The sequence below is a fragment of the Ostrinia nubilalis genome, chromosome 17 (assembly GCF_963855985.1).
Source record: "Ostrinia nubilalis chromosome 17, ilOstNubi1.1, whole genome shotgun sequence".
Classification (NCBI taxonomy): Eukaryota; Metazoa; Arthropoda; class Insecta; order Lepidoptera; family Crambidae; genus Ostrinia; species Ostrinia nubilalis.
In genome coordinates, this window is record NC_087104.1 from 7,490,073 (window position 1) to 7,555,847 (window position 65,775).

At 38.7% G+C, this 65,775-nt stretch overlaps 3 protein-coding genes across 4 annotated transcripts; 1 reads left to right on the forward strand and 2 right to left on the reverse strand.

Annotated features, from left to right (window-relative positions):
• Positions 1-10,922: 10,922 nt before the first annotated feature.
• Positions 10,923-16,748, reverse strand: LOC135079962 (farnesyl pyrophosphate synthase-like). The gene is made up of 6 exons (XM_063974609.1): positions 16,592-16,748; positions 14,811-14,952; positions 13,754-13,894; positions 13,019-13,222; positions 11,673-11,894; positions 10,923-11,316 (listed from the first exon to the last, which is right to left on the reverse strand). The coding sequence occupies exons 1-6, from the start codon at positions 16,633-16,635 to the stop codon at positions 10,972-10,974; spliced, it is 1,098 nt and encodes a 365-aa protein (XP_063830679.1). The 5' UTR covers positions 16,636-16,748; the 3' UTR covers positions 10,923-10,971.
• A 1,688-nt stretch (positions 16,749-18,436) lies between these two features.
• Positions 18,437-47,229, forward strand: LOC135079966 (angiogenic factor with G patch and FHA domains 1-like). Of its 2 annotated transcripts, XM_063974613.1 has the most exons (11): positions 18,437-18,693; positions 18,849-19,157; positions 19,317-19,475; positions 19,790-19,840; positions 19,925-20,270; positions 20,820-20,986; positions 21,849-21,977; positions 22,200-22,305; positions 22,808-23,015; positions 27,943-28,042; positions 46,821-47,228. In XM_063974613.1, the coding sequence occupies exons 1-11, from the start codon at positions 18,511-18,513 to the stop codon at positions 46,995-46,997; spliced, it is 1,935 nt and encodes a 644-aa protein (XP_063830683.1). In that variant the 5' UTR covers positions 18,437-18,510; the 3' UTR covers positions 46,998-47,228. The 2 variants fall into 2 exon arrangements, with proteins under 2 accessions (XP_063830683.1, XP_063830684.1); XM_063974614.1 differs by lacking the exon at positions 19,925-20,270 and having other exon boundaries at positions 19,790-19,868; positions 46,821-47,229.
• Positions 23,155-27,415, reverse strand: LOC135079968 (alpha-amylase 2-like). The gene is made up of 9 exons (XM_063974615.1): positions 27,348-27,415; positions 26,993-27,166; positions 26,014-26,165; positions 25,429-25,609; positions 25,160-25,275; positions 24,565-25,072; positions 24,125-24,325; positions 23,605-23,766; positions 23,155-23,228 (listed from the first exon to the last, which is right to left on the reverse strand). The coding sequence occupies exons 1-9, from the start codon at positions 27,348-27,350 to the stop codon at positions 23,217-23,219; spliced, it is 1,509 nt and encodes a 502-aa protein (XP_063830685.1). The 5' UTR covers positions 27,351-27,415; the 3' UTR covers positions 23,155-23,216.
• Positions 47,230-65,775: the final 18,546 nt, after the last annotated feature.

Below are 65,775 nucleotides of genomic sequence, written 5' to 3' on the forward strand. Positions count from 1 at the left end.
AATCCGACTCAGAACCCGGCAGTCCCTCAGCCAGCCTAGCCCGCGCCATGTCGCCCGAGCTCAAAGTGAGCGGCGTGGCGTGGCGCGGCGTGGGCCCGTGCGCGCCGGGCGTGCCCGCCACCCACGCGCCCGACACCTACCCGCCGGTCACCAGGAACCAGGTCGACCACCTCACGGCGACCGCTGGCCACCTGCTGCTGTATAAAGTGCCTGAGGTAAGACCACGTGTGCGGTATACCTCTAACGTCAATGGAACCTGACTCAAAATCCTGAAGTTGCGCTGAAGGTGAGCCGGCGTGGCCTGGCCACTCCACTGCAGGAGGATGAACCTCCTTTAATTTACAAGAGGGAAAGGAGGACTTGGCCCTACACTCCCCACGCTGAACAAATGAAGGGGTGACGTTGGCTTATTTCTCAAAAGTAGTCTCTTTCGACATCCACGGGAAAGTATGGGTGGTCCTTTTTTACTCTTCCGAAGACGGCTCACAGACAAATCTGTGCACATCACACAAAATTGACAAATAAAACAAATGTCTAATCGCAAAACCTTAATTAACATATAATTTTCTCTTTCCAGGATACATTCTTCGACCCAGAAGACGGGGGTACCCGCAACCTGCACCTATCTCTCCGCTACAACGACCGCTCGGAACTGCCGGCCGGCCACTGGCTGCAGTTCGACTCGCGCAACCAGGAGTTCTACGGACTACCCGCGCCGGGCGATGAAGGCCGCGTGCACTACCAACTGGTCAGTGTTGCCATGTGTATCTTATTGTTACCTCGATAAGGCTAGACCTGTTTATGCTACAACGACCGCTCAGAGCTGCCGGCCGGCCACTGGCTGCAGTTCGACTCGCGCAACCAGGAGTTCTACGGACTACCCGCGCCGGGCGATGAAGGCCGCGTGCACTACCAACTGGTCAGTGTTGCCATGTGTATCTCGTAGCTACCTCTATAAGGCTAGACCTGTCTATGCTACAACGACCGCTCAGAGCTGCCATTCGACTCGCGCAACCAGTTCTACGGACTACCCGCGCCGGGCGACGAAGGCCGCGTGCACTACCAACTGGTCAGTGTTGCCATGTGTATATTATTGTTACCTTAATGAAGCTACACTTGTCCCCGCTATAACGACCGCTCAGAGCTGCCGTTCGACTCGCGCAACCAGGAGTTCTATGGACTTCCCGCGCCGGGCGACGAAGGCCGCGTGCACTACCAACTGGTCAGTGTTGCCATGTGTATATTATTGTTACCTTAATGAAGCTACACTTGTCCCCGCTATAACGACCGCTCAGAGCTGCCGTTCGACTCGCGCAACCAGGAGTTCTATGGACTTCCCGCGCCGGGCGACGAAGGCCGCGTGCACTACCAACTGGTCAGTGTTGCCATGTGTATATTATTGTTACCTTAATGAAGCTACACTTGTCCCCGCTATAACGACCGCTCAGAGCTGCCGTTCGACTCGCGCAACCAGGAGTTCTATGGACTTCCCGCGCCGGGCGACGAAGGCCGCGTGCACTACCAACTGGTCAGTGTTGCCATGTGTATATTATTGTTACCTTAATGAAGCTACACTTGTCCCCGCTATAACGACCGGTCAGAGCTGCCGGCCGGCCACTGGCTGCAGTTCGACTCGCGCAACCAGGAGTTCTACGGACTACCCGCGCCGGGCGATGAAGGCCGCGTGCACTACCAACTGGTCAGTGTTGCCATGTGTATATTATTTCTACCTTAGTAAAGCTACACTTGTCCCCACTATAACGACCACTCGGAACTGCCTGCCGGCCACTGGCTGCAGTTCGACTCGCGCAACCAGGAGTTCTACGGTCTACCCGCGCCGGGCGACGAAGGCCGCGTGCACTACCAACTGGTCAGTGTTGCCATGTGTATATTATTGTTACCTTAATAAAGCTTACACTTGTCCCCGCTATAACGACCGGTCAAAGCTGCCGGCCAGTCACTGGCTGCAGTTCGACTCGCGCAACCAGGAGTTCTACGGACTACCCGCGCTGGGAGATGAAGGCCGCGTGCACTACCAACTGGTCAGTGTTGCCATGTGCATATTATTGTTACCTTGATAAAGATACACTTGTCCCCGCTATAACGACCGGTCAGAGCTGCCGTTCGACCACTGGCTGCAGTTCGACTCGCGCAACCAGGAGTTCTACGGTCTACCCGCGCCGGGCGATGAAGGCCGCGTGCACTACCAACTGGTTGGTTTTGATATTCATAAATCGGATTGGGTAGTTGACACCTTGAATCAATGATCCAAGACAACTGCTCGAAAATATTTTTTTTTTTTTAAGAATATTTTATTCTTGACCTCAAAACCCAATAAGATTTCAATTAATTAAATATTGTGTTAATTGAGATGGTAAAGAAGATTATGACTTCATAGGTTTCCATTGTCATACTCAAATTAACTGCTCGTAAGAATGTTGAGTAAAGTTGACTGGTGGTGGCCTTATCTCTTTTGAATCGAACATCTTTCCACTCCAAACTAATGGATCTGGCATAGAAATGTAAATGCCATAACTAAACATTTTACATCTACAACATGTTATAAAACCATAGATCTAACTCCAAAATCCTTTCAACAGATTGCTGAAGATTCAAGCAAGAAGAGCGCCTACGACAGCTTAGTAGTAGAAGTGGTGAAGGCACCAGCCATTCGCCCTACAGTCGAGTTCCAAATGACCATGGATTACCCGTTCCCGCTGCTAGCGTATGACGCGAACAACAAGAGAAAGGTGGTGGAGAAATTGGCCGCGCTCTTTGGTCAGAAGGAGACAGAGAACATTAGGATACACAGCATCACGAATAACCCTACTACTATTATTTGGTGAGTGTTTTGGACTAGGGATATTGGAGCTTCGTTTAACCATTTAAAATACCGAGAAAATCTTAGGCTCTATAAACACAAATCCCGACACAATTTCATTGGTCCAAGTTATACATTCCATGCTGCGCGCTATTATATAGTTTTATTGAGGCATTTTATCGATTTTAGGCGATAAGCTCATAAAGCCGCGCGCATCCTAGGTCAGCTGATTTAATAAATGCCGTTTTAATGCACAAACATACAGGCTTTTGGAGCTTTTTCCTTTCATTTGTTCCTTATTGCTCTCTAAAGATTTCGTCTCAGTGTCAGTGGCGGCGTAGCATGGGTTGGCACCCGGGGCGATCACCCCCCCCCCCCCCCCCCCCCCCCCCGTCACAAGTCCTAAGGCACCCCCTGGTACCCTCCAGAATTTTGGGGTACCGATACCGATTCGAAGACAATCGCACCCCCTACCCCGCCGTATCATGACATTGACCGCAGATTTGCCATGCAGATGCACCAGTGAGTACTAATCTGCGCGACTTGTGTCACCCCCTGATGCTTGGCACCCGGGGCGGACCGCCCCCACCGCCCCCCCCCTTACGCCGCTACTGCTCAGTGTCCCTAGGTTCCAGATCTTAGTGCTTATGAAATCAGTGTTGCATAATGCTAAACCAAATCTAACGTATTTCTTTCATTCATCAGGTACAACACCAGCCTACCAATGGACAGGTGTCCCAAGAAAGAGATCGAGGAACTCCGAAAGATGATAATCGTCGACTACCGCGGCTCCGCCGGCGGCGCGCTCAAAGAGAACGTCGACCACGTCTTCGATAAGGACCTTAAGGTCATGTCCATAAGGCTCATTCCACTCGGCCTGTGCGCGGAACAGAGCACCAAAGTACCTAAGACGACAATACAAGTCCATCCAGGTTAGTATGAACAACATTATTCCAAAAATGTTTATTTTTATCAGCATAAAATTGCCACCTGATATAGTTTTTATCTTGTAATCTTCTTTTCATAATAATGTCTGCATACTAAGATGGATTAAGGGAAAAATTCACGAGTATAATAATATAGGCGCTGGATGCCTAGGCCGCTACCAACCGGGCAATGTGGGACTGATTGGTTCAGCAATGGTCGCCCTGTAGCTGAAATGATGATGAGACTTTATCTTATGTTTAAGTTACCATCAATATGTTACCTGTTTCTAGCAACTAAATAAATTTCAATTTCCAGGGTCGTCTTCTAACCAGCAAGGAAGTAAAACGGCGAGTGCCGACAACGGATACCTAGTGACGTTCATCATACCAGCGGTGGTGATCGTGTGTATGATACTGGTGGCTGGCGTCATAGCGTGCGTGTTATACCGACGGCGGCGTACAGGTGAGATATATTTTGTTTTAATAATCAGTTGATTCTGATACACGCTTATGATCGCTTTGACTTAGGATTATACCTACATGTTGATGTATAAAAGAGGACAGAGCAATATCTATTTTAAAACAACGCCCTAAAAGGCCTAAATTCTGATTCAAGCTGTTTCTAACGATCTGCGTGTAACATGCCGTTGTCGAGTCGGAATACATCCTGTATTTTATGCTATGCGTTTAAACTGCTTTTAGTATTTTATGTCAGTGATGTAAAGAGATTATAGGTATTTCGTATTGTAAAATGTAGCTTGGATCCTGTAAACGCAAGACATAATTATGAGTTGATTATCTGTTAAAAGAAACCAAGCTGTATTTTACTAACCATGTACGTTAGCTATTTTTGTTAGCATTGTATAGTATTACTGTTTGGTATCCACTTTATTATTATTTTCAATAAAAAGTGTGAGCTGATCAAACAAATTAAAAATCACAAAATGTTAAGTAACAACTAACATTAGTTTTAATTCTGTAGGGGGCGAATATCCCTGAAAAAAAGGTGAATTCAAAGAATTAATTAAAACACAAGTGCTTTTTAAAAACATCAATTGGTGGTAGACGCAGACGCTATTTGGGTGTGCCATAAAAAGCACCGCTATGTATCACCTGCGCAGTTAAAACGCTATTCGTAACTTTTAACCTGTACTAGTCCAAGTACAAATGCACTCAGCTCTTCACAAGACGATTCGGTCAAGACAAAATAGGTACTGAAATGATAATAGCGCTAAAATATCAGAATCGATCTATCGTAAAGTCTATTTGATAGTAGAATTTATTCACTTAAATCTTGCACAAAACTATTAGATTAAAACTTCATCATACTTCGCCTAAAACCCAAGAAAAAGTTCCCTTTATATTTTGTCCGAAACTGAACACCTGCTAAATGTCACCTTACTGGGCGCGAGTAACATTGCACCTTCACCGATACGAGAACTCACTGGCAGATACTACAACATGTAACAACGACAGTTCCGCTTGCAGGCAAGATGAGCGTCGGCGACGAGGAGGAGAGGCAGGCCTTCCGCTCCAAGGGCATCCCCGTGATATTCCAGGACGAGCTGGAGGAGCGCGGGGACACCGAGCCCGTTCATAAGAGCCCCGTCATCATGCGGGAAGAGAAGCCTCCTCTGCTGCCGCCCGCGCCCGACTACCGCGCCGGCGACGATGCGCCCTACCGCCCCCCGCCGCCCTTCGCTGCCACCCGCACGCCCCCCCGGCCCAAGGCCACGCCCACTTACAGGAAACCTCCCCCGTACGTACCGCCTTAAGACACTGCCTCACTTAATTAAGTATAGCAAGTAGAACGACCGCGTTTCGAGGTTCGAACCTAACCGCCGGCCTCCGGCTTCGATTGTTCAAATTTTCAACTCGGTATCGATGTCCCCTCGGTCCGTTTGCGATCGAGTAAACCGAGATCGAGTGCTCCCTCCGTATGGAAGGCATTTGTGATGTTTTTGCGATCATTGCTCTTATTAAAACGTATAGATGTTAAATATTTCTATGCGTTACACGTTTGCCTTTTCTGATGTGTAATTTTAGCGTCTTCAACTAACTTGTCACTGTCGTTTCATGTCTTTTTAAGGTGTTCGAAAACATGGAAATGGTCGCATTAACCTAATATAAACGACACCGAGAAACCGGTCCACAAATTCGTTTAAAATTTAGTTTTGTATTTTATCTACGAAATCCACTTACTAGTCGTAAAGTTCATTTACAGCTTGTCTCATTACCTAATTTATTACCCGCTTGATTCTGTATTTATTATGGCAGCATTTAATTAAAACAAAACGTATTAGCCTTGCATTCGAAATAGACAAGGCGCTTTTTGTTAGACATACGTAAATAACATAGCGTGCATTTATTAATGGAAAATGTATTAAATAAGTAACCTCGTCGAAACAAGGAATTGTTCACGGTAAGTGACCACGAATTTCTTATTAAGGTATTTGTCACGAAATAGCTCGTAACTAGTAACAACGTACGATTAGGTGTTGGTCGATTCAATTACGTCAAACTGAAGAGTTCGCGATGAAATAACTACCTAGTGTTATTGTTGAAGTAGATGATGTTACTTTAGTGTAGGTTATGTATTCGCGAAATCGGCAATACATAAAATAATAAAGAGGGCGACACATACCTACATGTTGCATTTACCTCTTCGTAATTTCAATATATTGCGATGATTCGTGTTCAGTCGATTGGTAAACGCATGAAAGCCTCTAGACAATGTGACATCGATAGATTCGGTTTCATTGCAACCTATATTAGGTACAAAACAGTAATGTATGCGACTTTTTTCGAACCCAAATCGACTAATGTCACATTGTCTACAGGCACAGTTGTTAAAATAGTGTTTAAAACGTAATATTCAATTACTTACATATTTTATTTTTGATAGTAATAGCAGCTTAAGTCCACTGCCAACGATCCTAACAAATTACACCAAAATTAAAGTCCTAAGGTTACATAGATACCAGATATATGGTAATCACGATTTTATCATAATGTAAATGTTGACATGTTTGTCAATTACAATTTTCTATATTAATATTATCGAACTGTATTTCTTATTCTAACCACATGTATTTTCTTTCACTCTGAACGTAGTGTATTCTTTCTATAACTAGTGAAGCCCTAACAGACCAAAATAACAGGTAATTATAATGATGTTTGGCTAAACGTGTGCCATTGTTTGAAAATTGTTATTTAATATAATTTAAAATTAAACATATCGAAGATGTAACATGTTAGCCTTTAGCGTAGATCTTCCATACGAGATGTATGTTTAGGTAGTGCGTGTGTGTATGCGGTGTAAAGGTTAATAAGTAGTGGGAGGTGCTAGTCTTGATACTTGAGAGCCTGGTGTGGGAATTTTAGTGTTATTAAGAATTTTGAATCGCGCAATAATTACTAGAGATGAAACGGATAGTTGTTTGGCCGGATACCGGATACCGGATATCCGGCCAGCTGCTAGGCCGGATAGCCGGATATCCGGCGGCCGGATAGTTGGCCCATTGTCTCGTTGCATGTCGTGACGAGTTTAGCGCCGCACAGGTGCTTTGAACGCGATCAGTGGGTCTATTTGTAGACTAGACTTGTCACACTTTTCGAAAATCGAATCAGTTCGAATAGAATGTCAGATTTTGCCACTTGTCTAGGGGGTAGATCAATTCGGGCGATTTCGGTTGCCATCGTGAGTGTGTAATTAAATAGCGAAAATTAAATTAGTTTACTTGCTGCGTAATCTGACTGAACTGCATCATGACATCAGTAGGCCGAGTGTGAGTTTATATCAAACTCGCTCACTAGTGAGCGCGTTTAAAAAATGTATGAAAATTTTACTTTTCGAACGTTTCCCGCTAGGGGCGCTGTACAATCCGTCATACATTAAATGTCAATTTTTGTTTTTTGAAAACTCACACTCAGCCCTCTGACCATCAGTGAAAAAAAGATCGCCTATTTTATTTGGCAATATTTCGCCTTAACAGATATTTATGTAGGTATTCGTCATTAAAGTGTATTCACTATCACACTAATAGCCCAGAAAAAGAAATTACTTTTTTTAAAGGCCTTAATATGCCTTTTTGTAACTTTTTGGACTTTAAATAAAAGCTGTCATTATTATAAGCCATTTTATTGACGTTTACCTCTAAGATTAATGTATTCCATTTTATTAATAGGAAATTGTCGTAGTTTTTTAATATCCGGTATCCGGCCGGATAGTGAGTTACTATCCGGTATCCGGCCGGATAGTAAATTTAGGCCGGATATCCGGCCTACCGGATAGTTACCGGATATCCGTTTCATCTCTAATAATTACACGAATTTCCATTAAAACTTTTTTATAACTAATTTCGAATTTCGACTCCTTGAGAAACAATTGACACTTAATAGTTAAATGCTTCGCTCGTCACTTGTTTCTAACGATATCTTTTCAGGGGTGGGTAAACATTTATTAAATTCCATAAATAATGTTATTGGGTACAGAAGCGTCCCCAGCGGGCTCTCAAAGCGCCGACGTTTGGATCGAATCGCTGTTTACTATGCATGGTTTATTCGAAATGATTAGCTGATGTGTACACTATTAAAATACAATTAACTTAATATCGTATTGAATTATACAACTGACTCTAGTTATAGGCTATGAATAGATATTTTTAAGAATGAAATATCATTTTGTACTTGTCTAATTAATTATTACCATAGTTGTAAGGTTAACAAATGTAAACTATAGGGACTACTGAACGAAATGAGCTAAAATCTTTTTTCATTTGGATGTATTTTTTTCTACATTATACTCATTTAGAGTTTTGCATTTATAGATCTTTTTAGCGTTATTGATATACATTGATATAAAGTTGTTATCATTTTGTCTTTCCTTGGGTTCTGTCATATAATGTACTTAAATATAATGTCCACAGAAAACCGTACCATTTTCATCGTTTTACAAAACGAGTCAATCATTATAATTTGCGGTATTTTTGTTTAAAACACATTTCATTAAAAACGCACATTACATAATTTATGTAATTAATGAGCTTTTTATTTTTAAATAAATAAATGGTCTAGTGAAATCAAACAGTTTTATTAATACATTAAAATCCCCCTTTTGTTTTCATTTTATTAAGTTAAGTGTCACCTAATAAAAAAACATTTGTGTAAAATTACAATTTCATATCGATACCACATATTATTATTAACCACTAAGTTACCATTACCTATTGGCAACACCGATGAGTTAGTCCTATCACCTGCCAGTGGCGCCACTGATTTCGATTGGTTTGATAAAAACCACCACCACCACCAGTGTGGCTCGTTTCAAAAAGCTGTCCTTTAGATAAGATAAGATAAGCATTTATTGTTAATTGTGTTGATACAGTGGTGTTACATAAAAGGCACATAATGCTAAAGTACACAATTTATCCATTTCGGACGTACAATATAAATTGTCAAAAACATAATTAATTATTAATTGGATTATTATTTTGCAATGTCAATTATTATAAAATTATTCATTACATTATTTATTTTTAGTCTACCCGCATCTCTTGAATCATCTGGAACAGGTCTAGTATTAGTACCGGTGGCAGTTTATTTTATCGGTTGCAGCGCGTTCTTCATCATGTTGAAAGCTGAAGTAACGTAAGTTGCTCGTATAGAGTGCACACGCGGCATGCGCTGGCTACGTCAGCGAGGTAATTACGTGGGACACTATTTAAGTTGTGAGCCTAACTATGAAAACAAAGTAGTTTATTATTAAAATGGTATTGATTGCGTTTATTGGTATTGTCTTTCATGATTTATGTACTTTTTAATGTGTCCGAAACACTTTCCATAGCATTTTTTCCACTCAGCTTGAGGCACTTCCAAAGCATGGTTTTTGACCGCACCGATAGTTGCCTCTGGCTACATAAATCACTGTTCACGCATTTAATTTTAATATATGGATGGGTACCAAAAGAAGTGTGTAGATTCGAAGCAAGAATTTTGTAGCGTTGGACCTGTTTATTTCATATTTTGAGTGTTCAAATAGTCAGTTGTTTGACGAGACGTGTAAAAGCTCACATTTTCGTCACGAATGGCGATTCGACTATGCTGGTCAGTTTCCCTTATTAAACTGAAGACTTTTGGAAAAAAAGTGGCTGTTTACTATTAAGAATTAACCATTCTAAATTTCTCTAGTGACGTTTCTGTCATATTATCGGATATTTCGGAAAAATAGGCGACCGTAAGTTTCAAAGTGTTCCGAGCGCATGGGACTTTTGTTGGAATTGGTTCATCTTAAAACACCTCCATAGTCGATAGCTGTTATTGTGTGTTATCATTATGCATAGATCCTTAATTCGTCAACTGTCACAATTTTAAAAACGGCTTTTAAAGCTTTTTAACCGTATTTATCAAACATTTCCAAGGACTGAACGACACAAGCGTCCTATTGAGCGTTTGAAAAATTTTGTGACATCCAGCGAGAAAAAAACGTATTAACCATAATATGATCATACAATATTTTATTACTGCTAGTGGAATTAATGCCTAGGATTATCTCAATCCTACGATATATCACATGACGAGGTTTCTCTTCAATTTTTCTGACAACATCAATGTTTTCCGCCACTATTAGTCATTTTGGACGACGTTCGCAAAGTCCACTGGTGAGCCAGTGACATACAATATTATACTTCTTAAACTAGCGTTTTACAATGGTAAAGGATAGATCTTTATCACCAAAAGTGAAATTTAGCTGACCGCTTCAGTTTTGTATTGATTAACCACGTCGAAAGTCATAATAAATCTTCACGCGAAAATTTCCGCAAGTCAATTCCATGTTCTTGTAGTCAAGATAATTTTCAATTCAATGTTAATAATACAAAACGTGCTCAAATGATAAAAGTTTTGAATAAGGTTGTAGTCAAAAATGTCCAACTTTTCATTAAAAGTATCAGATGTTGTCTAACAACACGTTATGTTGTCGAGGCTCACAACTTAAATAGTGCCCTAGATTAATCTACCCGCATCACTTGAATCATTTGGAACAGTTTTAGCTATGGTTCTAGTATTACGGGCGGCAATTTGTTATCACTAGGCAGCGCTTTTATGCGGTCGAGAATTCTGTTAATCATAGCGCGTTCTTCGTCACGGTAAAGCTCCGGTAACTTAAGTTCCTCGTATAGCGTGCGCACGCGGCGTTCGCTAGCGGCGTCGGCGAAATCGTAATTATTAATCTACTCGCATATCTTGAATCATTTGGAACATTTCTAGTATCAGCATTGGAGGCAATTTGTTGTCGTTAGGTAACGCTTTAATGCGGTCGAGAATTCTGTTAGTCATAACGCGTTCTTCATCCCGATAGAGCTCCGGTAACCTAAGCTCCTCGTAGAGCGTGCGCACGCGGCATTCGCTGGCGGCGTCGGAGCGGCCGTAGCACGCCTCGAGCTGCGCGCGCGCCGCGTCTCCGCCGCGCGCCAGCGCCTGCACCGCCAGCCACGTGCACTTGCCCTCCTGGATGTCCGTACCTGCCTTACCTTCTTCTTTTTCATCCCCGAAGCAATCGATGTAATCGTTCTGCAAAAGAAGATAAAGGTGAAAGAAATAGCCAGTTTCTCTGTGGTAAAACATTTCTGCCTGATCACACATTCCATCAGGGGAGTAGCATGTCAAGAGCTTTCTTGTTGCGTTTAAAAAAACTGTGTTGTTGTTTGCGCCGTAGCGTTGTCATGCTGTCGTCATGCTGTGTGTCGTCAGTCTGTTACTCTGTACGTACTTGTCATGCTGTCGTCACGATGATGACACAGAAGTAGGGCCTCAAACGTTCCTCAAAGGTGATATTTTCCTGTTCGTGGTTTGTGGTCAGCAAATCAGGGCAAAGTTGCTTCTAGGTAAGCATTTAAAAAATAAAATTTCAAGTGACTTCCTCTCACCTGCATAGATAAAAGTAATCCCATTTCTTCAAAAATTTCTTCCACGGTGTCAAAGACATTCTTGTCTGCTTTGTTAGCCAACAATAAGCTAATGTAGATCGGTAGTTTAAATGTGTAGTAACTTCTCTTGTCAATTGAATACCTGTTGAATTGCTCTATTGTAAATTGGATGAAATCTTTTGGAGGCGGGTCATACTGGCCAAAACACAAATGTCTGAGAGTCTGAAAAAACAAATGCAAGTAAGTAAAGTCCTTAAATATTAACAACTACCCGATGGAACTCACTGCGCACCCTGCTGGAATGCGAATCTCCTTCTCACTTATTACTCGCATAGGTACCGGTACTATTTTATCCCACTTTTGGTACTTTCTGTTTGTATAGCCTGACCAGGAACATAAAAACCCTGGCATAGAGGCGCGTCAATTGCATTTGATAGTGCAACACTGAGTACAGTCGTACCTGTGTTAAATTCATAGGCTAAGTTTATGTATCAGGATTCAGGATTACGGGCTAATTTGATATTTTCATAAATTAACGAAAAAATATTACTATAGGTAACCTGGTTTAAATAAATTAAATGAAACCATCAATCGAGCTAGTAGGATTTATTTTATTATTCATCAATAATCAAATTCAGAACTTGAATATTCAACTGCAATGTTTGCTCATGAACGCTTCAAACTCGGTACTTCTTTCCCAATTCCATAAAATTCAACAATTAGAAAGTGACATAAAATTTTAAAATAGGTAGTTGAAACAAACCACAGCTAATTTTCATAGTGGACTGTACTATGCGATAAACATGTCAGTCAATTTGACAACCTTTGTCGGAAACATTATTCAATGAAAATATTGTCCGAACCCTTAGTATTTCTCTTCAACAAATAGGTACTTTAACACAATATTGTGAACCACTTTTCTTTCACGACTATAAAAAGATTTTAGCAATTTAATTCACAAAAACAATTGCGCACATTTAAAATAAAGTTTGTTTACACTTTGACAGCAATAGACTGACATGCAAGGTGACATGTCAATGAAGTTTTCAGTTACTGTTGCCATTAAAAGAAATTAGTACCATTACTTTTCCGCAACATGGCGAGGGTTTTTATGTTCCTGGTCGGGCTATAATGTGTGTTTCTGTTATGCAAATAAACGTTTTATCTATCTATCTATCTCCCCGTGTTCGCCCCGTTCCGTACTAGAGCATAGATACATTTATCTAATGACTATTGACTATTAGAGCGTCGATGTGGCGGGCCACATAGACGCTCTGGTGGCCGTCAGGTACGCAGTTAACTCGACCGGGTTGTGATCTCAATTGTTTAATTTTTTTGTTACCTACCTCATTGAACGTGTATAAGATGTCAGGATAACAGCTTCTGTCGCCAAAGTTTTCTTTCAACATATCGAAGACAATGGTTAACATGAGCAGAGAGTCATTGATGGCCAAAACTCCAACGTCGGGTAAACGGAACCAGCAGAGGGCACCTCGCCGAGTCGTGGATTTGTCAGACACATCGTCCAGGATTATCAAGCTTGTCTGAAACTGAAAACAATTTACTAGCGTGTGGTCTATGAGAAATGTCTAAGAATTTAAACTTCTTTTTGTGTTGTATAGTTTAGGTAGGCTTTAAATAGTAGGTAAGTAGTTCTTGAGATTAGCGCGTCCAAAAAAACAAACAATTTACTATAGACTTAGATTAATTAATTAGGGGGAGGCCTTTGTCCAGCAGTGGACGTCATTTGGCTGAAACGAACGAACGAAGACTATAGATGACATAGGTAGGCATCAGTTGCAGAAAACAATAGCAGTTGTCCTTAATTACAATACAATGATGAAGTATTACGTAGTTAATAATTTCCTTATTAGTAAGATATCATTAGCTATAATTTCGTAGTCGACTTGAGCTGAATCGGCTTAAAACGGAAAATCCGTTACATATGGTGATCCGTTATTTCGTTGTGAGGCCGGCATTTTGACTTGTTTTGCTCAAGTCCTAGTTGCCGGTTATGTACCTAACCGACTTTTTGGGATGGGTCCAGAAAGTTTTGTTTTGTGTTTACCAGTGTCACTTACCAGTTCCACACACCAGCCCAGAATGCGCGCTAACCTCATGGTCTCGTCGGTGATTTTGTCCGGACTCTCCAACCTTTGGTAGGCGCGCACCGTCATAAGACCGCGGGCTTTGCTGCCACCGGCTGAATTGTACTCCATCATCTGGTAAGTAGGTAAATGTCACACCACAATGGAGAAGTTTCGTGATGTTGAAAACATTAGATTTCACTGAATGGGATTAAAATATAGACCAAAACTAAAAAGCCGGTGAAGTTATTTTTGAAATCCATCAAGAAATGGCTGAGAAATTAATTGTTTAAATTACCTACATATTTTCAAGTGGAACATATAGGTACATAGGCGGTGCCGTGACGTCAGGCCACCTGTTAAAGTTTCAATCCCAATGCAAAGTGTCAAATAATTCCATTGAGATACAATTACGATTCAATTGAGCCATTTGTAAATTAGCGGACTTGGGGTCCTGGGGTGATGCGACCGTCGCATCGGTCAGTACCTATCATTTGTTTTAACAGCTCAAACTTAAACTTTTCCCTGGAGTTAACGATAAAAACACCACACTGGCTCGAGTAGATAGGTACCTAAAATACATAAAAGAAATACCAAATCGAAACAGCACAATTTAGGCGCCCTTATCACCAGGAAGCGATCACTAGGTACATCTAGGTACTACATACTAACTACGATTACGATGTCGTAGTATTTAATCCTGAAATGGGCTTGACGCAAACCGTCCTCTATTCGCATCGCATTTCATCACGAATTAAAAAATACATTAAAAAAATTAAATGGTCAAATTTACATGAACGTAGTAGGACTAAATATCGATACATTTAATCTATATATCTATCTATGAAAATGAATTGATGTTCGTTAGTCTGATTAAAACTCGAGAACGGCTGGGCCGATTGAGCTGATTTTGGTTTTAAAATGTTTGTCGTAGTCCAGGGTAGGTCTAAACGGTGAGCAAATAGGTACGCGCGCGATATTGTTTTTCTGTGACAGACAAAATTCTACGCGGGCGAAGCCGCGGGCGGAAAGCTAGTTTATTAATATTTACCTTTTTTACTCGACTAGCGATGTCAGGCACACTTGCAAACTTGTTCAACACGGCAGCTACAATTTCTGGGAAAAGCGCTAAGAATTTAGCCTTTTCCTCGTTTTCATCAAAAGAAACATCATTGATGTTTTTGTTGGAGTTTCTGTAAAGATAGGTTACGAACTGATGAATGCATGTTTCATTCGTTAATTTATTTATTAGTGTAGCAACTACTTACTTTGCCTGATATATTTTTTTGGTAATTACGTTATTATTTTGCGTGTGAATACTAGTTAGTTGACGTGGTTAAAAGCAATCTAATATATCTACAAATGCAAAACATATTTTTTTGCACCTCTAGGTAAATAGGTATGTACTTAGTCTGTGGAGGAACACCATTAGGTATGTGGTCGCGATTCCTCATCAGTGAGGGACCGAGGAAGAAGGAGAAGAAGGTAAATAATAAACTGGTAGGTATTTTGAAACTTGAGTAGAATCTATAGGTATCTATAGGTAGGTATTAACCGCCTAAGCACAGTCTAAGTGCGAAACGGACTCGCCCACGAGTGCCAAGTCCGCCCCGGGTGCCAAGCATCAGGGGGTGACAACAGTCGCGCGGATCAGTACTCACTGGTGCATGGCAAGGATGGTCATGATATGTCATGATGACGACGACGTCGCCCCGGGTGCCAACCCATGCTACGCCGCCACTGTCTAACTGTTCCCGTTATTAATATCGAGCAATAGCCCCCCTCACCTATTTATTTTAACTACGTATTCTGTTTTTATTTTTTGTTGTTATAGCAGCAACAGAAATACATCATGCTGTGAATATTTCAACTGTCTAACTACCTATCACGGTTCATAAGATGCAGTCTGGTGACAAACAAAAGCGAAGTCTTAGTAATAGGGTCCCGCCGTTGTAGTGTAGTGTCGAAGTAAAGTCATGTCGATATTCAGAAATGTCGGAGTAACGTAATGTCTAAGAAAAGTTTGTCGGAGTTTACTTAGGTAGCCCGTTTTTTTGGCTCAAAAACTGAACTCCGACAAACGTTACTTCGACATTAAGTTAATCCGACACTACTGAATATCGACATGACTTTACTTCGACACTACACTACTTAGACAAAGGCGAATATCCTTTGTCGGAGTAGTGTAGTGTCGAAGTAAAGTCATGTCGATATTCAGAAATGTCGGAGTAACGTAATGTCTAAGAAAAGTTTGTCGGAGTTTACTTAGGTAGCCTTTTAAATAATACTTCGATCATAGAATTATAATCATACTACAACGCACGCCAGCGTCCTGACGGGCGCGCGCGTGACACTCGACTGATATAATACCCGCCGGCGGGGCGCTTCGCTGTAGGTAATTATCGGATGTACCGCGCGGAGTGAGCCAGGCCTGGTTTGGGTAGGGATCTTTTTAAAGCAATGGAATTTAAAAAATATAAAGTAGAAATGGAATATAAAGTAGAGCTTGTTTACAGATGCCGATCAGCAACTCGGTAGTTCTTAAATTTTTGCAGATTTTTTAGTTTAGTAGAACCTAGGACTTATCGTCTCGTAGAACAAAAACTTTTATTGAGCTACGTAGTACCTACATAATGTATAAAATACCATTAATACAGTAGTTTATGTCGACCAGTCGCTAATACTACAGAGTAAAAGCTATTCATATCACGAGAATGTTAATGTACGGTTAGATTAGAGATTGTAAGATTATGATTTCACTACTTATTTTTCATAATTTCATCGGATTTAATAAAATAAAATGAAGATAATTCTATTCTAGTAAAAACTCACTTCAACTTCCTTTTCAATTCAATATCCTCAACAACTGTCTCCATTTGAAGAATATTATGCAATTAATTTTTAAATGTCTCTATATGGATTCTGGTTCTTTATCTTCGAGTACACGTCGTGTTTTTGAAAGAATGTCTGTTATGAACTGAACAGACAATGGCGATTGCCTTAGCTTTTATAAGTTCGACGATGGACTATTTAATTGCATGGATTCCATGTAGCAATCTGCGTCATTGTATTGAATATTAACTTACTGAGTAAGTTACTTTGTCACACAGCACTGCTCCACATTACGTAGACCGGTAAGTACCTACCGTTCTCCTACTAGATAGATATTTTAAGGAAATTATTTGTATTTTGGATAGTATAGGTACGTAATATTTAAGCAAGAACTTCTATACTTTTAATTATTATAAAGAGGAAAGATTTGTGTTTTTGTTTTTGTTGCCGCCCCGTTCCAACTGCAATAATTTACCCAGTTAGCAATTAATTGATAGCGATTGAGTATAGCAATTATGTAAAGAAAACAATAATCCAATTTAACGTGACCAAGTAGTAATCTACCTTACATTAGTTGCAAAAACAAACTTAAAATAGATGACTTTTCTCTACATAGCCTACTTAGTATACCTACCTTATTGACCCAGAGTAATAATGAATACTAAAAGGAATGAATAGAGCCTTTGAAAAATTTCAGTCATAGATCATTGTTTTGTGGTCTAGTAATTAGAGTTGAATCTCTCAAGGTCCTGAATTTTATTCTCGGGGGCGAAAAATAATAAAAATAATATTTGCTAATAGGTACATAACAGTCAGTGTATTTAATTCGTTTAAAAGCAATCCAAATTAGTCCTACCAAAACCTTTAAGCATTAAATGTGGAATAATAAAACCAATTTATGTTAGGTAGTATACAGGGTGGAAACGATAAGTGATCTCATTCGATTATTTCTAAACTATACAAGATATCGAAAAACTGGTTACTGATCCTGAAAGTGCTTCACGACCTCTATCCAATGATACCAATAATAGGTTACAAAATTAACTGGATCCATCCTAAAATTCAATGTTTCCAGCTTCCATACATTTAGTACAGCCACAGTCATGGGCGTCATGGCACTCATGTCTTGATAATATTATAGCAAGTAAAGCCTAAAACCAATGTTTTCCATGAATAATTTTAAATAAGAATGCAATTTAAGAGTTCATTTTAAGTGTTTATTGTTTAATAAAAAAAATTAATACTTCTAAATTTTGTTTGACTGGCATACATTTAGTATGGAGGCTGAAAACATTTAATTTTCGGATAGATGCAGTTTATTATGTAACCTATTATTGGTACCGTTTGAAAGAGCTTGTGAAGCACTTTCAGAATCGGTAATTAGTTTTTCGATATCTTGTATAGTTTAGAAATAATCGAGTGAGATCACTTAACGTTTCCACCCTGTATAGTGACTGAGTTTCTTGCGCTGCTTTTTCCCTCACCACACTGGCCCATTTATTGTCCTGAAGCAGTGATAGGGTTCATACTGGGATTGGGACATGTGCTTTTTTTAAAATCTACTTGCAAAGATAAATTAATGAGTTTTAAGTGCTTTTTTTTTGTTTTTTAGTATTATTGAGTTTTCTTGCACTTTTAATTAGCATTAGCTAAATAAAAGAAAAATAGTGAAAATTAGGCTGTATAGAGCAAACCCATAAGCCGGTTTAAACAAACTAAAAAAATATATGATATTAATTTGACACTGACAGTGACTGTGACAGTGACAGTCTGTTGTTGACAGAACAGAACAGCTGATTTGGGAACTGGGAAGCAATAAGCAAAAAAGTGGATAGTTCTTTCACTTTGAATTTAGTTGAAATAAGTATTAATTTATTACCCTTTTTGTGTTATTGTTCGTCAAATAAAAGCTATTAAAAATGACTAGTGAAGCAGAAAAAGTTCTACCTCATGTAAAAAAGAACAATCAAATGAATTTGAAAAATCTCCGCATATCTTTGAGGTATAGGCCGAAACTTTTAAAACTTATCTTAAAAATGAGGCATTGCATCAGGAAAAAGAACCTCTTACTAATGAAATTAAAGGAACGATTAAAGGTTTTGGTAAGTTAATAAACATAACCTCTAAATCTAATTGGCAAGCATTAGTTTGTCAGTATTTTTTTAGATCAAGTAGGCAAAGACTATTTTAGTTGAACATGTAATAATAATAGTGAATTATACTTATGGATTAATTTTTACATTACATGGTTTTGCAGGACAAAACATCTCTGCAGAAAACAGATTCATATTGCCAAACTGAGAGTGAATCTTTGAGTTCCACTATAGATACCAATACAGTAGGTTCCAAATCAAACGATTCATCCAAGTCTTTACCTAAGACAGAAGAGTCCTCTGATGTTAAAGAAGAGTCCGGTTGGGATGTAAACAAAGACGGTGAGAAAGCTATGAGTATAGCTGATCAAGTGAAGGAGATTGCCCAAAGTGCATTGCAGCAGTCGGGAATGGTTTACGTTGAGTCTGCAGGCATGTACTACGACTATAAGACTGGTTACTATTATAATTCTGTAAGTTGTTTGTCAACAAACTGGAAGTTTATAAGAGTTGTCCAACTGTTTGGCCAAATATTACAGTTGTTAAATATTTTTACAACTTGTCATAAATATCAGATGTATTAAGACATTATGACATTGATAACAGGGATGAATTTGAATGTAATGTTCCAGGAATTGGGTCTGTACTATCATACAGACACAGGGTGCTACTACTATTACTGTGATGAGAAGAAAAACTTTGTGTTCCACTCATACCCAGACCGCAGTGCTGTGGCAGCAAATGCTGCGTTACTTGCTCATGAAAAAAAGAAAGCTAAAAAGCATAAAAAGGTACCAGTTTTTAGTTAATACTGATGTATGAAATGTTTACTGATTAATTAATTAATGATGAGATCTGATGATTATATCAATCTCTGGTTAAACTAGGCAATTCAAATTTCATAAGTTTTTTCCCAATGAGGATGTTCGCGATTGAAAAATCCGCCAGATACCGCCGTCTACGTATTGCCATCTGGCGGATTTTTCAATTGCGAAAACCCTCATTGGCAAAAAGTAATAGCAGAGTTTATTTTAAATAAGCTTAAAGTTAAACTAAGCTAAAGCAAGTAAATATTATTAAAAGTACTTTTTCAATCTTTTTTCAGGATTGGAAGAAAGAAGATGACATTGATAACCTGACGAAAAACTTAGCTCAGGTTTCACTTCGAGGCACAACAGCCTTAGGTAAATGAAATGCCCAAGTTGCCACTCAATACCAAAGTGAATATTATATATTTCAGGGCAGAGAAGACGATGCAAGCCAGCAAGAAAGTCAGCCCAAAAGACGGAAGACAGACAAGAAGAAGAAACGCAAAAGCAAAGAATCTGCTGCTGTCAAAAAACAGTTAGAAAACGATGAAAAGCAGAAGACAGATGCTAGTGAAGAAAATAAAGAAAAAGTAGACGAGATATTTGAAGCAAAAAATAAAGAAAAAGAAGAAAACACAGATACTAAGGATACAAAGGCTGAAAAATCAGATGAAGATCTAGAAGATGGAGAATGCAGTGAATCAGGCAGTGATGGATCAGACACTGAAGAGAGCTCGGCACGAAGTACTTCAACTGCCAGTGATGATGACGATGACGGTAAATGAAATGTAATGTAAAAAGAAGGGGTGTTAATTGCTGTAATATCTGCACTTTTTATACGCCATATTAGGGCCTGCGCTAAAACGCGTGGTCGTTCGCACGCGGTTGCCTGCGGTGTGTATCCGCGCGAGTTTGATCGGAGGCCCTTATGGATCAAATGTATTTTATATTCAACTCATGTTACAACCTATAGCATAAATAACGTTTTAAATAAGTATTAACTCATTAGTCTAGCCTCTTGTGATATTTTAAGATAAAACATTTTTAATGTTCCAAACATACGCGTAAATGGCATAGAAGAATTTTCTCTAATAATTATTATTGACGGGATTGCTACCATGTACTTACCATGTCAATAATAATTATTATGTTAGTGACCATGAAAGTTTAAAACAATATAATTTTCTCTAACTTGTGTATTAATAAAGTATATCAATCCCAAAAACTGTGGCATCCAATGCTAGGTGTTATTTTGCAACAAAAGTTTAGTGTAATGTACTGTCTGTATACAGTACACAATGTATAACCAAGTAATATCTATTCCAGACGCAGTAGCGAAGCACCATCCGCCGTGCATGCGGGTGATCGTCAAGGAGACGAGTCTAGCCAAGCTGAAGGTGGGCAGTCTGTACCTCGTGACCAAAGATGGCGGCACCGTCGGCCGCGAGGGTGACCACCACGCTATAGTGTTGAGAGACGCCAACGTGTCCAGGGTACGTTTAGTTGTGTCATTTTTGTGTTAGAAATTACAGGTAGTAAGTAATGTTATTAAGTAAATGAGCAGTGTTGCCACCTCGGATTTTATTAAAGCGCCAAAACAAAAGCCAAATTTCTCCAGATTTCATTTGGACTAGAAAAAAACGCCAAATTACGCCAAATTATTCAGTGTAATGAAAACATACCACCAGGAGCCTTAAAAAAGTGCCAATTCTGATGGTAAAACCACCAAGGTGGCAACACTAATGAGGTGGGCTATCTTGTACTTCTAATACTTCGTGACCAAAGATGGCGGCACTGTCGGTCGCGAGGGTGACCACCACGCCATAGTGTAGAGAGACGCTAACGTGTCCAGGGTACGAAAGTGTTGCTACTTTATTATAAAGGGTTGTAATAAGGGTTACCATATTTGCGCTTACCAGTTGACGCCACCGTAGAGTCATTCGTTGACACAATGGCTCAGACAGTGGCGTCAACTGGTGAGAGCTCATGTAGTAGGAGAACTCTCACATTTCCTTTAATTAGGTTGGCGCCACTGTTGAATAAGGTCCACCAAGTAGTGAGAGCAAATGTGGGACATTTAATTAGTTAATTATATTGTAATAATCAGAGCTGACTGCGAATTTATAGTAGTTGTCTGTCTGGTAACCTTACCACCTACAAGATTTTTTTTAAATTTGATGCTAGATAGGACTTTATCAAAGCATGCATAAAATATTTATGAATATTATTCAACTTATTCCTTAGTCCATATTACTTTCTACAAGCTCTTGGATCAAGACTAATCAAGAGACAACGTCGTGTAAGTAAGTGCTAGACAATGACTTTTCGAACTATAATAATTATTTAATATTTCAGAATCACTTGGACATCAGATACGATCTGGCAGGCAGGACTTATATGGCCATGGATTTGGGTTCCAAGAATGGCACCATATTAAACGGCATGCGCATGAGTGAGAGCCAAGTTGTCAGCAAACCTATAGAGGTAAGATAAGTTTTGAATGTTATTATCCCTCTCACGCAAAACGAGAGAGTAACAAGAACGACAGTGACAGATATACCCGAAATTACGTAGACGAAACTGCTGTTTTTTTCCGTATGAATTTGAGTGTGTTCAGTATAAGTTTATACATATTGTCTATTGTACACAGTTAAAGAAGGTGTATATTTTTTTTGTATTTACTAATCACCGTACAATATGTTACAGATAATTCATGGCAGTATCCTACAACTCGGTGAAACCAAACTGCTATGTCACATACATGCAGGGAAGGACACGTGTGGACACTGTGAACCAGGCCTTCTATTGGAAAGTAAGATATTTTAATAAATAGTAAACTAGAATCGGACCTTACCTAACCTTTACCTACCTTTACTTGGTAGTAGTAGCTAAACAGTTGCCATAATAATTTGAACTTTATTGAGATAAAGTAAGGTTCAAAACCTCGCTCGCAGGATTGCTAAAATCAAGTGGCAGTGGGCGGGGCACATAGCTCGTAGAGACGATGGCCGTTGGGGCAGGAAAGTTCTCGAGTGGCGACCACGGGCTGGAAGACGTAGCGTGGGCAGGCCTCCTACTAGGTGGACCGACGATCTGGTAAAGGTCGCTGGAAGAGCCTGGATGCGGGCAGCGCAGGACCGTTCATTGTGGAAAACCTTGGGGGAGGCCTTTGTCCAGCAGTGGACGTCATTTGGCTGAAACGAACGACGAACGAAGGTTCAAAACCAATGAAAAACATTTTTCTCTATACCAGTTCAAGGATTAAAGATTTTTAGTGTTTCCAAAATATTAAAGTGAACTCTTATACTCCCCAGCTGAAGAAAAAGAAAAGAAAGCTGCCTACACTCGAACGTGTAGCGTACAGAAACAGCACCAACTAGAGTTGGCTCGGCTCAAGAACAAATACGCGCCTCAACCGAAAGCAATTGAGGAGACCGCGTATAACGACCGGGCGCAGGCGAGGCGAACTAAAGTCGGGTCTTCGCATCACGCTGAGAAGACTCAGTCTGCTGATATTGACTCGTAAGTATCTTTTGAGATATTAACATGTATTACAACAACAGTAGGGGCACTCCTCATCCAAAGACAATCAAGAAGACCGCTTATACCGACCAGGATTAAATAATTTCAGGGATTTAATGCGTAAATCAAACTAGGTCAATTGGTTGCTAATGTGTTTATTTAGCGGGTTAGTAGTTTTTGTCATAGAAATTGTTGAGCATTTTATAACCGACTCTGAAACAAAAGAAAAATGTCTTGTTGAAAAAAAAAGTTCATAATAATGTAATATGATGCCATGTAAAGCTGTGTTTCGTCGCCTCGGCAGGCCTGTTCATCTTCGCGAGTTTGCATCGAAAAAAAAAGACAAGGTCAGCTGGTAGAGAATGACTTATGGCATTAAGCTCGCCTGTTTGTACAGAACATTGTTGTGTGTGCAATAAAGTCTTTAAAAATAATTATTCTGTGGCCACGGTAAATGAAGCGATTCTATTGGTTTTTTACAAACACATCCCTCGCTACGCATTCTCACATATCTCTGGTGGAAACGCAGCCTAAAAGATACAATGATAGATAAAAGTGTAAACTGTAATTTTCCTATCTCGCGTCTCACCTCGGGACCAATATGTATAGCCAGCATCATGTCAAAGTCGTTAGCTCCCACTTGTATCTGTGCGCGGCCGTTCCCGTCAACCGTGACAGTTCGCCCGCGGCATGACGAGCCGTCCTTGTCGCCTGATATCACGTCACAATATTGGCCAGCGGGAAGACATGTCTGGAACAAAACGATTAACGATCATAGTTGACAGCCCCAATACGAACTGTCAAAATCTGTTTCCCCCTGAAAAAATATCACAGCAAAAGAAGGCTATATTTTTCGCTATTTCAAATGACTATTTTTTTAATGCAACTAAAATATAAAATTTTGGAGTTCAAACTAGCCAGAAAAACAATCAACTATCCCCCTTATTACTTGTTTTGCTTTATGTCAGACAGATAGCATAATCTTGATTGAAAGGTCTCAATTGAAATCTTAATCACCGACTAAAGTGATTGCGATAGAAGTTGAATGTAGATAAAACTGCTTGCTGGTACATTCAACTCTACACTACTCATATTTTGAAGTTCCGTACCTGTAGGCTCTGGTTAAGGTCCCAGCTGTCATTGTTGAAAGCAATAAACGCGTTGCCTCCACGGCAGAATGCGATCTGGTTGCTACCGTTGTCCCACCAGTCGTTGATGCTAGTGCTGGCAGCAGCGTTCCTGAATCCCACCATGGCATAGACCTGCCTCCAGCGGTGCTGGCAAACCCAGCCATTGCCGCACGTATTATCCTAGAAACATTTAATAAAGCTGTATTATTTTGGATACCTTTTAGATACCTAGGTACCTATTCAGTTAAGTGCGTAGGTGAGATCATAAATCTGAAAACAATAACAGATATAATCGCAATGCATTTTATCAATTAAACACTTTAAATTGATCCGATACCATCAAAATAACAATTACATGTTTAAGATTTGACATGAGATTAGTATTCGTTGGGTAGCATAGATAACAATAGGAAAATTACCGAATTGATCGCTGGGGAAATGATATTGCCTTCCCTGTCCATTGGGGGGCCAACTTCAGAATCCCAGAAGTCGAAACTGCTCATGATCTGCGGTTCTCCGTACGGGTGGGCTAGTAGAAAAGCCATGGCTGCCCTGTAGGGTTTTCCCTGTTTGTAAGTTAGGACTCCACCTCCGCCTCCGTGCCCTCTCTCATTGTCGTGGTTATCGATGAAGGTAAAGGAGTCACTATGGGCTAATAACCCCCATTGAGGCCCCCAGGAAGACAGCCATCTCAACTGGTTACTTCCTCTGAAAGCATTGCTCAGTTCCATTCCCACTTTGAACTCTGTTACTGCTCCAATAGGGGTGTATTCATCTCGACTAATAGCTTCGCCTCCGTAGTCGATAACTTCTTGATAAATGTATGGACGTGCATTTTCAGGGAACCCGTGATCTGTGTTCAGATTCTTTAAACGATTGTAGATGATTTCAAGGTCTTGTGGCCACATGTGTTTAGCTGCATCGATTCTGTTGAAACAATTTTTAACATGATGCATTAATATTTAAATGGGGACTAATTTATAATTATGTGAAAAGGTAATTTTTTATGCTCACCTAAATCCAGCGACACCATAGTCGATCAGCTCGTTCATAAAGTCTACTATCATGTTGCGCACGTGTTCGTCTGCTTGATTCAAGTCCTTTAGGCCGACCAGCTCACAGTTGCGGACCTGAAAGTATATGTTATTTAGGAACTTTTCCCAAAAAGTATAGTGAAAAAAAATCATTTTTTTGCTTGTGCCTTCTCTTCTGCCAGTCACTCTAACTAGGCCTTAGTTTACATGCATTTATTCCGCCCAAAAAAGGCTTGTATTTCTACTCACTCTCCAAGCATTGTTGACGTAATCCATGCCGTCGATGACGCAATGCGGCCAGTTAAAATGCTCGCTCCTGAAGGGCACCGCAGGATAGTCCCACTCCCTGAAGACGGCTGTGCTGCCGGCCGTGCCTACGTTCTCTGGAGGCTCGCCTGTCATGTGGTTGATTACTGCGTCCACGTAGATTCTGTGGAGGTTAACTTAATATTACTACTGGATTAAAGAGTGATTTGTGAGTTGGACCTTCAAAATCAAACTAGTCACAACGGCCCTATAGCCGGTATATCTTAACGTTTCACATCTGCATCTTTGATCTTCCGAATTAGTGACCAGTTGATATGATATAGGTTCCCACCAGGGCTTTTTTTACATTCATTGCAGTAAGTTCTTGTTGTGCCAAGATCTAATAAACCTCACCTGACTCCAGCTGCGGACCAACCCAGTGAACTGTCTTTTGTTTCCCTTTATGTTGTGAACAGTTGATACTAAGATATACAAAGACCCTAATGGAGCGGAAAATTAGGGTATTTTGTACGTCCATCCCATGGCAAGCATTATAGTAATGTGGAGATAAAACCCAAGAAATCTCACCTGACTCCAGCTGTGTTGCACCTGCGGACCATATCTGCAAATTGCGTCTCGTCTCCCGAGCGTGTGACCAGCTTATACGACATGGGTTGGTAGCGCTCCCACCAGGGTCGGTTGTAAGTCCATAGAATCACATTCTCATTGGGTGGCGAGATCTGTGGTGCAATATATTTTTTAATATTAGTAATTTGTGTTGGTTCATCACATTAGTTCCGCGGCAGGGTCGAACCAGCGTTCCTCGGATCTCGAGTCGCCCAGTCCAACACCTTCACCGTTCAGCTATTGTCGCCTAAGGGCGCTTTTAATTTAGACGTTTCGTGCCGCGCGTGGTGCGTCGCAAATCTTGCAAACGCACGGCAGACGCGCGGCAGGCGTGATTGATAGCGCCTTTAGATTTTCAGAGTGAAAAAACATTACCCAGGTGTTGTAAGAGATCATGACAGCGCGTTATATTTTGTTTTATCATCGTAATAATCTAATCACATAACTAATTATTTTGATATATTGAATTTTGTGTTCCATCAGTTACTATGCTTCTGGGAATTTCTCATTAATATCACACTACTTCGTTTGTTACTTCTTCACGTCTAAACGGCTGGAGATGGGGATACAATTTGGTATAGAGATAGCCGACACCCTGGATTAACACATAGGCTACGTTTTACCGTGGGTAACACTGCAGAGCACAGCTAGTAAATCTAGGTATACTAATCTAAGTATTGTCACTGCTAAGTGACTATGTGACCTATCAAAAATGATATCCCATAATTCCTAGGATATCATCAGAGCGAGTCGTTTTTGAGACGCCGTATACCTACTGCTTTTGTTATAATCTAAGCTCGTAAAATTTTCAGGACTAATTGAAAGTTCATGGTGTAAATTGATTAACAATGTTCAACCAACATAAAATAGTTGGTTAGAGGTGGTGATTGGTTTTGCGGAATGATTATTAGTTTAAGTACATAATATCTTCTTCCGTTACCTGAATACCAGCGTATCCCCTGGGTCCCAGGAACCGCTCGCACTCTGCAGCGATGTCGTCCCACTTCCACTCGAACAGGTGGACGTTCACCGACCTCCCTGGTACATAGTGAGGGTCCTTGTAAGCTGCACTGACGGCAGCCAGCACCGCCAGCCCTAGGAATGTTAGTTTGCCCTGGAATTAGTTTATTTACAACTTTATTGCACAAAGAACTAGATACAATATCATTTGGCAGGCCGAATGAAAATTAGAGGAGGAAAATTTGTATCATGCACGAGTCCGAATCCTTCCTCAAACTTTAAACAGATGCACATGTACGTTCTAATGAATAAATCTACTACTATACTATACTAACCATCGCGCCTATAGCACTCACACTATACTGATACGTTTACGTTTTACAATTATATACGAATAAGGGATCCGTTACACAATCTTTTGATAAATACTAAATGTTTTTATCTACATTGATCTGAATCAGATATTTAGGTGGCGTGAAGAATATTTCATTCTGATTCATTTGTTTTACGTCATTGGAGACCAAACGTTTAACTTACATACTTCGTTACTGCCCTCTAGACAAAATATCATTCGTATCAATTTTATCTGGAATCATTTCGCTCCGACGTTTTTGCATGTAGCTAGAATTTCTTCGCGCCATGAAGCGATTGTGCAATTGAATCTTTCACAGTTGTTACTTGGTCTATTAATTGATCGTCTACGTCGATATCCATTGCAGTTTTTTTGCTGTTACTTACCTACTTAAATATAAGATACAACAACGATTGTCTCAGACAACATACGATAACTAGATTTCACCTGTTAAATGGGTTTGCAGGTGTTCCTGATTTATATCACCTAATAGGCATTTACCTAATCCTTTGGCATTATAAAAATTATAAAGTAATTTGAATATTTTATACTTACTCTGTTTATCTTTGTTCTGGCAGGTTTATAACTCCAGAAAACAAGGGTTTCAAGCTGCTGGAGAAAATGGGCTGGTCGAAGGGCGAGGGCCTCGGCAAGGACAACCAGGGAGACACCGAACCTGTGAGTATCTTGCTTACCTATTTGTTGCCATTTGTATCTCATCATCATCACGACACACCTTAAATGTTCTGATGATATTATTATAATTGTGCCCCGCCCACTGCCACTTGATTTTAGCGATTCTGCGGGCTATGTCAGTTATTCTGGTTCTCCTACGAATCTCCTCATTTCTGATTCGATCACGTAGGGAAACTCCGAGCATAGCACGCTCCATCGCCCTTTGGGTGACCTTGAGCCTTCTTATGAGGCCCATAGTAAGCGACCACGTCTCAGCTCCGTATACCATCACTGACGAGCTGATCTGAGCTGGCCGCTGGGGCAGGAAAGTTCCTTTGTCCAGCTGTGGACGTCTTTCGGCTGAAACGAACGAATAGTAGTTATTATACATTTCACTGTTATTTTCCTTTAGCATTCATCGGAGGCACAAAGTTTTATAAAATAGTTATATGACTAGTCTTCCTAAAAACGAAAAATGTATACCAAAATTTTGTAGTACGGACGACGGCACGTCAAGGTAACCACTGTGGGTTCTTGTGCAGTTGTAATTGGGGCGAGTTTGCAACAAAAATGGGTAGCCTGATGTGCTGTCGTGTGTACATATACAAAACGCCAGTATCCTAAATGTAGGTATTAAAATTTCAATATGTGTATGTATGTGTAATATGTACTCTAATTTCTGATCATAACTAGTTACCTACCTAGTTACTAACTCCTGACAGAAAGTAATGGCAAATTCTTCAGCTCAACAATTTCATACCAATTAGTTAGGTGGCATTTCTGCGCTGTCGCTCTTTCATAAAATTGAATGATTTATTGTTTCCGTTAGCTCCTTATCCGTCCATCCTATAAGAATTCTTTACGGCTTTAAGTAGCTCTTTTCCACTAACTAGTTATGCAATACATAAGAAACGCTCTATTATTATTTACTGGATGTAACTAGTTAACTAGTGTGGCCGTTATTTTTTATTTTATTACGCATTTATGAATGCAGATGTAGCTTTATGTTTTACTTTATCTGTAACAATAAAGAAAAATGTCTCTATAGACGTTATTACATGTTATTTATGGCAGATTGACCCTGAAGCCTCTATTGATTAAAAGTAGACACCAAAGTAACCAGTAATTATGTTAAAAATTTACTCTAAACTGGAGAAATGAATTTTGGCGTGTGCTGCGAGTAGGTAAAGGTATACAAAAAATATTTTAAGGAGTTGCTCGTCATTTTTTCGTACCTTTATCTAAGTTTTATGTATATTTCTCTTAAATACTCTTACCAAACTCTCTAAAAATTTTTTAGTTTGCTTTTTTATCCAAATGAATATACTTCGTCGTAATTACCTACTACATTTTGGTTCCTTTTCCCCCTTTTAATGGTTAAGGTATCTTATGATTTCGTTTGTCTTTTTTCCTCAAAGTCAAAGCTAATGTTAACATTTTATTTATGGACAATATAAAGTCGTCAATCACTTTGAAGAAACATAATGAATTGTATCTCCATTTGGGCTGACGTGACTAATTAGTTCACAAGATCGTGTTGTCGTATCGTAAACCCAAAATCGTTGATATATTGAATCGTCAAAAAATGTGTATCTGATTCGCACAAAATAACTGCAGGGGTTTCGAATATATTTGTTATCAATCCTATAGACAGTTGTGATTGTATCTGGGATTCTGGGCTCGTGTTTTGAATTGGACTTACAAGACTCAATTCAAACCTAAGCATAACCTGTGATTTGCTAAATTTTAATCGTCAGGCAATTCACAGACTTAAATCTACGCTCGAGTTTGAATTGACCTCTGAGTATTGATTAGAAGCACGAGCCATAAACGATAGAATAGTCTCTAAAACATTTGAGCACTTTAATAATTTTAAAAAGGAACATTATCTGCGAATTTTATTCCATTATGATTACGATTGACGCGAAAGCGCGTCCAACCTTTCAAGGAAAGTCATCGCTGTACGTACAGGTTTTATTCTCCATTGCGCGGACCCTAAATGTGTTTTTATACTTTTTAGCAATAACAGGCTGTCTGTAGGTCAGGCGGGCGTGGGCCTACCTGGCCATTTAAAACAATTTACCCGTTTTTTATAGCGTCCCGTTTCACATTAGGCCCAGTCGAGTGATGGCATGCCATTAGCTGTTCAGACGGCGACTTTTAGGGCGGTTTTACGTTAGGCGATGCGAGCATTATGTTTAATGCGTCTGGTTCGCTGTCAGTGTTACAACATGCTGTAATAGCACCGTCATGATTTAGGCGGGAGGGATCAACGCGCCACTTATGTTATTCAAGACAAATGCTTTGGCCTTAGTTCGACTTGGATATTTCAATGGAATGACCCAAAACTAAACACCATCAAGTCGTCATTGTATATCTGCCTACTGCTTGATATAAAAAGATAATGATGTCAGACCAGACAAATCATGACCGACAATTAGTTATCCCTAGTACTAACTAGTCCGTCACTAGTTAGGTCTATTTGGCGACCAAGCATGGTTGTAGAGTTGTAGTGGTAAGAACGAGAGATGAGAATTATTCCTTCCCAGCTTAGAAGTTCATTTAAATTAATTCAAATCCCAACAACATTTTCAATGTCGTGAAACAAAAACTTAACAATGATCGGTCATTCATTTTGTTTTATTAATGCGTTTTTAAAGCAAACAGACGGGCTATTTTGCATGAGTCACACACCTTTGTTTTTCAGGGATTCGGGTATTTGCTGGCCCGCGCTATCAATCATGCCGAGAGCCGGGTTAGGCTCCGCGCTCAATGGCTGGTTGGCCGTCACGATTTTGAAAACGTATCGTAACTTACTTATTAATTAATGAAAATAATATACCTACTTTGAAAAGTATGGATAAAAATATTTGGGGGATTGGCTAACACATAGCTTTTTTCTAGTCATCGGTATCACAGATAACATATTACTTCTAATAGTCTAGTAACGCTAGTCGAGTTCAAACGCTTATTAGGGGCTCTTCTCAGGGAAAGCGTCACTAAGCGGAAATCTTAAACTAAGTAATTTTATCTATTTTAATATCTTCTACCTATAGATAAGTGCTCTAAGAAGAGCCTGAAATAAAGCATGCCCTACATTATCACTTCGGGGCAACACACGAGCTGGTACTTAAAAGAAGTGGTGAAAGAAACTCAGTATTTCAAGCCTAGGTCTACATTTTTATTTATTTAAAAGGGGACGTTATTTAAAATTAAAGAGCCAAGTTGGCCCAATCCTAGTCAATACACCAGCCTTAAGGTTTGACCATGTTTTCAGTGTTTGAACTAAACCTAATTAGACATACGTTTTTGGCTGCCCAGTGAGCGCAGCCCCGTAATAAGACCGTTTGCATTCCCTTCCAGTTTGCGCAAACATTGAATCCGATATGTCCCTGCCTTAACTTTGTATTTGCATTAGAAACGTTAACTGATATGTTGTCTTTGGTACGTTATTGCCTCATATCTCCATTTGGATCGATTTTTACTTGTTGTCGTCGGCATAAATAGCCCACAACTTTGTAGAAAGCAGTGCATGTTTGCTGGGATTATGGCTAGCTGTCACAGTCGCTGAGAATATCTAGAACTTGGCTACTTTGTAAACAGTGAGGACAGACTCGATTTAATACATGCTCACTTAATCTGGACTAGCCTGTTTAGTTTAGTGCTATCTTTACTAAGAAAGTAATTGATATGTACAGCGATGCGAACGGATATCAAGCTAAACACTATGGCATCTCTTCTACATGTTAATAGAAGTTATTTTGCTACAAAAAAAATTAAATCTGATGTGCTCTCTAGTGAATTATGTAGATTTTCTCGCTCTCTCTTAAAATTTGCATGCACGAATAAAAATCCCGAATAAGAAACATTTTAACAACTGTTTGAGATTATAAAAGTTAAAAATAACGAAAGATCAGGCCATAACATTTTTCTCTCTGTGTTGCCATAAAGGCACCAATTCGCAGGGGTCCCTAATAATTTGGGAGATACAACACAATGTAAGATTTTATTATCAATGTTGCAGCAATTAAAACACAATTGAGTGTATCGTTAACAAAAATATAAAACTGCCATAAACGAGAACCTTCTTTACTGGCGGCTTGGATGAGTATTTTATTGGGAAAAGTGTCTTTTCGGCATCAGAAAAACTATTTTTATTTTATTTTTTTTCTTAGTAATCACGGCAAATATATGCATCTTTCCCAAAGACCCTTTGTACTATGTTATGTGCAATAAAACTTTAATTATTAGCCTCTGCCCGCAGATACTTAATGCTTTTCTAAAGCATAAGTAGGTAGGTATTTTTCTTTCAATAACTGGTACTGGCCGAAATCTTGAAAGTTTTTTTAAAAGGTGAGCCTGTTTTACTCCCAACGATCTCCCAACAATGTTTCTTTGTAAAATAAAATTGACTTTTATTTCTCAAAGAAATCACCTCGGGCCTAACCAGTCACAACACAAATAGTTCGCATGATGGCACTGACAGAATCATGAACGGTTTCCCGTTATAGGTTGCGATGTAATTTAGTCATTTATCGTGCGTCCGCGCCCTCGGCCCTGCAACAAACTTGCAAGTGACTATGTTTTGCACTTCATATATTACAGCCCAACCAGCGCGCACGCATGGACATTCCGCTACAGAAATATATTACACAAATAACCATCTTAAATCGATGGAAGAGAATCTATTTTTATTTGGGAAAAGTTATCCTTTGATGTTAATTCGTCAATTGTAAATAAGCTGAATTTGATGGTCAGTTGGATATTGACGGAGTCGAAACGTGGAACATGACAGTATAACTGGTAAAGCAACTGCTGTAGCTGTATAAAAGAAATCCGTAATGGGAACTCACGGCGAAAACCAAACTTAAGGGTAGTCCAAAAATACGGCAAGCTAAATTGCATTGGTGGGTTATAATGATCTATCGCAAATGCAATGAAAAGTGGAGAGTAAACGGGGTTTCGCCACCAAGCCTTGGCAGACGCAATATGTAGACAGACGATGACCGACGAGTTCAAGAACGCACTCTTTAGCGCTGCCATTACCTGAAAAGATAAATATTGTCATAAATAAATTATAGTTCAAAGAAACCGCAATATTCGGATCGGACTATACATGCATTAAACTTCATTAACATGATAAACGTTATCGTACGCAATTTGTGCTTAATAATATGAAGCTAATTGATTTTAAATCGTTTTATGCGTCATGTAAAGTTGATGTTTCAAGTTTCAAGACTTGAGAACGCAATTTTAATAATGAGGATCGTAGTCAGTATGACAAATTGGCTATAAACCTACTTTATGATGCCACGGTACTTCGTTTAGTTGTAAAGTACGTGATTGCGTTTTTTATCATGTTAAAATTGACACTGATGTAACAATTTCAATCTAGCAAAGGGTGATTAATTCTTATAAATACTTCCGTTTCAAGTAAATTGTTGGGAAGCTAGTGATTACCCAGAGCGTATTCTATTAATTTTTTTCCTGTTTCATAGATGATATTTTACTTACAATTCGATTTCAATACATACGTATTAATTAGCCTGAAATAGACTACGCTCATCCTCTATTGTTATCGATAATGTCGAAATTGTTGAGAATTAAGTGATTTTTTGGGAATTTCCACAATTAAATCTTTTATAAGGTATGTAAATTATGTTTACAGAGAGGTTACAACTGCATACAATAATCATATATCGCTTAAATAACCGACATAATTCAGAAACTCTGATGTCCCCTGCAGGGCCTGGTTTTAAAGACTTATGACAGCTCTGCTCAATTTTGTACAAAAGAATGATGCCGTTGATGCTCCACTGATGCGAATTTTATGGTAATCGGGTCTACGAGATCTTCATCATCAGTGATGTAGTCGGTATAATATAATAATAATTGGATACTGTCTCGAATTTTTATTTTCAGACATATGTTTCCTTACTAACATCAACCATGTCACAAATTCATTTAAGTCCGTAATTTCCAATTAACTAATGAGGCAATTTGCTTAAATTTTTAAATTAAAGCGGTGCTGCCGTTAAAGGAACCTTAGCCATAATTTAAAACTCTTACCGAAATTGTTTCTCAATTTGATTAAATGATATCGGACGGCAAGTAAAGCTACAATGTTGCACCGACGCACACTGGATCGAGCCCATACAAAGCGTTGGACATCGCTTCCTTACTCAGTGTTTTTAAAATAAAATGAGATTGCGTCAACGTAGTAACTTCAAATTTTTACAGTGTAAGGTTGACAAGTTTATCTTTCTAATGTGATAGATTTTACTTATTAGATGGCAATTAATATAAGTGAAAAAAAATCTTAAAATATAGTGATGAAAAACTTGTATTTATTGTTCAATTAAAAGCAAATACTCACTCATTTTGGTCTGTTTCCATATTTAAAGAGTAACATAGTCTAACAATACTCTAAATTTATTCTCATTAAGTGTTAAAATTATTAAAGAAATATTTTTGTAAACGCCTGATTTTTCATTGCACACAATCACTTTGTTCGATTTTGTCGAGCTTGTTTTCATATTCTGTTAACTGTTAGATACATAATCTAACAATACTCTAAATTTATTCTCATTAAGTGTTAAACTTATGAAAGAAATGTTTTTGCAAACGCCTGATTTTTCATTGCACACAATCACTTTGTTCGATTTTGTCGAGCTTGATTTTATATTCTGTTAGCTGTTAGATACATACTAATGCAATTTTATAGGGACTTAGCGGACTACAAAACTGACTCCAATCAACAGATTGCCTAAGCCAATCTACGTTTGTAGCTAAAAACTGGTGCTCATTATAATGACACTACTTCTTCTTGCGACAAACAATGTCAATGAAATTATTGTTTTTTTTTTATAGTTATCTGATAAATAAAATGTGTAACTCAGTACCTACCTAACACAATCATAAATGAAGAAAAAAATACATACAAAATGTATGTATGGTATGTACTAAATTCAACGACAATCTTTTGAGATGATGACAATATGATTTTTTTACTATATCTGTTTTATAGTATTTCTTTATGTTCATAAAGTATTAACTACGTTAGTACTTACCTCTGTTTATCTGAAGAGAGTGTATGCGAAAACAGCTCTAGTATCCTAGCTAAAGAACTAGCGCGATCTTTCATCGTGGTTTTTAATAATGCATACAAATCTCTATTTGACTTGAGGTTTTTCATTTTAATGAGTATTTTTACTGAATTGCACACGATAAACAACTCATAAACCAAAATAAACATCTTTGGTTTACCTGACATTATTTTAGTGTAACGAATTTTACCTAAGTTAATTTTGCTATGCGGAAAAATGAGGCGCTTTTATTTAGTTTTTTGTGATTTTCTCGAAAATAGGGATGAATAAGGGTCTAAAAACTGAGTAATAATATCGCCCACGTTGTCATCTATCATCTCTCATTCATGGTTTGTTAAAGATCGCCCAAGATGTCAACTAAAACACGCAGTTTTCATTAAAAAAAATACCTTTTAAAAATACGTCAAAATAGCCAAGCTAGAAGTTTTTTAGGCACTCATTTTAACACACAGATTAAGATAAAGGTATAAGATAATACATTAATAAGTAATAACATAAAACCAGTGAACGAAATTGGATAAATTGACAATACAAACAGAAGTCAGAAAATCCATGATTTTGACTTTGTTCACTTTACGGTCGCACCACATAACTATGATAGTAGATCATGACTTGATATTAGTGATATTTGATAGAATGAAGTCTCATCTTTCAATTTATATGCAAATCAATCTTGTTTTAAGTAGTTGCATTTAAAGCACCATGTCCAACACCTTGTATGGGCTCGATCCACCGTGCGACGCGGCGAATAATATTCCGCGGACATATGAAAAGTGAGCGCGGACTGAGCAATTTTATTTTGCAAATAACGACCAGCCCACGCTCTCACTGACAATACATTTTTTTGGGAGTCCAGAACCCTAAAAATAAAGTCTTTTTGTTTTTGTCGAAACGTCTCTTGACCGATCGGAAAGGCATAAAAATCAGAACGAAAAGATTGGTTAATAATGTGCATGGTTTACTGTCGACTCACTTATGCGTGACAAGTAAAATTTTGGCCCAGACATAAAACATTGTCGAGTTCAAACAAAGTCACTTTTTTCAAAGCTATTTTCGCTAACCATGGTTAGACTCTAATTGTTCGCTTCACTGCATTGGTCGTTTGGTATTTAAAAACGTGCAAGCTATAAATGAGATCATTAACATAAACTATCACCTAAATGATTACCTATTCAAACTTCGATTCAACACCTAGCATTTATACCATTAACAGTACCCTCATTTGTTTTAAAGTCAAATTAACATCAGATGTAGAGTTGCTGATCACGATTTCAATAACCATTATCATTTGAAGAGTTATAATTATACAGATCCGTGTCGAAAATTATATGCGAGCCGTGAAAATATTAAATGTAAACGAATCTCACGGACTGCTGGATGCGCGAGCGCCTGACGCGTGCTAGCGGAGACAGACAAGTCTGGATAAGGCCCGGAGCACAAGAGAAGTACGTTTAAACGTTAAAACTGTGCGTGTGACGTTTAAAGCCAATTTTACCAATCGATTTCATCTTATGCGTACTTCCAGGATTTCATTGGTGGTATGTAAAACAAGAACAGGAACTGGAAACAAAAAAAAAATGTAGAGAATTTGGTCTTCAAAACGAATCAGCCAAAAACAAGATCTTCAATATCCTATGATCGAATTTCCTGAATCTCAAAAAAAATGTTGTTTTCTGCAACTTTACCTATATGCTTACATACATATTATCCCATCGATATCCCTGATCTATGTCTCAATTTGCTCCTAAAGCCAACATAATTGAGGGTCATAATATACAGCCACAAAAGGCATTCTGCCTCTTACATGGCATTCTGACAAAAACCACAGTCCAACCGCAGACAGTATTGTTAAAACGTTACCGTGAGCTCTAAGGCTTACTGCATAATAACGCGGGAACCCTTGCAACATTGTTGCAGGACACGACGAATGTGGCGTATTACAATTATTACAAATCGCCCGTCCACCCACCGCAGTTTAATGTGCTGGTTTGATCGTGACTGAAGACTTAAACCGCCATTCCTACGTGCCCTAATGCTTTAAATGGATTATCTAGATTCTAGATAATGCTAAGCACCCAGTATGTTGGAGCTCTGGGTTTGGTTTTGACGTTACTCGAGGTATTGTTGATCTCACTTTATGACAGTAATAACACTGCACCTCTTAACCATGAGAGTTTAGCTCCCGCATTACGTATCTTGTACGGCTGATATTCATGATTTTCTTTCTTTATGAAATGTGGTCATTTGAAGATATCACCTATAGCTTTCTTAAATCCTTAATGACCTGTCTACGGCACATCAGACTATCATTTTTGTTGCAAAATAGCTCCTATCACATCTACACAAGATGATATTAAGTTAACATGCCGCCTAAGCAATGCCTTTGCCACAGATAATATAATACTAGCCTTTGCCAATGATCAAAGTCACCAAACACGCGACAAGTTGGCGAGCCGTAAAATAGGTAATTAAGACAACACATATTTGTTCCAAAATTACCCCTATTATAGATCCATAAGAAATCACAGTGATTAACTAGTTAAGCTAGACAACTAATGTGCCGTCTGTACAAGAAATGCCTTCGCCAATAACCAAACATGCGACAAGTGGTTCAAAGTGTGGCATGTACAGACAGACGTAAGACATAGCTTGACCTGTCGCCTGTACTAAGCAATGCCTCCACCAATGACCAAAGTCACCAAACACGCGACAAGTTGGCGAGCCGTGGAATAGGTAATTAAATATTCGAGTGCAGCGTGCAGCCGGCGCGCAATTTGCATTGTGTCTGGCCACATCGGCCTCGGGTAGTGTTGCCATGATGGAGAAGGATGCACGGATAAGTGGGACTGTAGTTTGTTTGTAATTTCTTCTCGAAGTATGCAGGTGGAGTTCCGCACCTATCGATGGACTAAAGTGTACCCAGAAGAGGAATCTAATCCATTAATGGATTTGACCAATGGATTACAGTGGAATAGGGGGGCCAAGAGAGATCTATTCCCATCAGTAATCAGGGAGACCGGAGTTGAAACCTTTAAAAAAATATTGATTGTTATTCAATATGAACTGTAAGAACAAGGCCAGAATTTTCTGAGATACGTCCTTGGCAATTGCCAATGTATGCTGTCAGCAGTAAAGATCTAATCGAACTAAGTTTTAGCGAATTTCTAATAACATTTGACTAAGTATGCTCAGTGAAATACTGATATTGAATTCATTAATATCTGCTTCATGCTTCAATCAGGTATTTGACTTGTTTCCTACGGGCATTTTATTTAAATGTTTAAACAGAAACCCAATTTGCATTCTGTCTGGCCGTTTAACATCAGCTGCTCGTGGTATTGCTACAGTCGAACCCGGGTGTTGAGCCTTCGATCCATTCGCATCAATGTCTTGTAACACACAACATTACGGCGTAGTAATTATATGTGCGAGTGCAGCGTGCAGCCGGCTTGCATTGTGTCTGGCATCGCCGGCCAGTAGGGTGACCACCCGTGACTGATATTGAGGTACAAAAGGATCTACTAAATCTTCGTTCTTCGTTTCAGCCAAATGACGTCCACTATTGGACAAAAGCCTCCCCCAAAAATTTCCCCAACGACCGGTCCTGCGCGATCTTACATACTAGTAGTTTATCAATTTTTTGTATTATTTCCTGCGCTTTAGTAAGCTTGTAGCTCAATTAAAAGTATATTTTATTTACACGGTGCATCTCTCTTCATTGTTGTTTGTCATAAAGCTATCGTCCTCATATGTTAGGCACAAATAATGCACTTACCAATTGCAACTAGGTCAGATCACGTGATTGCCCTTAAAATAATAAACTGCAATTAATGGTAACCCTGGCGCTATGCACATTCGAGCGTCTACTTCATATTAATTAATCGCAGCCTATTTCGCGTCGCTACCCCGCTAGTTGCCACTTGCCACCGGCGCGGTTCAATTATTGTGTCAAGTGACAGTTGATACATTTTTCAACAACTACCTTTTTTAAAATAGTATTTTTAATGAGGAAGCTTGAGGAAGTAGTTAACGTTGCATATTTTGCGACAAATGGATTGTCGCGCGATGTATTGTAAAACAAATTACAAAAAAATCATAAAATATCACATTTAACAGATGAACATGATTGCTCTCTACTGATTTGATGCTCCACATGATAAGAAAAACACATGACAAGAAGAAAAGTCTGTTTAATTTATCAGTTGATCACTGGTGATTACATATTTTTTCTCAGGTGTTATAATTTTTCAGAAAAGCTTTGAATTGCAGAGGAAGCAGAATAAACATGTTTCAATTTCCTCTGAGAAAATACTCACATTTCGTTGCCTCGAAAATAAGTAAATAAAAACTAGAGAAAAATATTCAAATACTTAGCATACAGAAGCGATCTTGACCCGTTCGCATGCAATAAAGAGGCGGATGCAACAAACTTATGCGCCAGCGCACTAGAAAGTCCCCAGGCTTTACTCGGAACCATCTGAATTGCAATCGTGGTGCGTCAATTATGCGATCAGCGTGCTCTGCTACAAAGTATGGCACCTGGCCCACGTATCTCCAGCGTTTTACGGATTTATTCATACTAACTTTGAATTGAAATGTGTGTTTGTTTGGTTGTAAAACGAAGAAAACGAAGTTTTGAACCTTCAAAGCGCTTTTCTCCGCTGGAATTTGTATAGCAATACGAAGTTATGACTTCTACGCGTTTCAGTTCACCGGGATAGTACCTGAAAAAAGAGGCTTTCAGGGCTACAATTATGTGTTATTGCAGAAAAGTCATGGCTTGAAATTATTAGTTAATGATACATAATAATAAATAACTACCCATTGTCACACAGCAATATTATGTTCTCACTTACCGAATCATATTCGTGTAGAGTCGGGGGTATTCATTAGCAAGGCTATAAAGCCCGCGTACCTACGCTAGTGCGTTCGCCTTAACCTTTTATTCTACGGGCGTAAAACCGAAACATTATCATTTCCAATTATCAATTTACTGCCAATGTATTTTAAGTTTTTAAATGCAAACTACTGGTAGGATCTCATTTTGTCGCCTCTTAACACTCCTGAGTGCGAACGCAACCATCGCGCGAGCCTGAAACGGGCTGGCCGTAGGAACGTGCCACTTAGCTGGAAAATTTACGGTTGCCTTTATCGAGTCAATTGCACAGTTAAATATGTAAATACAGAGCGTAAATGGACAATCGCTTCGATTCGGATTTATCTAGTCAGGGTTCAGTATTTCAAGATTGTAATGAAACCCGGTGGGGATTACATTAAACTTATTATCTTAATATGCAGTCCGATGGCTGGATTCCTGACCATATACACGCACTTATATTGGGGTCAGATTAAAAATATTCCTGGACTCAAGGACAATACGTTAGGCTTACGAACCTCTTTCAGAGCGTTGATCTCTGCCCAATCAAGGCTGTTTTGATCGTGCTCTACCTTTGGTGGTCTATATTTGTATGCAATACACTCCGTCGTCTAGTCTAGTCAGTAGCAACAATGTGTCAATTTGCTCCGTGTCTGTATTCAATCAGGTGCAGAACTAGTGAAGTGTGCAGACAGAGACAGCTAATACTTACAATGTCTGCGCGTGTAATGCACGTCTAGTGCTTGTCACTGCGTGTACTGCAGACAGCACGCGCTGCGATTCGTATGCAGATTCGCTGCTAATGTTGCAGACTTGTCCTAACAACCGTTGCTCGCACCCCGATTAGTTGTTCCGGCCGATATATTTACATGTAATTATAACAGTGCCTATGATGAGCAGTTGACATCATTAACCAATAATTTCAAGACAAGTTCTTTTAATCGTTCTCCTTCTGGCTCAGTAGGGTAACACCTGTATCTAGCCCTGAAAACCAAGAAATAAATAAATTGAAATTGAATTGGCAGTCTAATGACGTCATAGTCGTTTTTGCCCTACAAAAACAATGGGAGAGTCGCGTTTTGACAGCTCATTAAAAGTACCGCTGTCAATTGATCAACATGTCACTTTTCTATTTCCTACTGAACCACGACATGGAGTCAGCGAGCGACAATGTTTAGTGTCTGAAGACATATTTTTGAAAATCCGCATAAGGATTTCTTTATTGTCTGACTGTACCCGTCTCTTTCGCTCATGCCAGTATCTTTAATAAGCAAGAGAGATGGATAGAACATGTCATAATTGTTTTGCAGCGTGAGGCGTCAGACTGCACGCGCGCCACAATTCGTATGCAGATGCGGCGCCGCCGAATGTTCTGTCTTGTCGTATCAGAGGTTGTCCCGTTGTTGATTGTTGTAATATTCCATGTAGTAAAACCTCGATGCGTGGGACGATCTCTGTCTGCATATGTATGAAAGATTGTAACAAGGCATTACTGTCGATGGTTTTATTTTAAAATATTTCTGCTTTACAGAATCAGAAATGCTGCGATTACTCTTGTACTATTATTACTACTGATTCTTAAAAATACATGAAATCGTCTTTACTTGCAAGAACCTAATACCTACTTTTAATTTGTGTTTTATGAATTTCTTGTGTATGTAATTCGTCCATTTGCGATCATCGCATCCGTATATGCTTATTTAAAAGAACACTTATCCGTAGCATTTATTTGTTTGTGGTGTATTTGCACTTAAAATACCCATTCGAAACCAGGGTCATCATTAAAGTAAAACGGTGACTAATTAACACCAATAACTTGAAAAGAGCCGTAGTCAACACATCCATCAATAAATTATACATGAAACAGATGAATGTAATTCTAGGGAACAATTCGGGAAAGTTGTCCGTCAAGTAAACGCAGCCGTGTCAATTTGCCGCAATTACGAGTTCCCAGTAGCAGATGGAAACGATGTCAAATTGTTTACAAGCCCGCCAACAATTCTACGTATGCTCTTGCGCCTAGGCATTATGGTTTTTAACGCGGTAAACATCTGGCGCCTGAAGAATGTCTTTCACATTTAAAAGAACTGTGCGAAGGACTTTCCGATTCTTTGTCAGCTCTCTTGTAGGGTGTTTTGTTTAAAAATCATGATGATGAAGTTCTTGAAGATGAAATATAATAAGGAACCATCAAGGGATGTGAAAATTTTTGTTTAGATTTTCCGATCACAGGCTACGAAATAAGATTTTGTGACAACTGCAGTCCACACGGGAGAAACCGGGCAGTCAGTAACTGATTCAACAGTCAGTTTTGCATAATTTTTGGAGCAATTAGGTACCTATCAGAAGGACTCCGAAAATCTTAATCCACAAACCGCATTAACACTCTAGACCCAGGAAATTAAAATCAGATTACAACATTTAAAGTGCTCTTACGTGTACTTTTTACTGCGAAATAATGCTATCTCGTGTGCATATCTCAGTGACATGTCATTTGTATGTCCGTTTGATTTATGTGCGAAGGTTTGACGAGCCGAGTGGCCGCTATCTTAATGTTCCATCGGGCAGTAATGTGTGAGGAATTGACCCCTCTTTCCTTTGTTATAGTCCGTTTAGGTAAAACAGTAAATAACCACTGCCCTGATGTACGTGGAATTACTTGGATATGCACAGTGGGCGAAGGACAGACTGACTGTAGATAGATGTTTTCGATAGTTGCGCTGTAGATTGTCAAAAGATGGAGAATTGGAGATACTCAAAAAGTAAGATGCAACTAGCATTAAAGATAAAGATTGGATTCACCTAAACGTTAGTAAACTAGCCCACGCGCTTACGAATTTCAAGTACTTACCAGAAGTACCTAAAATCGCACGTTCTTTACTTATTTATTAAATGCCACATATTTTCCTCAAGTGATCTACCTGTAGCTGTAGGAAAACCTACAATGTGATTCATGTTAATATTCAAGGAAATGATTTCTACATTTCTAGAAGTCCCGACTTTGTATTCGCGTTTCGTGCTACTGCTATAACTTTTGTCGATGCGAATAAAGTATACAAAATATGGTTGCTGGCTGCTCTAGAATTCTCTTCACAGACTACACAATGTCTATTCAAGGCTTCAGTTACCGTCAGATACTAAGAGAGCTGATAACAAAGATATGCTCCATTAAGTGAATAACGTATTCTTGCCGTGTCTAATTTATACTGCGGTCGGTATTTTAAATCTCTATCTAGGGCTCTACTCTACTATCAACTCGGACGATTAATGAGATATGCATCGCGTACAAAACGTGTATGGTCATTTACTATGTGAAAAAACTGTCAAGAGTATTGAGCATAATATAATTCAAAATTACCCTTTTATAAAACTAACTTGTTGTCCCATGAAACCAATTTTACCAATTCAGGCAACTTTTGTACAAAGTACATAATGTTTAAAGAAGTGTGAAATACTTAGTAAAAGATAATTTTTTATCAGTGGGATTTTTTCATGAATATTTGAATAACTTTTACTTGGAGGCTGATAAAAGCAAGAACAAAAATATTGTTTCATACAAATATCAGTTAACCCTCTCGCACGTAATATGGTGTGATTAAATCTGCAGTATTTGACAAGCGAGAAATCCTATTAAATACGTTGAACATTTGAACGTGATATTTGCGGTGTGCTATTTGCTAACCCTCTACATAAAGCATCGAAGATATGCTATCCTTCATAAGTTTTTAACGTTATTGCTTTGTATTAAGGTAAAAAAACTGTTGAACTTGCTATGCCTATTACAGGGCTTTAACATTGTAAGTAACTTTAATAACACACTGCGCATCGGCATTGTTGTAAACACCGATGGACCTTTATAAACGGAACACATAGCTTTACCTTTTTCCTACGCTTTATGTTTCTTAGATTAATTGGTTGATTACGTGAAACAAGAACACGGAATATGTTAAGAACGTTTTAACTATGTTGATAAGCTTGTTCTCTTATTTTGCAGCTTCATGAAGCCATGAAGCTGTCAGTGCAAGCGCGATGAGCTATCTAAACTGCATCGGGCGATGCGCCGGCGCTGGAGTTACGACCTGCATTCAACAACTATAATTGTCTTTAATGTCCATATTAAGATAGGTCTTAAGATTGTTGCGAAACCCATTAAAATATATTCATCATCTGGGAATTTTTAAATTATTTCGCTGTAGTGCTTCAACTGAATCATACGCAATTGTTTCTATATCCTAGGAAAGATTCCGATTGTTAAAATTTTTAATCGCATCCGCTAACAAGAGATATTTACAAAATTCGGTGAATTTTAACTCGTTTGGGTCAGAAATGTTACTTTTTAAAGTCTAATGCACATAACTTGACATAGTTATGATTCCACAACGAAGAAATCTGCCCGTTAGACTCTGAAATAACGACTTTTATACAGGCTTCATTAAAAGGTACTAAACAAAAACGGCGCCCAAAGTATTTTAATAAGCCGCCTTCATGCGTTAGAAGAAACATTAGGATTTCGCTGCAAATAATAAAAACACTATAAAGATAATATTGTCACACCTAATAAGCAAACGTTCAAAAGATAACAGATTAAAATAAAGTCTCTTTATCCAAGAGTTTTCAGAAACGCACCACATTACGTGTAATAAATGGGAGTTTGAAAATAAACTTCTTAACCCTAAAAATAGAAAATTTCCGTGAAAATCCGAGTAATATCCCTTTGAGGTTATACTATACGTTTTGTTATTTCTGGTGGTAATCTCAGTTAGATATGACGTATTCTCAATGAAAACAAAAATAATCTGATAAATCTATCAATCAAAATCAATCGCTCATCATCCTTTACGCTAACTCCAGCCAGATTTCGGTCATTAATATGTTCTATGCATTGTGTAACATCCCACAAACATACCATAGCAGTGTAGGTGGCATTGAGGGTGCCTTACAAGGAGTTGTTATGACCCGTGCTGTTGGCCCCTCGGCAGGAAATCTGGGCTTCCGGTGCCTAGGATAATAACCCCGGCTAGACTTAGACAATGAATCCGTAATGTAGGCCTGTCTGTCGTCATGACGGGTGCGTAGTAGCAACTCGTTTATGGTCCAACGAACACGGGTTTTAGTGTTCCGTACGACTTTTGAAAAAACGGAACCCTTGAATAAATAACTTTGAAAAAGACCTTCATTGAATTCCTAATTGTTTTCCACAAATTCAAACATACTAAATGTAGGTCCTTTTCAGGAAACTTATACACTTTTCTCAAATATAGTTTGCTCCACCATCAAAATATCAATCAAAATATTTTATTCAGTTTAGACCAATATTTTGGATCCATTCACAAATAGGTACATAGCTTTTTAAAAATACATCTTTCCTATGATAGTTGCTTAAAAATATGTGTAACATTATGCGGACTCATTTCCACGTCAATTATAACTCGCACTTCACTTGTTTTTTATTGTCTATGGGTTGATGCGTTCATAGAAAACCATTTTCCATTTCGTTTCATAGAAATATCAATCATATACTTCTTGCTAGTCTTGTTAAAATAATTGATGGGCAAATTGTAGTCGATCGCGTCTATTACAGAGAATAATTTATGTAAGTCCACCTTTAATGGCAAAAAATATGTATGGAGAGTATGATAGAAAATGGTTAGCCTTTTACGAAGTTATTTATTGGTTTAGTTTACGTTCATGGATGTGGTAGGTAAATAATCTTGCTATACTGTATGTAAATAAGTAGAATTGAATGTCAAAATAACGGTTCATTACTAAATGTGTTGAGAATAAAATAATATGATCTAGTAATCTCCAAAAACGGCTGGACTGATTTTAACGAGTCATTCACTGACATTTATACAAAATTTTGAATGACATCAAAACTCACTCTTTAAATATTCTTGAATATAGAAAAATAAATAATTACCCTACATTTAAAACTATATAAAATTCATAAACATGCGATCTTTAAATGTTACTTGAGAGGTGCAGCATAAATATAACATAAAGTTGTCCAATCCTGAATGTGTATTGTCAGAATCAACGCCTTTATACGTCAGCCACCGCGGTGCCAAAATAATGTGAACATCACGGAAAAACGTTTTGCATGTATTAGCACCTCCGCAGACAAAAGTTGAACTTGCGCGCCTTGCACGTGAGAAATTCCTCAACAAATATAGTAAATAAAAATATCTTTGTATTAAAATACCGTTTATTATTGTTTGTATAAATAACACCTTTTTATGTGAATGTGGCTTTTGAAAGTGTACGAAACTATTTTAATGCGCACAAATTACGATATTTTTTCTTACTAAAATACCAGCTTATTTAATGCTCTTGTTGCTGACCAAAAATCATTATAGCTATAATGAACAAGAATACAAATACGAATACTTTTATCATAAAGTTATAGGCTTATTATCTGTTTTAATTGTATGAGCTTATATTTATATCTATGTTAACGAATAAAACTGATATTTTTCAGACTAAGCACCATTTCTTAATATGACTGAAAGCTATTTTTATTTTAATTCGGTCTGTCTAGCCTGTTTTTGATTTACATTTTTGACTTAATAAAAATATGTTTATTATGAAACTTCCAGCATTATGAATGTTTCCATTTCCAACTCAATACTCTCAAGTTTCGTTCTTTATTTTATGTTTAAAGTGACTTCTTTCTTCTGCCACTCTTCTCAGCACCAGCCCTTATGTTGTCCCGAAGTGGTAGTAGGGAAATCTATACTTGGGACGTGTATAAGCGCCATGAAAAAAGGCTGTATAAAAGCTTTGACTTTGCTTGTTTCAGATCCCCTTAGTCAGCAACGAAGGTACAGCGGGCCTGGGGGCCACCGTAGCACCAGCTCCCAAAGTGACCGGCACCCTTGGACCCGCCACCATGAGGCTCGCCAACAAGACCAAGATGCTGAGACCACCCGCCAAGGCCTTCCAGAACGATGATGATGATGACGACCTAGAAGAATAATACTGTGTTACAAACGTTACCCACTGTGTTACTGTTAACTGCCATTTAACAATGAGTTAGGTATTAGCTAATTTTCAAACGTTAAAATGTGAAGTTTGAGTAGATATCTATGCTAGCGATCAATTCCAATGATTTTATGTAAATACTAGTTCATATTATTGTTAATATTTTTTTATTTTTACCTTATGTATTTAACTAGCTTTAACAAATGTTATTTTAGACTTAAGTCTTTTAACAGTAAAAAAATTAGGAAAAGAACAATTTGGCATTAACTTATTATTTTGTAATCTAATCTCTCTGATATTTTGATAATAGGGTAAAGCAATTCGAATTACTGGAAAATGATTCTAAAAACTTCTCGAAAGGCCACAAAACACTACATTCTAAAACTGTCGCGAAATGACACTGCGCCGTTTCCCAGAAGGAGCCAAATGCAGGGGTGCGGTGCGCCCGCGCCGCCCGCCAATTTGTTCGTCAGGGGTGTCACAAGCAACAATGTAACTAAACAGTTGATGTGCCAGACACTCGCTAATGCTACCCGATTGGCCTCAGTGCCTGCCAATTACAACGTCTAATTTGACAGCTTACAAAGGAAAACGTCACTTAAGTGTACGAATTTAAAAGATATCGCTGAAATGAAAGAATATCATAAGGAAACCAAAGCACTGGTTTATTGAGTGTGTGACAGAGAAGACAATGGCAAAACCACTTAAAGAAGAAATTGCCATGACTCGTTATGTGTTACAGACAGGTTACAGGGTCGTGAACTCGCGATAGTTTCATGAATGGACTAAATCCATCCACTTAATTTTAATAGAAGAACGTAGAATAAATTTGACTTTTGGGGTCATTGTCACATGATCGGCACTGTCCATGTGATAAATCTTTTGATAGCCTGAATTGCCTACGATAATAGACTTTTAAATATAAAAGAAGAAGGATATAAGTTTGATTCGGACTTGGTGAATTCCAAAGCATTTTTTTCCGTTGTGCTAACCTGCCTTCATTCAAAACTGACTCATATTATTTTAGACTTCATAATTTTTCGAGATGTCATCACAATTCCTTGAATCAGTTAGGGCGAAGGTGCTCTGCTGGCAGCGGTTTGTTAGCATTGTCACGTCGTTCTGTCAGACGGAAAGCCAAACCTTCAGGTACAGTCGGCCTCAATATAATATAGTTAATAGTGACTGGGCGACTGGGCTGTGTAATGCAGGTGCGCGTACTAAAATGTGGGATCGGGTAAAACTCTCTATCTTTTACTTTATTATTCACCCGTCACATTAATTAAACCAAAAGTTCCACTAAAATACCAATTAACTGGTTTAGTTATTCCCTCCTAAGCCTTCAGTATCAGCCCTAATTATCGCATAAAAACCACGGCTGCAATCGCAAATCTGGAGGAAATGCAAATGCGACCGCTCCATTTGTCGGCGGGAAATAGCAAAACAAATAACACACATTACGCGGCCGCAGCCGCATGATAGTGCAGGAACAGTAGTACAGTCAGCAATAAAATTCAATTATATTCAATAGTACAGACTACCTGTATGAGAAACTATGAGAGCTTTTAGCCCATAATTTATACGAAAACCATCAAGTAGATATAGGGCTCAATTCGATGGGTCTTTCTGGGAGGTACCCAATATTTTAATGATGATGATATATATACCTACTATACAGGTAAAGTAGGTAAATCGTATCTAAATAACTACTAACTTTAGATTCTCATGATATAAAAATAATTGAATAGATTAGTAAAGAAAAAGTCTAACCAAGAACTGGGATGCCGACACATTAATGACTTGTTAAGACATTAATTAATTTTCTATTGTCAGGTAACTTAACATGTTTAGGAGTTCGTTTTGGGCAGCCTTCGGGAGTGGACGTGCGCAACACGTGCGCTCCAGACGGTCCGACCCTAAAAAGGCACTTACAAGCCCTATGGCGTTTGACGCCGACGCGACGGTGAAACCCAAATGTTCTAACAGTGAGAATTACCCGAAATCATAGTCGCGATTATCTATTAACATAGTCAGCTGTGTAAAAATTAGTGGTTATAGGTCAATTTTTTAATGAGAAAAACTGTAGGTGAGAAAAACGCATCGAGTACACAGTGACCAGCACAGCGCCTAAGCTCGACGAAACCCGGTGAGATCTTTCCTTATTTTTCTTTCCTTATAAATATTTGGTGTCAATTATCTTGCCAAAAGCACCAAAGCGAACGCATAATTCTATGATCTAGTATTTTCATTTAAAAATATGTAACATAGATCGTATAGTTTGTCAAATGAAAACTCTAACTTTTGGCCTATAAACTCTAACATAAACTTTACTTTTTTATTAACAATTTTGATACATACAAATTCTACATGTATTCTACTTCCTGCATGTCATTATAGTGGGTATAAATAATAATATTGATAACAAAGAAAGATCCCTACAAAACTTTCACCAACACATTCTATAAAAGACAATTGCACAAAATTTCAAAGCGCATACCCAAGAAAGGTTAACATCTGGTCACCATAAAAAGTTTCCAAAAGCAATAAAACTTAACTTCAATATTGCACTAACATTAGTAGATGGACACTAAAGACATTTGCCACGAAATACACAAAAAAAACTGAAACAACAGAGATCCTTTGCTTGGCAAAAAAAAAACTAATAGTCACAGCTGCATGTCGTAAACCATTCAAAAGAACAACCCATTTAAAAAAGGTGCCATCACTAACAAAACTAAAACAAAAGACATTTGACGCTTTGACAATACAAAATCTAACTACCACCGTAGTCATACTAATTCACTAACCCTCTAGTTATAAGTCCCTTTCCACAGCTAAAAAACTAAGGCATACACTTTCAAAATACCTGGCGATGGAAGATATCTACTTTAAGATAGAGCTAACCAAATCAATGAACCTATGTATCTTGATCCAAAAGCAGCCAGACAATAGAATACATAGTAGCGGATGAAACGAGTGAATCACCACTCAAAAACTTAGGGTAGGTACTTACTTACCTGGAACCATCAAAGAAAGCTTGAGCCTATAAGAATCAGGATTACTGCCTTATTTACAAATGCGCAGAGAAACACCACCAACAGAACATCAGCAGGTATCGGAATCGGAAAATTGAAATAGTAACCAAAGCGTAGTACAGTTTTAAGAGACTCCAATGCACTGAGAAGGTCAAGGAATTTTGCATAAAGGGTCTTCATCAAAGACAGAAGAGTGACACCCCGCCTGAAAAACTCATTTAAATGCAAGAACATCTAGAAACTGGAAACAAATCTCACCATCGACCATTTAATGACGAAATCCCATAGGAACCACAAAATATTCAAACTGATTACAAAAGCTACGTATTCCAATAAGAAACTTTAGACTGCAAGCAATTTAAGGTGAACATATACAGCTCAACAAGCTCTGCAAACAACCTTGTCGGTAAACGGATTTCAAACAGGTGAATCTAATAAGATTGCTACTTCACATCCACAGTGAAGAAATGAAAACCTGATGGAAACAATGGATAAGAAGCCCAATGTAACAAACACACTGCATAAGATCATTGAACTAAAAAGAAATCATATAGATTACACCAAATCGAGCCGTTTAATCTTAGGAAAATATGCACACGCTCCTAAAACCGTTTTAGAGCCCCGCCGTCCGCTTACCGCATCAAACACTATCCGAGAAAGTCCTAAATCAATCCACCATAAAAAGAAATAGGAAAAGTAGCACAAGTAACATTAGATATTGAAGAAACAATATCAAAAGACAACAAAAACCCACAAACGCATTTATATCAACGGAAAAGTCATAAGTGCAAACAAATCAAATAATCGAAGAGAGAAGATCTATTTAGCATGAGACAATAACAAAAAAAAAATCAAGCAACATAAGAAATATTCGATCCAGGCAAAACAGACTACGAAGAAGATGACAAAAATCCAAAACCACAGTTATCGATGGATTAATTAGTAAAAAACAAGAGAATCAAGTTATTCGAAGATTGTGAATAAATTTAAACATCTACTATCCAAGAAATAGAAGAGAGTGAACTCAATTAAGACAAAAAGAAATAAGAAATGAAGCATAAGAAATATTTGACCCGGAAGATGTAAACAAAATAGACGTCAAAAACCCAGTACCTACCTAACACAGACCGACAGACCTCAGGAGAACAATGAAGCTAGTCTAGCAGCAGTACAAAAAACAAGACACCTCACTAAAGGCCAGACCGCCCGCCTTATCGCAGCAACGCTCATTCAATCAACGACATCAAGAAAAGAAGTACGGGAAATATTTGACATGGAACATAAGACGACAAAATTGGAAAAACAATTAAGCTAGTCTTGTAGCAGTACAAGAACTAAGAATAACCAAGCCGCTTCACCAAAAGCCAGACCGCCCATTTCATCGCACCAATACTCAGTGCTAAAGAAAAGAAATACAAGAAATATTTTACCTGGAAGAAAATAAGACGATAAAATCGGGAGAATCCAATAGTAGTATATTGGACTTGCTTTTAATGGTTTTAGATATTTATTTTTCTAAAAGAATACAATTATATTCACTTATAAGAAAAATACAGAATACACTTTATAATAAATAAGCAGCAAGTGCACGCAACAGACAAGCTCGTTTCATTTATGTATTAAATGAAACTAGGTACAGAAAATAATGAAGTTAAAATAAAATAATAACAAACCGCTCAAATGCTATATTTTTTCAAATTCAAGTGTAGTTTTATTCTTAACTTGCTTCATTGTTGTATTAGAACCAAGAAAAACAAGCTATATCCCTTACCAAAGATCAGACCGCCCATCTCATCGCACGCATCACCCGTTTAGTCCGTCCAACGATATTAAGAAAAGAAGTTGAAGAAATATTTAATCTGGAAGATACAGAGACGACAAAAACGTACAAGAACCAAGAACAGCCAAAGTCATCTCATCAAAGGCCAGACCGCCCGACAAAAACGCAGTACCACAGACGTCAAGAGAACAACGAGTAGCAGCAGTACAAGAACCAAGAACAGCCAAAGTCATCTCATCAAAGGCCAGACCGCCCGACAAAAACGCAGTACCACAGACGTTAGGAGAACAACGAGTAGCAGCAGTACAAGAACCAAGAACAGCCAAAGTCATCTCATCAAAGGCCAGACCGCCCGACAAAAACGCAGTACCACTGACGTCAAGAGAACAACGAGTAGCAGCAGTACAAGAACCAAGAACAGCCGAAGTCATCTCATCAAAGGCCAGACCGCCCGACAAAAACGCAGTACCACAGACGTCAAGAGAACAACGAGTAGCAGCAGTACAAGAACCAAGAACAGCCAAAGTCATCTCATCAAAGGCCAGACCGCCCGACAAAAACGCAGTACCACAGACGTCAAGAGAACAACGAGTAGCAGCAGTACAAGAACCAAGAACAGCCGAAGTCATCTCATCAAAGGCCAGACCGCCCGACAAAAACGCAGTACCACAGACGTCAAAAGAACAACGAGTAGCAGCAGTACAAGAACCAAGAACAGCCAAAGTCATCTCATCAAAGGCCAGACCGCCCGACAAAAACGCAGTACCACAGACGTCAAGAGAACAACGAGTAGCAGCAGTACAAGAACCAAGAACAGCCAAAGTCATCTCATCAAAGGCCAGACCGCCCGACAAAAACGCAGTACCACAGACGTTAGGAGAACAACGAGTAGCAGCAGTACAAGAACCAAGAACAGCCAAAGTCATCTCATCAAAGGCCAGACCGCCCGACAAAAACGCAGTACCACAGACGTCAAGAGAACAACAAGTAGCAACAGTACAAGAACCAAGAACAGCCAAAGTCATCTCATCAAAGGCCAGACCGCCCGACAAAAACGCAGTACCACAGACGTCAAGAGAACAACGAGTAGCAGCAGTACAAGAACCAAGAACAGCCGAAGTCATCTCATCAAAGGCCAGACCGCCCGACAAAAACGCAGTACCACAGACGTCAAGAGAACAACGAGTAGCAGCAGTACAAGAACCAAGAACAGCCAAAGCCATCTCATCAAAGGCCAGACTGCCCATCTCATCGCATCAACGCTCAGTCCTATCAACGATAACCCGTCTTTACCTATTTTCCTAGACCAGGCTCAGGATGCATATCTACTTGGTTGTGGTCGACCGGTTGCGGTTTAAAAGACGCAGCGGCTAGTCGGCCGTCCTCTCCCATCCCAGAGCGTGTCTTTCCTTAAAATCGTGCCCCCTGGTATACCGGTTTGACCGGGACAGGCCTCGTCCTGGCTGGGTCGGCACTATCGTATCGTATCGTATCGTATCGTCAGGTAACTTAACATGTTTATGTCCACTCATTAATGCAGTTCAAAAATACTAAACTTTCAAAACTTCATGGCAAATTTTAAAGTTTAAACCGTCACCGTTAATTTCCCCGTAAGCATAGCATTTCACATAATCTGTTTGGCCAATAAGAAAAAGCTAAGTGCTAATCGTCAGGCGACCGATCGCCAGACGTCGCGTGCGCGCAGCCTGCCCATTACCGGTGGCGGAAACGACGCTTTCTAGCCATGTGAAAAAAACTAAAGTCGACACATCAGCCTATAATCTAATTATTTTTGTAGAAAAATAACACCTATTGCAAGAGTTTAAGATGCCAGTGTTGAGTATGATGTGCTGGAGGTTTGCTTGCGTTAAAATTCGGGGTGAAGCTGTAATTAGTGTGGTGAAAAACGTGATTGTGGGACACATCTGATTTCTCATTAAAAAACCCAAAACTCATGTTATTTTTGCAAGTAAGCTTTTAAAGAGCACTTTCACACGACCCTACCACTGCTTCTGATCGAATTAATGTATGTAGGACCTTTTCAGGGCACTTATATACCTACCTAATCGTCCCAAAAATAACTAGCACTTCTACTTCTTCGGGAAAACATATCGGCTATAAGTAGGAGAAGTAGCGCGAAAGAAACTCGTCTATCTAGCTCTATAATGAGAATTATACTATTACAGAATTCATTTAAGTTCTCCCATTAAGTTCGATCTAAAAGAGCACTCTTACACATCCCAAACTACCTAGGTACATATAATTATATTTTTTACATTAACCTTACCACTGACTGTGCCACTGATTTGATTCTATAATGCGGGCCAGTCCTGACTGAGAAGCACAAGAAACTACCTAATTACTACGTTATTGCCAGCCTTTGACTAGTTTAACATTTAAATAAGTGGGTAGGTATTGCGAGTCTCTATCCGGGATGTAGAGCCACCCGGACATGACACGTAATTGCATTATTAAGATCTCGTTAGGTTAACTCAAATTGAAAAAATACGTTCGTCATAGCGATGACTAATTTAAAACCAGCGAAAACATTTATTCGTGCTTAGTCCAATTAAATAAAAATGTTGGGTATATCGGTAAAAAATGGATCACGCATAAAACGCATAGTTTACGATCACTTCGGATTTTGTCGATATCGAGTCGGACAGCACTCATTAATTCGCGCAAACAAAAACAATCTGGATGCAAAAAGATACTGAATTCCTTTAAAAAGCGAGCCAAGTACATACGAGTTACATTGAAATGTGCTGTGATGTGACTATAGTATAGTAATGGGTTCGTTTTTATGAGTTGCATTTTTGTGTTTCAAGAATAGAAGATACACCAGGAGCTCGTTGCAAAAACATCGGCTCGAATGTTCACCAAATTTTTTTTTATGAAGAGGTTTTATGATTAGCCTAACTGCCATAAGGGTTAATCTTTAGCCTCCGCATAAGTAATAAAAGAAAAAGATAACGTTTTATTTATCAGCTGAAAATTTCATTTACCACCTGAAATTATCTGGTGATGAAAGAATCGCCCCAAGTTCAATTCAATAATTCAACGAAACACTTTACACATTTCGCAATAAAAAGTTGCCTACCTCAACCCGTTTTACTGACCCTTGGCAACAAAATTTCAGTAGACGCACCCCGGCTTCCCCCGGGAGCAGGGAGGGAAAGGTCAGGGTGACCTCGCCGCCAGGTGGCGCCCAGCATTAGTTATGCGTCGCGGCTCCGTCTGCCGCGCTTCCTGCCGCCCACCCCACGCTGCCCGTGCTCCGAAACTAGCGGACTTCATTCTCTTAAATTGCTAATTAACTGGATCAATGTATAAGTACGAGTAACTATTGTAGAGCAAATTCTTACGCCCGTATTCACAAAAATTACTATGAGGTCTCACAGTGCGCGTGGACGCACAGGGTGACACATGAACCAATCACAGAGCTTTATTCAACGCTGTGCAATCGATTTGCTGCTTCACTTGAGAAAGCATCGTTTGTGAATACGGGCGTTAGATAGGTAAGTAATAGCATTTCGTCGTCTATTTTCGGTTTAGCCACTCCTACATCTCTGGTATCATCATCTGGTAAAGGTCGCGGGAAGAACCTGGATGCGGGCAGCGCAGGACCGTTCATTGTGGAAAATCTTAGGGGAGGCCTTTATCCAGCACGTGGACGTCATTTGGCTGAAACGAACGAACGAACTCCTACATCCTTCATCTTTGCAAGACAGCTATCGTCAAGGTCTTCATTGCTCAATGCTCAATTCAACCTGTGAATCCTGGTTCTATAAGTCTACAAGATTTGCAATGGTGAGGAAGAGAGGTGGGAATACTCCCTCTCGATACAATCAAGCATCTCCTGAAGTCATGGATTAGATGGAAAAGCATCACCTTTGAAAACAAATCTTTCATCTATAGCCCAAGTATCATTTAAAGTCAATAAACACATTACGTTTCATACTTTAATTTTTAAAAAAATTCAAATTCATCTTGAACTACCGACTTGTTGACTCTACCTTGTCTCTACCACTAAGCTAAAGAGAGTTGGAGTGTAGTGAAATACGGCATTGAACTTTAAACTTTAGGAAAATATACATTTTCGTAATAAAGAAAATAAAATACAAATATTTAATGTTACAGAAGTCCAAAAAATATAATAATAGCCAATATTTTATCTGCCCAAAACCGCTAAAGAAATCATTACCAAACAACAAGTTTATGTTCGTAGTTCAATTTGTCGTTACCGTGTTCAGCTGACCTCAAATCATAATTTGGAATCGTTTGGTCCTTTTAGCCGGACCTTTAGCCCCTCCACCAAAACCGCGAAATTCTTAAAAACTTAAATTCGAAATTCGCTACACTTCGATGTGGTATTCTGTTGTCCTTTTTGACGGGACTTTACCGGCTTACTCCATTTATATGAATTAAGAAACAAGCAGACATTTAATGTTACTTAAAATTCATTAATATTTCTTCGCGGATTAAAATTCAATAAATATATCATAAGTTAAGTACAAAAACCTAATTTCAAATACAAAATTTATTTTCTTAGGCTAAGTTGCACCACTTAACTTTAACCGTAACTATACTTAACAATAACCGGTGTTTTTTGAATGGAGTTTGACAGACTTTTGACGTTTGTTGAAGTTAAAGTTAAAGCAACCCAGCCTTAAACTGTGCAATGCTTATTTGGATAAACATTATACCTAATATTTAACGGTTTGCTAACCAGTTATTACAGACTAAGTAAATCCATTGCAAGTAAGCTCCTGAAAAAGACGTGATTAACGCCCGTATTAATTAACATTACTATGAGGTCTCACAGTGCGCGTGGACACACAGGGTGTCACACGTACCAATCACAGGGCTCTATTCAACGCTGTGCGTTCGATTTGCTGCTTCACTTAAGTAAGCATCATTTGTGTGAATACGGGCTTAAAAATCACGTCGCGTACAAGTAATTGTCGGTTATGGGAACAATTTCAACGTGTTTAGCTGCACTTGCTTGTCCTATAGCTTAGTATGCAGCGCGGAGAGCTTACACTTGTTTTTATGGTCTGTCTGAATGAATGACATCATCGACCAGCTCATTCATGGGATCGCGTAGCGAGGGAGGGGTGACAAACAGTCTCAATGTCTAGACGCTTTTCTTGTAAACGGCGATCAACAAGAAACTTTTTCTACTTGCTAATATTTAATTCATCTTAAATGCAAATGATTTTTGCCTTTATGAGTTTGAAAATAAGCACCAAATGCTGCTAAAAGTGGTTATTTAACTTGGTGCGCATTACCTCGGCCGACGCGACCTCTGTTTACGCGCCTGTCTGCGTTGTTTCCCACTCTACATAGAGCAAATAATTTTCAGAAGGTCAATGACGTCTAAATGATGCATAGGATTTTACCTAATAATGGTAAGTAATGATTATGATCTTTATTGACTGCTGTACATTTGTGTCCAAAATTGTAGAGGTTTAGGGCAATAATGCATGTGTAGTGAACATGAATATAGCAAGTGCATTTTCAGTTTCAATGTGTAGTTGGTGTGAAGAGGATACACTAGGTTCTTCCCAATTTGACGGTTGTCTGCTGCAGGGATTCGTGTATAGTGTATTATACCGATATTCCTTTTAATATGTCGATAATAAAAGGAATATCTATAGAAATAGATAATAAAAGGTAGAAGGTGTCGCTTACAGTAGTAGCAATACAATCGCGATGCAATCGCGCGACTGTAAAACGCGCTTTTGTATCGCTGAAAAAGTCGCAATGTGTAAGCTCACAATACTCATTCGCCCGTATTCACAAACGATTCTTGCTTAAGTGAAGCAGCAAATCGAACCCCCAGCATTAAATAGAGCTCTGTGAATGGTTCGTGTGTCACCCTGTGCGTCCACGCGCACTGTGAAACCTCATAGTAATGTTTGTGAATACGGGCGTTATTAGCCTATTTGGAGTAACAATGTTAAATACCTACTGATTCATCTGTAACCCACCTGCTCCTTGCTGAGGCTTTATGCAACAGGTGGCGGCAAGGACGCGCGGCCGACGCATCCCTCGGGAATGCGTCTGGCAGCCGCGACCTTCGGATTTGTTACCCTGGGTTACAACGTAATATCTGCTCACTAATCTATATATAGGTACTATAGCTTCTGCCTGTGGCTTTACCCGTAGCATTGCCTTTGTAGATTTCAGTTTGTGAAAATTTTATTTTTATTGCGATCTTCATTGTGCGCACATATTAGGTATACTCGTATTATTATTTAAAAACACTTTAGTTTTTACAAAAATTAACATTATAAAAGGACTAACATTGTATGCAAGACTGACTGCAGTTACCATACAAAACCCACAAAGAATCCCATTTCTCAGGATTTTTTCCCAGAACTAATAAAATAAAACTTGATTCAAAATTATACAGTTTCTCTATTGGATCCATTCCTAGACTTCTATCAAACTCAGACGATAAGATTTTGAGAACTCGGGACTCACTCTCTCCTTCCCCAGACAGGATGCAATTCATCTCCTTGCCCAGATTTAAAAAATCTATTCAGCCAGAATCCTTCAGCCTCAAGAGACCATCGCAGACCACACCAGTTCTACCTGGTTCCTCGGCAGCAGCACGATATCCCACAAGCTTATTTAGAGCAGAAATGATAACAGATTAATTAAAGAGAGAATTTTGTAATTTCAGTCAATGCGGCGCTGGACGCAGGCCGCTACCAACCGGGCAACAGGGAAAGCATTGGGGAAGGCCTATGTTCAGCAGTGGACGTCCTTAGGGCTGAGATGATGATGATGAACTTTGTCATGTAATGTTAATTACTGATATTATTGATGAATTATTACGCTGTTACGAATGAGGCACAGAGAAGATTTCAGTTGAGACCTTCGAACTTCGACCCGATTTTTCAGACTTCTCCTCTGTTATTATATTACATACATTATAATATAAGTACGTACATTATTATTGTGTCAGTAATAATCCTAAGTAAGTGTTTACCTCCTTAGGTCACCTTAAAGCTGAGACTAATCGATTACCATTCCTCGTATTTGATACTTATTCACTTTGCAAATATTATGTAAATATTAAACTGCCCCTCACGAATCCGAAGGTCGTAGACGCAATGCGCATTCTGTTTTGCGTCTGCGACCTTAGGAGTCCTGGAGATGTTACTGCGTATTACGTATTACCATAATATTGTTAGTTACAGTTTTATGCATGTTTTCATATATTTTTAAATGACTTTAAAGTCTAAGAAACAGCTCTACGACATGATGGTTGATGTTATACTTATCCATCCATTTTACGTACTTAGATGAAAACTTTTCAGAATATCTCATGAAGCAAATAAACAATTTTTCTTTCTTTCTTTCGGAGTACAAATTGATCTAAAATAAGTTAACTTTAAATCACGTAAAAAATATGTTTTTTATCAGTTTAAATAAACTATAGTAACTATAAGTGTTCAGTTTATAATTACAGTCTCAATTTTTCCCAATTGACTTTATGAGAGAGCAATTTTTCAGTTCATCACATCCTGTCTTGTAGTGCTTGAAAAACATACACATGCTTTTGTACCTAGATCTATCTGAAATACCCCCTATTCTTATTGGTATGTCGGAGAACGGTCAGAAGGGGCAGGACATTATGTTTCACCAGGAAGTTAAATAAAACGATGTATAGTTTTAACACTATAGATTGTTGTATTTCGGTAAGAATACAATAATAACAATAATAATATTCGAGCAGTCTCACACACAGGACCGAGACAACAATACCGAGCGGCGGGTGAGGCCAGAATGCCACGACTACGGTCGTGCTCGTTCTTTTATACAGCCATCCCCACCCAAACCGGCTAGCAGGTAGCGCCCGACCTGTCTCGGTACGGTCAATACAACTCCTTTTACTTATTGCAAACTATTTTATAACTTAACTAGACATTTACAATAAATCAAATTATAATTTATTACATTTAAAATTAATGTTGTTATTATTATTTGGTTTTATTAAAATTATTACTAAGTAATTACATGACAATCAATATTCTACGACACGGCCTTCCTGACGTTTCACACGTCCTCGGGTGATGAGTACTCTTGAGAATCATCTGCAAATGAGATAAAATTTATGGATTATATTGCTCGGCCAAACCTGACTTCAAAAATGAGGGTACTTTCTACTCAGAGTTTTTATACTACTTACTCAAAGGGTTCATACTACTCAAAGGGTACATACTACTCAAAGGGTTCATACTACTAAAAGGGTTCATACTACTCAAAGGGTTCATACTAAAATGGTTCATACTAATCAAATGGTTCATACTACTCAAAGATTTTATACTACTCGAAGATTTTATAAATGATCAACACAAAGGAAATTCTTCAATAAAAATAAAATTTTATTTTATATCTTCTATACACAAAATTGACACAAGTTACCGAATACCTAGCGCAGGTTGCCCAACCCGGTGTTACCCGAGGCAGCCACCGCCACCCAAGGCAGCCTCCGCTCCACACAGGAGCCCCCGCTCCACACAGGAGCCCCCGCTCCACACAGGAGCCCCCGCTCCACACAGGAGCTCCGCTCCACACGGGAGCCCGTCATAGTTATAAGTCATCTCCACACAGGAGCCAGTTGTAGTCATAAGTCACCTCCACACAGGAGCCAGTCACAGTCATAAGTCACCTCCACACAGGAGCGCCCCACACAGGAGCCCCGCCCCACACAGGAGCCCCGCTCCACACAGGAGCGCTCCACACAGGAGCCTAATCATAGTCATAAGTCACCTCCACACAGGAGCGCCCCACACAGGAGCCCCGCCCCACACAGGGGCCCCGCTCCACACAGGAGCGCTCCACACAGGAGCCTAATCATAGTCATAAGTCATCTCCACACAGGAGCGCCCCACACAGGAGCCCCGCCCCACACAGGGGCCCCGCTCCACACAGGAGCGCTCCACACAGGAGCCAGTCATAGTCATAAGTCGTGCAGTCTTGTATAAGTCATAAGTCACTTATTCCACTAACAAAATACATTGTGCCATCCACAATGGTAGATAAGACCCTCACAGCTCTCCCATGCTATCCCATCTCGTTCTATTAAATCTGCAGTTTGTAGTAAGTACATAATATGTGAATGGAACATAGGCTAGTGGAAGCAGGCAGACAACAGGTGCGCACCAAGGGCGCAGACTGCGCACGCGCCCGTATAGCTGCACCTTTCGGTTTTTTACACACAATTTTTAGGTTTTATTTACCTAATTTGAAAAGAAACTTTGTTAATTTAATTTGTATAATAACATTTCTGAAATAAGGAGAGGTATATTTCAAAATACTTTACATAAATATGCATCATTATGATAGAGCTTACAGAGTATTTTCTTAAAGTACCTACCTGCAGACTATAGACTTTCTGTCAGCCTGTAGTCTAGTTAGGCTGTTAATCAATATAAATATGTATACTTCTATACACCGATTGTACGTACCTACATACGCACATTACACCGATTTGGACACAAATTTGAAGCCGATCAAACTATGGCCGACTAAAAAAACTTAATCTGCGGGAGTCTAACAGTTTTTTCAGCACCAAAACTGAAAAAATAATTTATACAAAAACTCTAGTTCTGGGCACTTCTTCGAAATCGCATTCTTCGGCTGATTCATATGGACAAATTTCAAATTCAATTTTAGGTTTGTAACATAGACTCATATGAAAATAGGTACACCCAATAACATATATTTGGATAAGGGACTCGTTTTTGTAATGTAGTTTTCAAGATATCGACGTTCAAATATTTTGTGCCCATATGAATCAGAATTTGTTACATATTATTAAAAAATAGAAACAACATTTATGATATTTATGTACAATTGGCTCTAAATTAAGAAAATAATCATATTATAACAAAAACAATGATCTGTTGTTATGAAAAAATGCAACGATTCCACAATAATTCGTGAAAAAACATTTTTTTGAAACTTTAGTATACATCCATAATATTTTGTCATCATCATAATCATTTCAACTGAACATAAGCCTCTCCCAATGATTTCCATAATGACCGGTTGGTGGCGGCCTGCATCCTGCGCCTTCCTGTGGGAAGACGTTCTACACTGAGCTTTCCGGCACGTAGCTTCCACTCCAGAAACGTGCTATCCCATCGGCCATCATTTCTGTATACTATGTGTCCTGCCCATTATCACTTCAGCTTGCTAAAACATCGGACTATGCCACCATGCGACTTTAGATCGTTTACGGATCTCCTCATTACAGATTTGATTGCAAAAAAAAACAAGCATAGTCCACTCCATAGTACACTATGCAACTTTATGGTTCGTAAGCCTAAAGTGAGAGGCCGCTTTTCAGTACAATTTGTCATCACTGATAAACACACACTGGATGTAGACTTTCATCTTATGGCACTAAGGTATTTTAGATGACTCTACCGAGCTGTATCATTTATCCAAGCTATTGTTGTTAAGACGTCCACCTACAAGGTGAAGAAGGTGAGATGAGCTTATAGAGGTTGTGGCAATGGCAATCAGTTAATCACGAAATCATTGGAGGCCTATGCTCAGCAGTATATTATTATGTGCTATGGACGCCATAAGTGTAGCTGAAATAATAATAAAAATAAATAAATCGTTGGGCAATTTCATACAGCGCCATTTAGCTACAAAATAAGCAACAAATATGCTTGTGTTATGGTTGCTAGCTTAACGGATATACTACTTATTTACTGTTTAAACACAAATTATTCTTAACATAAAAATGATAATGTTTTTTTATTCATAACAAGACCGCAATCGCACCTGGTCTTAAGTGAGATGCAGTCTGGGATGTCATTCTTAGTTAAAAAACCCTTTTTTGGTGCTTGAAAGACCAAAAACTAATTTATTTTATGATTCATATAGGGCCCTGACCATATGAATCACGCACAGATAAATCAGTTTTTTGCCTAAAATCGAGCAAAACTTGTCATACATACAGACTACAGTGTTGTCACTTTTCTACATGATTATATAACCCAAAAGCATCACAAGAAAGACAGATTAGATTTTTAATGCAATAATGTAATTTTATAAAGTAGGCATTGTAATCAGCATGCCACCTGAACCAAGCACAGATGAATCAAGTATTTGCCTTCGTCACACCGGGTTCTAAGCCAACCAGCTCCACGTCTGCCTTCTAGCTCATCCGTTGCAAGTTGGGCTTGCCTCCACGCCAGAAACTAGACTCTCATGATTAAAACCTGACCAGTTATGGTCAAGAACAGCTCACGCCATATGAATCAGTATTTTATGCCGGACACTGCTTATTTATTTTTTTGCGAACAAACTAACTTAATTAAAATTATGACACTTTTTTTTTGTAGAAGGACAACTCATTAGCTTTCGAAATAATTTTAATTTATATTGATATATCAAAAGGAAAATGCTACATCAACCATTTTGTTCCGGAAAATGGCTAACGGACACACCATATGAATCAGAGAATCACACTTCAAATATTTTTATTTTGTATAAAGACAGCAATTATGTCAAAAATGTAATTTGCGCCAGATAGGGCTATAGCTAAGCTATACGAAAAAAATATTGCATGCCATTTTGTTAGTTGGTTACAGAACTATACCCAAAGACATCGAAAATTTTGCCTCCGAAGAAATACCCTTCTAATACCTACTTTCAGAGATTTATCAAGGAATATTAACCCTGAGTCTATTATAAAACTGAAAAAACTAAAGGTAGGTATCTTTATATAATTAAACGAAGAGAACATTTTAAACAATCGCGAACGGCAAGAGAGATTGATCGCCGACTTCCTGTTTTGAGACGAGTAAAAAATCGTTATCACACATAAAACAGATTTTGCGGCCACTAAAATAAGCAAAGATCTGTTTTATCTGTTTGCTTTAACGAAAGAAAAGAAGGTGTTTTGATGATTTGCAGACGCCAACAATTTAGGTGCGAGAGCGTTAAGCTTTTTAGTCTAAGATGTGATAAAATACATACAGCTTACAGGAACTATTTTATATTAAAACATATCAAGTACCCAAGTTATTGGTAGGTCACCTACCTAAACCCGCGTTTTCAAGACAGACTGACAACGAAGTGATCCTTAAAAAAGCTACTTCTAAAAACATAACCCTCCTTCTGGCGCAGTCGGGTAAAAATGTCCTGAAATGTTGACTTTCCGATCTGGCAACCCTGTAGCTGTAGCGAGTGTCGTGCACATAATACATGCAGTTAGTAATAACTTAGTTGATGCATGTTACTGGATTAACTACTAGAGGAGAAATTGTATTGTAACATATTATTAAGTGAGTGCATATTTTATGTCACGAGGCTTTTTGTTTCATGAAATATTTTCTGAAAGCTCATTTGCAAAAATGTGCAAATCGTTGCTTTTCAGAGTTAAAAGAAAATAGGTTACTAATTTACAGGTAATAATTCAGAGTGTATATCATAGTTGCGACAAACAAAGGTGCTACAAACGTAGTGGCGACAGTACGTTATGCCGACAATCAATGGCGCGACTGCACATTAGCTCGACGAACGTTAGCGCGACAGAACGATGGGGCGACAAACGAAAGCACGACAGTACTTTGGCGCGACAAACCCTAGCGCGACATTACTTAGGCTCGACAAACGATTGCACGACAGAACCTCCGATCGACAAACTACACTGTGACACAACTTTTTACTCAACGACCTAAAGCATGACAAACATAGTAACAAGTTATTTTAAAAAATAATATGTATGTGGATATATTAGGTTTATTTTTAATCTTACATTTTCAACTTAATGTTAATTATTTCAACTTAATGTGCCATAAGTATGTATAACTTAACTTTAAACTATCATGTTTACTTTAATTATACACAAAAATAGAATAAAATAAATTATAAAATAGAAATAATAAACGTTAACAAAAATGTACTCTCTGTATTTTTAATATTTTTTTAAATCACATTAATGTTATACGAAAAAATATTTGATAATGCATAATTAGGTTTTTTTTTACTTTCACATTTTTATACAATTACATTTTTGTTAACGTTTATTAGGTATAATTTAAATTAAAAGTAAACATGTAATTAAAAAATAAACCTAAAGACCAATTATTATTATACATTACTAATATATCCACATACATATTTTTTAAAATAACTTGTTACTATGTTTGTCATGCTTTAGGTCGTTGAGTAAAAAGTTGTGTCACAGTGTAGTTTTTCGATCGGAGGTTCTGTCGTGCAATCGTTTGTCGAGCCTAAGTAATGTCGCGCTAGGGTTTGTCGCGCCAAAGTACTGTCGTGCTTTCGTTTGTCGCCCCATCGTTCTGTCGCGCTAACGTTCGTCGAGCTAATGTGCAGTCGCGCCATTGATTGTCGGCATAACGTACTGTCGCCACTACGTTTGTAGCACCTTTGTTTGTCGCAACTATGATATACACTCTCAGCTGAGTTCTTCTCTCACTCATCCTAAAAAACTGCCATGGCTGAAAGAGAGAGTAGACATAGAGCCAATATCGTTTTGCAATTTAAGCTTTTTTATTCGACCTTTTATTGTATTATTATAAAAAGTTCGATGTCAGATTTAATGACCCGCTATCAGTATACGTCTGACATGGCTCAATAGGTAGGTACTTCGTGCTCTGCTCACTGAACCACGAATTTGCCTTTCTGTCAGACAATCAGGGATCAACAATGTGGATTGAATCATCTTTCCCGTCTTTCTGTCTACTCAACCAAAATTAAACTACAACAGTGAGTCACTGTTCTTCTTCACCTTTGCACACACATAAGTATACATAATACTTTTTTTTCAGCATAATGTAACACATAATGTACACCTACGTCCGAAGCAGACGAGCGTGCAGTGTCATTAGGTGATTTGTCGCGGCTATTGTGGCTCATTATTGTGTGTATGCGCAGCGCATGTCGTGTCCTGCACT

Coding starts and splice junctions, on each gene's coding strand:
- LOC135079962 (XM_063974609.1), bottom strand. CDS start 16,635: ATGGAGACAGTTGTTGAGGATATTGAATTGAAAAGGAAGTTGAA. Junction 13,895..14,810: donor TCGCTAGTCGAGTAAAAAAG/GTAAATATTAAT, acceptor CCTACTTACCAG/ATGATGGAGTACAATTCAGC. Junction 11,317..11,672: donor GATTACTTTTATCTATGCAG/GTGAGAGGAAGT, acceptor CTTCTTTTGCAG/AACGATTACATCGATTGCTT.
- LOC135079966 (XM_063974613.1), top strand. CDS start 18,511: ATGACTAGTGAAGCAGAAAAAGTTCTACCTCATGTAAAAAAGAACAAT. Junction 20,271..20,819: donor CAGTGATGATGACGATGACG/GTAAATGAAATG, acceptor TATCTATTCCAG/ACGCAGTAGCGAAGCACCAT. Junction 21,978..22,199: donor TTGTCAGCAAACCTATAGAG/GTAAGATAAGTT, acceptor AATATGTTACAG/ATAATTCATGGCAGTATCCT.
- LOC135079968 (XM_063974615.1), bottom strand. Junction 25,276..25,428: donor ACGTCAACAATGCTTGGAGA/GTGAGTAGAAAT, acceptor ATATACTTTCAG/GTCCGCAACTGTGAGCTGGT. Junction 23,767..24,124: donor ACCTTAACCAGAGCCTACAG/GTACGGAACTTC, acceptor GTTTTGTTCCAG/ACATGTCTTCCCGCTGGCCA.